At 40.9% G+C, this 71,466-nt stretch overlaps 5 protein-coding genes and 1 pseudogene across 5 annotated transcripts in view; 2 read left to right on the forward strand and 4 right to left on the reverse strand.

Moving 5' to 3' along the window:
- LOC133016004 (protein YIPF7-like) overlaps window positions 1-3,802 on the reverse strand; it is a 4,620-nt gene extending 818 nt beyond the window's left edge. The window contains exons 1-4 of the mRNA XM_061083300.1: window positions 3,753-3,802; window positions 2,192-2,314; window positions 585-727; window positions 91-236 (exon numbers count right to left, since the gene is read on the reverse strand). Coding sequence (XP_060939283.1) covers window positions 91-236; window positions 585-727; window positions 2,192-2,313 — 411 coding nt within the window. The 5' untranslated portion in view covers window position 2,314; window positions 3,753-3,802. The remainder of the gene's footprint in view (window positions 1-90; window positions 237-584; window positions 728-2,191; window positions 2,315-3,752) is intronic.
- Window positions 3,803-5,041: 1,239 nt separating this feature from the next.
- On the forward strand, window positions 5,042-9,522 carry lamtor3 (late endosomal/lysosomal adaptor, MAPK and MTOR activator 3). Its single transcript, XM_061082561.1, has 7 exons — window positions 5,042-5,138; window positions 5,384-5,419; window positions 5,810-5,844; window positions 5,945-6,003; window positions 6,737-6,870; window positions 7,256-7,319; window positions 9,139-9,522. The coding sequence occupies exons 2-7, from the start codon at window positions 5,411-5,413 to the stop codon at window positions 9,210-9,212; spliced, it is 375 nt and encodes a 124-aa protein (XP_060938544.1). The 5' UTR covers window positions 5,042-5,138; window positions 5,384-5,410; the 3' UTR covers window positions 9,213-9,522.
- A 1,101-nt stretch (window positions 9,523-10,623) lies between these two features.
- Window positions 10,624-21,992, reverse strand: dapp1 (dual adaptor of phosphotyrosine and 3-phosphoinositides). Its single transcript, XM_061083077.1, has 9 exons — window positions 21,929-21,992; window positions 20,541-20,663; window positions 19,873-20,006; window positions 17,544-17,674; window positions 16,974-17,021; window positions 15,348-15,410; window positions 15,104-15,189; window positions 12,249-12,336; window positions 10,624-11,375 (listed from the first exon to the last, which is right to left on the reverse strand). The coding sequence occupies exons 1-9, from the start codon at window positions 21,976-21,978 to the stop codon at window positions 11,352-11,354; spliced, it is 747 nt and encodes a 248-aa protein (XP_060939060.1). The 5' UTR covers window positions 21,979-21,992; the 3' UTR covers window positions 10,624-11,351.
- Window positions 21,993-26,476: 4,484 nt separating this feature from the next.
- Window positions 26,477-26,591, reverse strand: LOC133016159 (5S ribosomal RNA; annotated as a pseudogene).
- Window positions 26,592-28,292: 1,701 nt separating this feature from the next.
- Window positions 28,293-57,815, reverse strand: atp10d (ATPase phospholipid transporting 10D). The gene is made up of 22 exons (XM_061082923.1): window positions 57,790-57,815; window positions 52,965-53,159; window positions 47,528-47,732; window positions 44,979-45,064; window positions 43,665-43,771; window positions 42,901-43,032; window positions 42,647-42,759; window positions 41,344-41,596; window positions 39,644-39,861; window positions 38,568-38,750; window positions 36,949-37,618; window positions 36,715-36,821; window positions 35,464-35,590; window positions 34,232-34,416; window positions 32,469-32,754; window positions 31,739-31,815; window positions 31,342-31,467; window positions 31,046-31,246; window positions 29,727-29,807; window positions 29,449-29,553; window positions 29,159-29,346; window positions 28,293-29,032 (listed from the first exon to the last, which is right to left on the reverse strand). The coding sequence occupies exons 1-22, from the start codon at window positions 57,813-57,815 to the stop codon at window positions 28,837-28,839; spliced, it is 3,867 nt and encodes a 1,288-aa protein (XP_060938906.1). The 3' UTR covers window positions 28,293-28,836.
- Window positions 57,816-63,484: 5,669 nt separating this feature from the next.
- commd8 (COMM domain containing 8) lies at window positions 63,485-69,595 on the forward strand. The gene is made up of 5 exons (XM_061082705.1): window positions 63,485-63,548; window positions 64,727-64,882; window positions 65,031-65,183; window positions 67,088-67,243; window positions 69,355-69,595. Exons 1-5 carry the CDS (start codon window positions 63,504-63,506, stop codon window positions 69,373-69,375), a joined length of 531 nt encoding a protein of 176 aa, XP_060938688.1. The 5' UTR covers window positions 63,485-63,503; the 3' UTR covers window positions 69,376-69,595.
- The last annotated feature ends 1,871 nt before the right edge of the window (window positions 69,596-71,466 follow it).

A 71,466-nucleotide genomic window follows, 5' to 3' on the forward strand; every position in this document is an offset into this window, starting at 1 on the left:
AGAAATACACACACGTTTTAAATCCCACATCTGTACGTGTTATACAGTGGTAATGGTTGAGCTGTAGGCAGAACCATACAAGTGACTCACCATCATTAAAAAGACCCCCAGTGTGATGCAGAAGAGGACCGGACCAGTCAGATCAGTCTCATTCATTATGCTGCCATCTGCAGGCTTGAAGGGGTTCAACACTGTCAGCGTCTTCTGCCAGATGTGATCAAAACTGATGCCAAGTTCTGGACAATGAACAGAAAGCAGGGGGGATTGCTCAATTCACAGAAAACAAATATTTAAAACTCCAATCTTTGTACTCTGTTTGCATGCAACACAACAAAAGGTCCTCTTGATCATCCAGTAACTCTTTGTGATTGTTACGTTCCAGTGCCATGTGGCTTTTATTTGGAGTTTGGAACGAGGAATGTTGGTTTCACTGATTAGTTGGTTCTCCAGCTGTTTCCAGGGGTAAACACATCTGACCTCTGAATGAACTGAGCATTGCCAGCTAGATTTCAGCTAATCCATATGGGTAGTTATAATGAGCCCAAAAAAAATAATATTTTTCAAGCATATAGTCTTTATTTCACCTTCAAGAAGGGGCGGCTCCTCTTCAAGAGAATCTGTCCCTGCGCCTCCAGCAGTACCAGAAGACCCGGTAGGTTGGTAGAACTGTCCAGTGTACTGCTCCATGGAAGGATCCAGAGCATCTGGCATGGAAGCCTGTTCCCCACTGAAAACCACGAGTTGAATAAAAATGTAACTCACTGATAATCAGCTAATATTTCCTAGTTTTAAGGTGTCAACAGTCAGTAAAGTTATCTAATATACAGTTGGTGTCAATGTAAATAGAAAGAATTTTTGTATGTTACATCAATACATTTTATAGTATATTTCGTCCACATCCCCACTGTGTTTGGAAGAAATACAACGCCACCTCTACTTCCTTAAGAAACTGAGGAGAGCCAGGCAGACCCAGACCCTCTCTGACCCGTGCACAGTGGAAAGCATCCTGACTGAATCACAGCGAAATGCCAGATCACCAGGAAGGAGCAGAAAGCTCTGCAGCTTCAACCAAATGTCCCAAAGCATCATTGGGACTCAGCTTCTAGCACTTGACGCCATCAAGGCCAGGACAGATACTTAAACATCCCTCACGACCCAGCTCACCCTGCCCATCAGCCTTTCAAAATGCTCCCCTCTGAGAGGAGATACAGGGCAATACACACACACAACATACACCAAAAGACTGACAAACATGCAGCTTCTTCCCCAAAGCTGTAAAACTAGTGACACTGCCTATCTCCCCCAGCCCAACTACCCCACACCCACAAACACAAACCACAGCACACACACAAACCCACACATCCCATGTTCCTACCCCCCCTTCCAGTGACTCAACACTCCGTTGCACGATCTTACAATCACTCAACTATACTGCTCATAATCATATGCTGCTGATTCTTTATTGTATCGTGGTCATGCGTGTCCACTGAATATTTATTTTCATATAAATTTATATACCACTTTGTAAATCTGCAATCACAATTTTGTCAATTTGTGCACATTTAACTTCAATATGATGGAACAATGCATGGAGGAATTTTGGGCAACCACTGACATGGGTGGATTTCTTCAGGTGCAGCTAATGATTATTCCGTAAGACAGAGACAGGACATGGAAGGAGAGTGAGACAATGAGGGCTGTCCTCCTTTCATTTCAACACCTTTTTGTCTCAACAATTAAGAATAAATTGTAGATCCTGTGACATATTTAGCAGCATTATCTGCTTACAAGTTATCAAGGGGGTGGAATTTTAGGATATTTATTTTTGTTTAACCACTTAATACCAAAGATGAATGTGTGTGTGCGTGTGTGTGTGTGCGTGTGTGTGTGTGTGTGTGTGTGTGTGTGTGTGTGTCTAATGAGGTCGTGCACATTTCTTTCAACATTAAAATTATTTTATTTTAAATTTGAATCCTACACTACATCTACATCTATACTACATCTACGTTTACTAGCTTGCAGTCTTACACTTCACCTGCTTTTCACAAAAACAGGGACCCCCACATTCAGTACATTGTACCATAATGTTAACCGTGGTCAAAAACTCCACAGGGGAGCTCTGTGAACAAAAGGAGACAGTAATACATAAAAGGCACAACGTTTGTGTGTCCTCAGAAGTCTGAATACTTACTCGCCATAATAATGAGGGCTTGTGGGATCGTAGATATTGTAATAGGCCACAGGTTGACCCTGGTCATCTGTGTAATATCCTGTCTGGTAGAAGTCCTGCTCATACTGCTCGAAGTCTCCCATGCTAATCAGAGGAACAGAGAAAAGAGAAATAGAGAAAGACTCAGTTTGTTTAGAGAGGAAAACACAGGCCTCCGACTGAAAATCATCTAAATCATATCACTGTGTATTTAATGTTAAATATATAATCCAGTTTTAGTTGTGTCACCCTTTAACTAACTAGCACAATACTGTCTGTTCCTTCTCATGCATGGTTCTCATTAGAGCCTGTTGGCAAATGTAAGTCGAGCTTTCCCAAACTGTAACATTTAGAAACACAAGAGACATGGCACTGCTGCTGTACATAAGGGAAAACACCAGACTTGTTGCATCTATCCGGTTCCGTGGTTCTTTTTCATGTATAACTTGTTAGTGTCTCTGAAAGTATACAGCCAATGGTGATGGCACAGAGCAGCAATTTGTATTCTTATATTTCACTGTTTACTGGTTAAAGTCCAAGCCCTTTAAAACAGTTTAATGGTGTATTAGGTGAACAATAAGATCACACAAGTGTCTACTTGCTAGAAATCAGAGGCCATTGTATGATGACAACTAACACAAGAACAACATTGGCATCTTTGTTTTTTATTTCTGACTCATGAGCCTCAGCAGTTTTTCTTTCCCTCCCATCACACGTGCCCATTTAACATTAGAGCTGGGATGGCGAAGATGATAACGTTTATCGCTCTAACAGCTAACAGCGGTTTTGGCAATCGAGTTGGCATTGAATAGTATCACGTCTCTTTGCCCAAGTTGTTAAGATTAGGGTTTTGTCATCATACAGTTGATTTGTATCATACCAGTGTTCACATAATCGAATAGAGCACTGAGGTGATTTAGGAAGGTCATAGCACATCTACAGAGAATTGCTGCTGCTGCAAACCAGAATACAATGAGGTGAAGAATCAATAATCAGGTCTGCACGACAGAGGGTGTAAAACTAAAACCTCTGTCCACCTGAGAGTGACATGTGAACAAAGAAAGCTGAATGGTGTTTAAAGGTGAGAGAGTCATGGCTGTACTGTTCTGTGCCAGCTTTTTTTTGATTATTCAAGTTTAATATAACATTTCTGTGTGGAGTTTGTCTGTGTGAGTTTTCATCTGGTACTCTGTCTTCCTCCCAGAGTCCAAAGACCTCCATCCATCCAGAGTCAGTCCTATCTGACACAGACGAGAGGCGGGCTTAACCCCGGACTGGTCACCAGGGTTTCTCAGGGCCTACATACAGAGAAACAACCACTCATGCTCTTTCACAACTAGAGTAAATTTAGGATCTATATATCAGTGATAGACTAACTCCAGCCCCCCTGCAACCCTCAAAGGATAGTCTGGGTGGATAATGGAAAACAATTGGAACAGATTTGATAAAGTCTTCTCTCTGGCTAATGGAAAACCAAAAGTATCAGAGTATTCCTAAATAGCAGTAGAGGCCTACAAGCCACACACAACTTCCATACACTCACCTGTTTAAGTCTACAGTACACAGCCAGACAGTGCAGACGGCTTCCTTCAAGCTACTTCACAGAGTTGTGTGGTGTCAGCGCAGAGAACATGTGCACTCTGGGAGGATATTCTATTAATAGGTGGTTATATTTGGACTTGGTCTCAGGGATATGACAACCGCCCTGTGCCTCTGCAAGATGGCTGTATTGATGTTTCTCTATTCATCTAAGACAACAGGTATTGACAAAATCATGTACAAAGCTTATGGTCTTCTAGCTGATATGAACAACACTTTAGCAGATATTTACTGCTGTTTACTTGGCATTGTATTAAAATATATTTAAATTGTTCTCTTCCCATTCTCTGTCTCTACAAGTTAGTGGGTGCTGGACAGCACAGCAATTAATACACCACCAGACATATGTCCTTTTAGTAATTATTCGTTTTTCACTTGTTCCTCCTAAAATTATGTAGTTTTGAGCTAATCAGATTCTAAATGATTCTCAACTTAAATTACCTGAAACTTTCAATCCTTTTTTCAAGCGACTTAAAAGTTCTAACTAAGGGATCAGTAATATAACATTTTGTTCAATAAATTGTTCAAGATTAAATATTTTGATGGATTTACAACTAAGAAGACAAATGCATAAATGTATACATTTGTATAATTTTTTTGTAATCTATAGTCAAAGTCCCCAACAGAGAACCAAAACAAGCCCTTTATTCTATTGGAAGTGGAATTAAAACAATTTATTCTACGCACTCACAATCTTTGTTCAAACTGGTTAGAGGGCCGGCCCACATAGGACCCGAACTCTAAATGTAAAGGGCTTTGGTTCCCTCAGCAGTCGCTGGAAGAAAAATATATTTCCAACACATCTCTAGAATAACTTTGCCTCCTGCCACAACTAATAATATGTATTTGTATTCAATTTACTGAGGCTGAGAAAATGATACCCTTATATTTTGTAATAAGACAAGATAAAATAAGATAATATAAGGTGCGTGTGTGTGTGTGTGTTTCTGTGTGCATGTATGTTCATATATATATATATGTATATATATATATGGAAAGAGAGACAGAGAGAGAGAGAGAGAGAGAGAGAGAGACATGTAGATATAGAGATATAGACATATATGTAATTAAAGAGATAGATGAAGATATAGATATATGTAGATAAAGATACATTTATATGTATAAATATAGCTATAGATGTAAATATATAAAGATAGAGATATACTGTATGATTTCTGTACGCTGTGTCTGCGTCAGTGCTGACGCTCCTCATCACTTCCTGTTTGGCCGGAAACAAAACAAGTCCGTCATGTGACTCCGTCTGGAGCTTGAGTTTGGTCGAGTATGTGTCTGCTGGTGGTGAAGTCCATTTAAAACGCGTCCAGAGAAGGTAGGTAAGGCTTCCCGCGTCCCTGAGTGGGGTCTTAGTTTATACATCAGCACGCAGAGGTGAACTCCAGCAGCGGGTTGTTGAATTCAAACAGGAAGTAGCTAAACCTCGCTAGTTGCTAATCGGTTTACACGTTATGCTTGAACTGGTTTCCCACAACCCACAGTTGTATTATCTCACAGTCTGAGTTACTGAGCTGCTCAACTTACTAATATGTTTAATGGAGCCTGTTTCCTCCCACACAGCTGCTGACACTACACACCGTGGCCACCATGGCTGATGTGAGTATGCTCCGTCCTTGTCCCTCCTCCTGGTAGCTCGTCCCTCCTCCTGCTCTCACTGAGGGAATCGAACATCGCAGGCTGAGACTGCACGGTGCATATGTCGCTTATACAACATGAATCTGGAGGGCGAATGACAGAAGTCGTGTCAGCTTGTTGAGTCTCATGTCAGACCCTGTACTCATGAGGAGCTGATCAGACAACCACAGCTTTAACCTGGCAGATTCTCCAACGAGATCAGAACTGATGTTGTGTTAACATGGGACATCACCTTGTATCTACACACCTCCCCTCGCTGTAACCACTCTACTCACTGTGTCTGTCAGTGACTCTCGTACAGCATCTTGCCTTCTTTGTCATTTGTTCTCCAATGTGTTATTTTCTGTGCAGGATTTGAAGAGATACCTGTACAAACAGCTGCAGAGGTGAGTGTAACTTAATGCACACAATAATAAAGCCATGTCCCCCCCGTTGGTGTCTGAATGTTTAGTGTCCGATCGTTGAAATCTGCTGTCCCTCCTTCAGCGTGGAAGGTCTTCATGCTATTGTGGTGACAGACAGGGATGGAGTCCCCGTAATCAAAGGTAACAAAACATTTCTGAATCCTAGAAAATCCCCTTCTTGCCTTTTGTAGCTCTGTGTTTCCTCTGTCACATTAACACAACTGGTTTGAAAATGTGTTTAATGCCTGTCAAGACATTCACTCAGTCATATTGCTTGGCTTCTTCTCCTTTCGTTTGCTTACTGGCGTGGTCATGTGATACCTGGTTCCCCACTTCATCTTGTAATCATTTTCTCATTAGTTTCATTGTGTATTTGTTGGAGTATAGAACGTTTGTCATCAATTCTTTAACCAAGTGTTTGGTGGAGACTCATTGAATATATATTCTTTAAATAAATTCCATTTATCCAATATTAACCAAATGTCCATTCAAGGCTTTTAAGCTGAGCCTGGACTTCGAAGCAGACTCTGGCTGATTGTAGCTCATGTTTTAAAAAGTTAAATGTTCCACCACAATGAGCTCTGACGCTCCAGTTAATGAGGGAGTTTTGCTGCTCATTTAATTCTGTAAGGTCTAGCTCGTAATATGTAAAGTGCCTTGAAATAATGTATATTATGATTTGGCGCTATACAAATAAAATTACGTTGAATACTTATTTGCTATCTTGCTGTAGTGTCGATATAAAGTTGGGTTTATTGACTGAATATAAATTCAGAACATGGAAAGAAAAATAAAACAAGTTATATAATACACTTACACATTATGTTGTGTGGCACAGAGTTTTGTTGTTAACATCGTTGTTGTGTCCCTGCAGTTGCCAATGACAACGCTCCAGTCCACGCTCTGAGGCCGGGCTTCTTGTCCACATTTGCTCTGGCCACAGATCAGGGAAGCAAGCTGGGTCTCTCCAAGAACAAGAGCATCATCTGCTACTACAACACCTACCAGGTCAGACAGCCACTCTGGTCTCAGGATTCCAAGCTTAATACACTGTGATAGATTTGTCTGGTAAATTATTGAAACTTTCAGGTCAGCTTAACCATCTCACAAATGCACATAATGTGTTATTGTGACTGAAAACACATTTGTTTAGAGCTGAACAAATACTCATCAGCTTGTTTATGAGGACTTTCACTCAGAATTAGTTCTGATGTCCTGTGAATTGACTAAACTCCTCAGTGCGACACATGCCCTCTGAAAACCTTCAGTCAAAGATGCTGACACACCACACCAACAGTCAACTGTTAGATGTTGTCAGATGGCTTATGGACAAACTTAGCCTGTAATGTAAAAAAGTTTTGAACCTGACATGTTTGCTGTGTCTGTTTTACAGATTGTGCAGTTCAATCGATTACCACTGGTCATCAGTTTCATTGCCAGTAGCAGCGCCAACACAGGTACAATCTCTTTCATAAGTCACTGTTCACTTCAGTCCACTGCAAAGACACCATGAGGAATAAATAGGGTTGGCTCAATTCTGGATCTGATATTGCGCCAGTAAAATATTAACTCTTATATTATTAATGAAACCACTGTCAAATGCAACATTTGTGGGAGTGACTTTAAATATAGATGGACAATGTATCTTTTCTTCCTCCCACTATACTAAAATGTAATCAAAGTATCTCAGATACCATACATCATGTTAAAGGAAAAACTGGATACAGTGTATTTTGTGAGTAGTGCTACAACTGCTTCACTTTCAGTGCATTATTCAACCAGAACAATCTGCAATGTGTTTGGCTGATACTCTCTGACAAATGAAGTAGCAATATTGTTTCTACCTCTGCAACTGTAGTACAGCTCCCCAGTGAGGAGTCTTGTGCCCTCTCAACCCAAGGAAATATTTGTCAGGACTGAGTTAATGAGTTTAACAGAGAGGTGACAAAATATGAGCAAGAAGCTACAGACCTACATCCCTGTGGTCACCGTTTGAATCTCAGTGCAATGTGTTCATCCACCACCAACACATAACACGTAGAGATCAGTCCACATTCAGACTGGATGCTGTGTCTGGATTTACTGAATATGCTTCTTAATTCAATTTAATTCAGAAAGTGCCAAAAATACATGATCTCAATGCACTTTACATCGTAAGGGTGAGAACTTCAAAATGTAGAGAAAATTGTAATTTGTGATTTTTTTAGTTGACAGATCATTTCACCACAAGTACCTTGTAGAGATTTCATTCGGAGCATGTGATTCTTTTTCTGTAAGATATTCATGGGACTATAAATAACCACAGTATGTCATATACCTTGTGGAGGTGGTGAAGGGGCTATAGTTCCTCAGACAAATCTAACAGTAAATCATGCATAGGGTCATTATGTAAAAGTCAGTGTCTGACCCCTATACGAAAAATAATAATCATAATAATAATAATCCCATAAAGGTGAAACTATAGTACACAACCACAATTTGACTATGGTCTACTAGTCCTGTTATAGCAACTCAACATTAACTTGTGGCATGCGGCTGAGGGGTAGAGCGGTGGTCCTCAACCAGAAGGTCGGCAGTTCGATCCCTATCCTCCCCATTTGGATGCCGAAGTGTCCTTGGGCAAGATGCTGAACCATAAATTCCCCCTGATGGCTTTACCAACAGTGTCTGTAATAGAAAAAAAGTGCTGCTAATAGATGCACTGTATGAATGTGTGTTGAAAACCAAATTGTACTGTAAAAGGCTTTGAGTGGTCATCAAGACTAGAAAAGCTCTATATAAATACAAAACGTTTATTAAAGTAGCGCATCTGTCTGGAAAAAACATAAAACAAACCAAGTCACTGTTGCTGTGGAAATAAGAAAAACACCTTAATTAGAGTGGGTAATGCAGCCTTAAGATAGAAAGGATAAGAAGTGCACCTATGCATTGGGACACTCTGACCTTCACCAGGTTGACCAACCTGAAGTGAAGAATGAACCAGACATGCAAGATATCAGGGAGTGATTTTATAGCTCATTATTTTAATAAACTGTGCAGATCCAGCTTCAATATAAATAGGATATATTTTAAATACACTACAATATTTTATATTCAGAATAATATAACAGTATTCTATAGTCAGGTGACTTGTGTGAAGAGCTGACGTGTTGTCCCAGAGAACAAGGTCACGGGGTCGTCACAGACTGAACAGTTCCTTCCTCCTTGTATTTCTGATGTTTGGCAAGGGCCCAGTTGACTGGTAAACTAACAGCAGCCCACTCTGTGTGTCCTCAGGCATCATCATGAGTCTGGAGAAGGAGCTGGCTCCACTAATAGAGGAACTGAGGCAGGTGGTGGAAGTCACTTAAGCTCCGACAGGGAGGACAACCCTGAGCAAGATCACCTGCCTGGATCGCATCCTGCTCACTGAATCTCCATCTCTGCTGGTGCATTCACGTCCTTTGGGAAAATCTTGTTTGGAGGTTTTTTTCACAGTTCAGGATGAACATCTTCAGACGTGACTGCACCATGAGTGAACTTTCCTGCACACACTGTGTCTGTTGAATTTGCTTCCTGCTGTTTTCTGTAGATTTTAGCTGCTCCTCATCTGCATCTTCATGGCTAAGAGTTTGTATGTCAAATCAATTCTGAATAAATGTTTCATTTTTAGCCCCTAAACTGGTTTCCATTACCTTTTTCATCAAGGTTTTAATGTCAGAATACATATTCCTCATATTGTAGTCTTAAGGGAACCATATTGCATTCACCTGAGAAAAATAGCTGCTAATATTTTCTGAATTAGTGAGATTATGTCAGAATTCGGAGAAAAGTTCATGGGAAAAATGTCTGCATTGATAAGATATCCTTCGTCCAATCCAAAAAGAATTCCTCAATTTGAGAGCGTTGAAGCAAACATGTCATGTCTCGCGTGAGTTTGAAACATGAGAAGATCCCTGTGTCCCTAAGTAATATAGATGGCATTGTTATTAGCTTGATGGCTTTGTGCTGGCACCTCAAGTCTTTGGCATTGTTCAGATGGGAAGTAAAAGGATTTGGAGCTTTTCACAAAGGCTTTTGAATGCATCCGCTTCTTTTAAGTAAAGGATAATTCCTCCATAGTTTAATTCAGTGACTAATGCAGTTAGGTCATCCTGAGGTCCTCACCCTGTCATATATGAACATGATGCATCACTCTTTGATAATGTTTGTTTAGCATGCAGTTACATGTATGTTAAATGCAGTTTTAGAGAAGTGACTGCAACATGAGTCTTTTCATTGTAATCCTTCATCTCCAAATAATTTTCTATCTATCAGTCTTAAGCGTAGTGTGTATGATTTAGGTGAAAGGGATGTAGAGGCAGCAATTGAGTACAAAATAATTCTAGTTTTGTTTTCACTAGTGTGTTAAATCTATATAGTAAAAGTTTTTTTCTTTACCCTAGAATGGGCCCTTTATATTAATTACATTATATTTACATCAGGAACAGGTCCTCTCTACAGAGGCCGCCACATTTTTTTACAGTAGCCCTTAGTGGACAAACTAAACACCTTTTGCGTTTCTATGACAACTGAAGGCTACCACAGGTTGTCTTTCATGTTTGGAAGGGGAGGGTGAGGTGAGGGGTATTCAGCTGCAACATGCAACTTCACCACCAGATGTCACTAAATCCAACACACTGAACCTTCAAGTGAGTTGTCATGTTGTGTATCATCATTTATGGACACAGGTAAACACACAACTGGTAGTGTGACTGAGAAGCAAGGAGGGGCAGGCCGCCGTTCATTTTACAAGTAAAAACTTTATTCAAACAGGACACACAAATGAGAAGCAAAAAAACAAAACAAGATCGTCACTTGGAAATGGAAAGTTAGTGCTGGAAACCTACGGAGTGAAGAAAAACCCTATCGGCCCTCTTTAATTATCCCAGAGAGTGAAAAACTCTCGCTCAATGTAGCCAATCAGGTACAGTTTGAGTCAGTCTCCCCTCATCTGGTGCTTTATACTTTTCAGTTGTACCTTGATAAAACTATCAATTGAATTCTCCCTCTCAAAAGGCAGAATCTAAACATACTGAATATTTCCTTTATTTGGTTTTATTCATGTAAATAAATTGAATCTCATGTCACTTTTTAAATAAACTTTGATTATATGATACAATATATGTGTTAGTTTTATTGGTAAAGAATAATGCTACACAATAATGCTACATACTGTGTCATTCTAAACATACAGTATTAGTCACAAACAACCTGTGGAGGGATAAAGCAGCCAAGTGAGACCATAAACAGGAGACTCGTCAAAAATGAAGCCTCTTTATATCTTGAAGCAAAATGCAGTCATGTCCTAGCTGTTGGCCTCCAGTCAGCACACTCAGGGAAACAAGTCTCAGTGTTTTACAGGCTAAAGTTTCCCCCGCCGACTTGAACAGTGTTCCTTATTGTTCATCTAGCCCATCCTTCATTAAGGTGAGGCTTCTCTCCATCATCTATTCTCCCACTGACGGCAGTCATCGACCTTTTCTTAACTGGGACTGCAGACAAGAAAGAGAAAGGGTCACTGCCGGCTGCAAAAGTCTGAATGCAACAAAATTAATCCTTTCAATCAAGTATTTATTTTTACAGTTTTAGGCCAATGCCAAGTAAATCATTTTGCTGCAACCATCGATTCGACTGAGTTCAAGTCATCCTCTATATTGGGTTGAATAAAAGTAGGCCAACCTCTGAGATTCCCCTCAAGCAAATATTTAAGAAGAAGAAAAGAAGAAGAGTAAATTGTACAAGGCTGCCCAGATATCAGTATATTAGATACTTGAGCTTTCAATTAACTTGATCATCAAAAGTTATACTTAAATTAATGGGATTCAATCCTCTGTGGGGTGTGAACCCCTGTCTACCTGAATCAGTGTTTGTGAGACTGTCATTGCATATTTAAAAGATCTACTTATTTAGCTAATGCTTGTTTTATTTCTTAAGACGCCTTGATTGTCTTGATTTTCACAGAGGGGCTCTTTCAGATTCAAACTGCTCTGTAATTTTTTTTTTTTAAACCAGCAGTGAATCAGTGGTTTAAGATAAATGGTGTTTTTCAGTAATAAGGAAGTGGGTGAGTATTGACTTATTACTCACATTCAATTTGTTAGTTTTGCTTAAAGTAAAACTTCTGCCTCTGACACATGGATCCATTACATTGTAATACTGAGTCATGAGATGTTGCAACAAGCTGCTTTCCCTCGACCCGCCTCGTCTTCTTCAACTGAAACTCATTGTTTGTGTTTTTTTGTTTTCCAGAATGATTTTCATCAACCCCCATGAAAATGAGCAGTTAAGAATGGCATTTAATCAATAATTGATTTACTGGTAAAAAGCCTGGACTGTGTACAAACATCCAGTCTGAGCAACCTCACCAGTTTCCACCTCAGAATCTTGATCCACTCGTCGCCCTCCACAGCCGACTTTGAACAAAGATAAAATGTCCTCTCGGGAAACACCATGCTGTCGACACACAGAAGAGGAAGGAAGGGAGACTTCTACATTACAATTGTGTATTTGCAATTAAAAGTGTTGACACAGATGAAATCGCAGGCCGATTACGCCACAGCGGCACGACTGGACTGTCCTAATGTGAAGGCCCCAAATGTGGCCGACAGATGTGTTCTTCAACCCCAGAGCAAAGGAGGCTCTACCAGGTGGATCCTTTCTGGTCCAACATATCCCATGATTCATAGCGCTTCTGTAACGACCTGTTTTTCAGATTACGGCGGCAAAACGCAAATTGAAAACGTCAGAATAATCTATTTTTAAATGTAACTACTCAACCGAAAAACTAATGGTGTTAAAAATAAATCTTATTTCAAAGTTTTTAATCAACCGAAGAACTTTTTTGTCCGTAGCTCTGTTGCTAGGCGACAGCAGTAAGGGCGGAACACACTGGTGATGAGAAGACCAGACAGTCTCATTTCAGTTTGGCTGATGCAGGCTATGTAGCCGATGAAGGATGTTAAGGCGGTGGCTGCGTAGACCGGGTCCTCTGAAGGGTGGGCCCCCTGTATTGAGGGCTCTTCTGGCTGTGTGCTGGTTCAACACAAGACAGTCCTGAGACTGACAGCAGTAAAGAAGAAGAGAGAAGATACAGAAGGTATCTGGAAAGTGATCACATTCCTGCTGCATTAAGTGAGAAGGAGGGGAAACAGAATCAAATGTAAAATCATTAAGCAGTGTTAGACATTGTGTAAAAAGGTAAAAGGTGGTCAGTGGTTGTAATCTCTGCCTCGTTCCAGCTCGTGTACTTCTCCTTCCCTCCCCCTGTTTCCTTCTGTTTTTCACCAGCTCAGACTTCCCCTTTTTCAAACAGCACAAACGTTTTTTCTGCCACGGGGAATTCCAGCTCAGAAAGTTACATTCAGTGTGGCCACAGACTGGAGGAGAAAGTCCAATCTGTATAAATATGTATATTGACATATTGTTAGTGTCATCTTCACATTCCATATCCAATACACATTGGGTTATCACTCTATCCTATCCCGTATGTGTCATTGTATTCAAGTAAGTTAAATCGATAGAATGCTGAGATTTAATGATTAAATTATGCTTTATAAAGTGTCCAAAGTTTCTGTATTTTCATCTTCTAAATCCACTTGTATGAAGCCTATCAGTTGCAATAATGTATCTGTATTGTGAAAGCCACCACATTTGACAGCTTCACTTCAGCTCCATCAATTGTCACCACCAACACTGAACAACCTAGAACATCAAAATCGTCAAATAAGACAAAAAGAGCCAGTTGGGATTTCATTATAAGTGGTTTTGCTGCTTGTAAAACCAGGAGGTAAAACATTGGTCCTCTTTCACTAACATGTGCGCAGAAATGTCCTTACTCTCCACAAAAAAACAAGTATGTGCCCAAAATCATTTTTTGAATCATCACCTTCCACCTCCTGTCCCAGTTGTGCTGGTTTTACTTGTGTGGAGCTGGGTGGTGATGAACAAAGGACTGAGCTACCAGTGCCTCCAGCTCATTAGCCAAAAGACAAAAACAAGTGTAGTTAGCTTGTGTCTTGCTTATGTACACACATGTGCTACTAATGTAATTGGTTATGGCATTTAGGTTTAGGGGAGACACTACAGGTGAATGCAGTCAATTATAGGCCAATAAGCAATTTAATTAAAGCCAAAACTGTTACATTTAAAAATGAACATTCTTATTTACTTCAATTTAAACTAAGTAAACTCTCAACTGGTATGGTTAGAGATGTAAATATGACAATAAATTATGAGGTTGAAAGGGCCTGAAGTTCAGTTTTTTTTTAGTTTTAACATAGTATACATTCGGTTAAAAGGGTGTGTGTTTACATTTTGTAGGACAGCCGGGCCTTAATTTGTGCATAATCATTATCTCAGGAAGTTTTGAATTTGTTTGTACTCTGCTAACAAATTGAGGTAAGAAGATTTTGATGAATCCCACATTTGTGCATCAAAAGCCCAATCATTGACAGCTGCAGAAGTACAGTTGCAGCAACAATTCACATATATTTTTCAAGAACACAACACAACTATAAAAAGGACAGGAGGCCATTCAATGTGAGTGACTGTGTATGGAGCATGTGTGTTTAATCACAGGTGGTTGGTCTAGGCTAGGGTCGTATGTTAATGAGTCCTGACGCGTTCAGATTTGACCTGGAGAAAATTGCCTGCAACGGGTTTGGTGGGTGCAGGTTAGCAAAAATGGATTCTTCAGTGCAGGGCTCTGTTCTGCATTATAATCATTGCTGTGGCGTCGTCTCTTAGAGAAGCCTGATACTGTAAATCAACCTTTAATATATTATGATCTTCGTTCAAATGATCATATTTATATGATGTCTATTCCCAAGAAAGTGCTACTCCACACAAAACCAAAACTTTGGTGTTTTGACAGGCACAGTTTGTGATTTAAATTGGACCAAACATAGCCATGATAGCAAACATAGCGTGAATAATTAATTGTAACTAATTGATATAACTTTAAACCAAAGTGTATTTAGTTAATAACAATACAACTTGAGAATAAAAATCCTCAGTGCAAGTTGAATCACTAGAATTGTCCTTCAATTCTATATTCTGATAAATTGATAACATGGTGTGCTGCCCTAAGCCTCTTCTTGGCCTCTACTCTTGTTATTTAATTTGAAATGGCTCCAGTTGAATGATGAAACACGCCTGAGGTTAAATTTCAAACCCCCTGATAGTACGTCGTCTCAGTGCTGATCATCTGACCATCACTTACCAGAAGCAGTTGACTCTGTCCTGAGAATAGTCGAACTGGACTGCAGAGCAGGCTCTCAGATCCAGGGTTCGAATGGGCTCCTCATCCTGCAACACAGACACACAACAGCTTTAACCTAAACACAATCCCAAACTGTACGGTGTGACGATAGAAACAGGTGAAACTTAACACAATATCTTCCAGCCACATCCTGTACTAACAAATCCTGAAAAGCAGACCCTGTTTCGAAGCTGAACAGACTCACCATTTGGTCTTTGAAGTACTTGAGTTCATATCGGTTGAGTGTGAACCATCTCTGCTTCCAGTTCTGCAAAAAAAGGTTGATATGTCTTTGTGTGTTAAATGTCACTCCATTCACTGCACAGTGTTCAAACACTGTGGATCACTACAGTTACAGCAGCAACACAAAGTAAGTGAACCCTTTTAAACAGTGGTGTTTATTTACAATGTGTCTTAAAATGCCCTCAGATCTTCATCTACGAGACAATCCTAAACCAACACATTCTATTTCAACTGATAATACACAAATCCTTATATTGTTCTTATAGCATCAGATTGTTCTAATGACACTGAAAAAAGCGTGTGTGTGTGTGTGTGTTTGTGTGTGTGTGTGTGTGTGTGTGTGTATGTGTGTGTGTGTGTGTGTGTGTGTTTGTGTGTGTGTGTGTGTGTGTGTGTGTGTGTGTGTGTGTGTGTGTGTGTGTGTGTGTGTGTTCGAGCTTCTCATACATTTTGAACCACACACAACCACAAGGTTTATGCTCAACAGTTGTTGATTTGTTTAAAAATGGAAAGGGAAAAATAGATTGTCCACGTTTAGCACTCTAGTTAAAACCAACAGTGGGTTTGACTTGTGTTGACAAGCCAAATGGGCACAGGAAAAATTTTGAAACTTAGATTGAATTGTTTGAGAAGAATATGCAGCGTATTCATTTATGGCCACATGTGTTCCAGACCACCTTGGAATGTGGTCTGAGTGATTGAATCTCAAGTAGGTCCTTCCCTGGGTGTTTTCACACCTACAGTTAGGCTGTTCATTGTGATAGAATCCCTCAGGACGTACATTGATACCTGACCAGTGTTAGGGAAGTTTTCTGGAAGCTGGTGAAAGGAGAACTCAGGCAGCAGCTGATGTCTTATGCAGGAGGTTGTAATGTAGACTTGATGATTCAAGGAGACCAGAACCAGAGATTGTGGAACAATATACAAACGCCAACAGAGTAACATGAACAGTTCTCACCACCAAGTCTGAAGATTTCTCCCACAGCATCCCCATATATCTTCCTCCACTTGCGTCAACCATTCCAAAAGCACATCCATGAATGGCTAGAATTGCTCACCCTCTATGTTACAAGTGGGTGTTTGCATCCTTTTGGATAGTTAAGCCTAAAGTATGCATTCCTAAATCACATTGTGTCCTTTTGTCTTTCCACTGGTGAAATAGGCAAAAGAGTTGGAGTTTGGTGACTCTCTGTCTTGGCATCGGAATTAGTTATGAAAGTACCTGAGCATAGACACTACTATGTACTGTTAGTTGGCCCTTTATCTATAACCTGACCTTGGGTACTGCTTGGAGAGAGAAGGGAGTATGTGTGGAATGAGGCTGTCTCCTAATGGCGTACAGATGTAAGATGTCTCATGTAATGTGTGAGGATGATCAAAAATTCCTCAACAACCAGAGCATTGAGTGAAGATCAGATCCCATTTTGTGAACATTAAGCAGAAAACCAGTTCATTCCAATGGGTTCACATCATTTTTAATACCACTGTGGAAATCTTTTGGCTGCAGTCAGAGGAAGTAAAAGATTCCCTGTGAAACGATGACTTGTGCTCCACAATGTGGTGTAAGTCACTGTTCCACTGCACTCACCTTTACAAATGCTCCCTGTTTCACCAGATAGCCTTCCTTCGTGCCAAGCTGAAAAGACATGCGTGTTACCAGGTCAATGGCTACTGGATATTTATGATTTAATACAAGTTGGATCTGGGGCAAAGATATCATCATTCAAGAGCCACTTATTGGCCTTTGCCCTTCATGTTAAGGAGGAAAAAAAAATAACATCCGTGTTTTCAGCAGGAAAAGCCCTTGTTACTCAAAGTGACAATGACTTTGTGGGCTGATTGGCACATGTTTGGTTGCAACACCTCAAAGACGGGTGACGGCATTACTTGTCTACTGTTGTCAGCAAATGTTCAATTCACAAAAGATTTTCCATGTGTTACTTATTTGGAAAAAAGTAAATAGCCAAAAGCAATAGCCTTACAGTAACACATTACATCACTGATCAGAACTCAACTTGTTTGAAAGATGTGGTTGGTGCCCTGACAGTCACCTGATAAACACAGTTACTATTGAGCTGAAATGCCCACATTTCCAACAAAACTATGGTACAGTAATAAAAACATTATTTTCATAGGCGTGTGGGGGTGGGTGTCTTACAGAGGGTGCATTCGCCACAAGGTCTTTTTCTGTGCGGCCCGACTGCATGGCTGTGTGAACTCTCACGGACTCGTAGATGGACGGCTCCTCCACTCGCCACGGGTACGGACTCTTCAGCACAATCAGGGTTCCTGGTTGAGAAGCAGAGGGGAGGTTACAGGCCGGACTAGCAGAGGAGAAACACTACAAAACATTTATGGGTGATTTCTCTTGTAATCGATTCGGAAAAAAAACATTTTAAGCTTAGTACATATGTTCACACCCGGCATTGCAATGCGTCCTGAATGGTTCTCCTGTGACCACTTCCCTACTCTACATGTAAATTAACACGTATGTCATTTATGTCAGTTAAGACCATATTATGTTGTTTTGAGCCAGTCTGAGTTTACAGATGTGTGCGATGATACAGTTTGTGTGTGTCTGTGTCGGGATGAGGGAGAGAGAGAGAAGTCAGGAGGTGCTGAATGAATCTCATGCAGCTGCATTGAAGAAAGATCGATAGGTCTAGAAGGTTGATAACATCAACTGGCAGTATGCATTAATAAGTGCGGCAGAGCGTAACTTAACCTATGTTCTAAAATGGGAAGCTTTTAGTTCAAAAAGGCATAGAGGTACTGATGTCTGATCTACTGAGTGGGCCACATGGCTTTCATAGTACTGCCATATAAACCAGTAGCCAGTCAGATTTACATTGAGCCTCAGTGTACCCTCAAGTTCGGCCTGTATCATTGATTACATGGCAAAAACACCTGATGGTGCAAAGGGAATTTATGACACATGGCACACGGAGCTTCTCTCCAGCTTCTCCTTCCTCTTCTCCATCCTTATTACATCAAGTAATTCATATCTCATCAGTACATGTTTCTGACCCTTGACCCCTTCCCTGGAGTTTCTGTGCCTTAGCGCCCGCAGATGCAGGGCCACAGCTGTGGCCGCACCATGGATTACGATTGTGGATCGCGCATCAGAGGTCGCAATGGAGGATCCAGTTTGGTGGATTCTATATCGTGCCAGCTGATCGTAGTGGTAATGGCGTATCCTTTGTCGCGTTTGCATCGGATGATGGTGGACCACGACCGAGGCGGCAGCTGATGATGGATCCTAACTGGTGGCAGTGGACATGACTGTGGACTAGTGGATCCCATCCTGATGCTGGATCCTGATCTTGCTGGCTGCTGACCAGAGACTATGATTGCAGCAGGACTACTTGACATAAAGTATTGAAGTTATCCTTCAAAATATTTACCATCATCGATGCTGCTAAAAGCCTCTATCTTGATGATGTTTTCCTACACTTGACATCTATTGCACTTCTGTCCGTCCTGGGATAGGGATCCCTCACATGAGACTCTCTGAGGTTTCGACGTATTTCTACCTGATAAAAGGTGTTTTAGTAGTTTTTCCTTACTCTTGCTGATGGTTAAGGACAGAGGATGTCTCACAATGTTAAAGCCCTAAATTGTGATTTGTGAATTTGGGCTATACAAATAAAATTTGATTGATTGATTGATAGATCTAGTTTGCGGCTGCATTTTGAACACCATGAAGCAGAGCAGTCATGGTTTGGTGAAGGTATGTAAACACAGCATTTCAATAATCCAGGCAAGAGGTAATACAATCGTGAATCACTCTCTGAAAATATTTTAAAGAAAAGGATTGATTCAATTCTAGAAATAACATAAGAAATATAATATTCTTTTAACATGAGAATTCTCTTCCCTATAAATGAAGCCAAACTGCCCTGATATAAATGTTGCCATCTTGTGCTGAAGACATCATTTGGGGATCAAGTCAATCTCACAAGTCACTCATGACGTCTTAGCCTGTTCGTATGGCATCAATTATCTCATTAAGACCAACATGATCAGAAACAAAAGAATTGTTTGATAAGGTGTCTTTTTAATTTGTCTGTTTCCCATTCACTAACATAGAGGGGGCGGGGTTTAAGACCTATAGTGCAGCCAGCCACCAGGGGGGGATTGAGATGCTTTGGCTTCCCTTTTGGGGAGCAGTCTTTTTTTCCATCTTGATTTACAGTCATGGGTCAAATAATAGGTATTGTTTTGTATTCCTGACACATTCTTACTTTAGAACATTTCAGACTGCTGTCTTTTTCTACTTGAGTTGTAGTTACAGAGTTGGGTTGGAAGAAGTGAGTTCCAGGGCCACCTTTACCATGAAAATACGGATCCAGAGATTTTGCATTTGCCTTATAGTATCTAAAATAAGTATCAGCTGAGGGGAGCCAAAAGGGCATCGTGCTGTTTTGTTACATTCACTGGTAACATGGAGTATAGTGCAGCCAGTGAGGTTCTGAAGTTCTGCGTACCTGATTCACTGCCCAATAGAGGCTGGTTGGCAAAGTGGTAGACAAAGTCGTGAAGGTTTGAAAACTCGTTGAAGCCGAACACGTAGCTGCTGTCTTTGCGCGTCACATGAAAATGTTTGACAGAATTCTTCGCCCTGACAAACAAAAAAACATTTCATGTTGCACTGTCAAGGTCAACGACTTGGTCTGCACAGAAATCTTAGAAAACTTGCTGCAGTGAGACATTTCCACTGGGAGGAAGATCAGAGATGATCCATCACTTGGTAAATATCCATCTTAAGAATTTCAGAGATGAGAGATAGAAGCCAAAGGTTGTAATAATGTTTTCTAAATATTTCTGAACAAGCATCCATACGTGATTTTCTTCCTAAATAATAAACAGATCATAACTGTCAACATGCTGATCTGAACTGCTTGATCAAAGAATGAATAAACAGATTTATGAATCTGATCAGGTATTGACTGCTGACTTCTGGTACTTAACAGTTTTCGGTACTTGTTCTAACATACACATTGAAGTATTAGGGTTCTGTAGCCAACCCCGGATTATTAAAACCAGATAAGTCACCTCCAATTTTAGTACTTTAAAGTAGGTTAATCGGTTCAACTAATCAAGACAATGGTGTAAGTCGTTCAGTTAGAATAACAATGTTGTAGAAAAAACTGACCTGACGGACAGGGCAAAGCAGTCTAGGCCCTCATTACTGCTTCTCAGGAGATAACTTCCATCACTGCCGTTGGATAAGAGAAGAGCCTCTGCAGCGTGGCGGGACAAGTCATGGTGGTACCACCTTCAACAAAGAAAAGAAGAAACAACTATACCTCAATACCGTGGTGAGCTGAGAAGCCATATTGATCAGTTTGAACTAAGTGACCATTGTCTTCATGTCTAATTCCATCCATTATGAAATAATACACCAGCATGATCGAGTAGTTTGAAAGCAAAACAGTGTCTCTAATATCCAAGTCCAATAGAATCCGTACGCTACTGTGTTCTTCTCTTTCTGCGTTAATATAGGTGTTCCTGGCTTCTCTTTATCTATAGAACACACACTGTTGTACATCAGTCTCATGAACAGAGACACAAAAAACAGGAGTGTCCATCGCAGCCTAAAATAATTTAGAAGAATTGACCTCAGATCAAACCTCACAATGCTGCACAGGTGCAAAGGAAACAAGTGTACGGATGTGAAAGCTCAATATTTGCATCAAGAGTGACTGAGAGTGAGTAAAGAAAAATCTCTTAGAAAACAAACACAAAAATAAAAGAAGGATCTTATTATCTGAATACTTCTTCAGTCAGATTTGATCTTGCCCAACATTAAAAAAACAAAATGCCTCCCAAACGTATTACGTCAGTGAATCTTGGCTTTCAGCCATGCCTCACGGATAAAAAAGAAACACTCTTTAAATAAACCCATGCTCTATGCATCTGCTTCGTCACAGAGCAAAGACTTCCAAATCAGTGAAACCGTTCTGTATCAATATAACTGGTCCAGTTACTGTGACGACCCCCTCTTCCCTCACCAGGACACTAGATGTCCCTGCATCTGCTTCATTCCTCTGAGCTGTGGGTGGAGGGGACGTCAGCTGCATCAGTGAAAACCGTTGTGTTCTGCCTTTTAAAGCATCGGTTCAGGATTCAAGAGTTTACGAGTTTTCTTTGTGCTCCGATCTCTGTAAGGGACAAGGTTGGCTCTTGTTTTCAGTATCTTATCGAATTCTTCTCCCTGCCCTAATCAGATTGAAGAGGTCACACGATACACCAGTTTAACATTCTTTCTGAGAAAGGAGCTGAGCTGTTAATTAAATGCTGAGCTTTTGACAGAAAATAATTAACAGATTGACGAAAATATAAATATGGTCGTCTATTGCCCTGGAAGAAAGAGGTTTGTCCTCTGCTTTCCTCTTAATATAAGACCTAAAAGGCATTTATTCATACAAGTAAGTAACATGTTCAGCTGGTGGTGACTTGTTTGCTTCTAGCAAGTCTTCATTTTCCAACATCAGGAGAAAGGCAGAGTAGAGGTTTCAAATCAAATCAGCAGGGTCTTACCCCAAAGTCCCCAGTTCGTCACTCGTGTCTTCATGACTGTAGAAGCTCATCTCTGCAGGAACGACCGTCCGACTGCAGCAGCCATGCAGAAGTGAAAGCTGTCAGCTCAAATAAAACACGCCTAAGAGGAAATAAGCTTTACCACCACCTATTTGTTATATTACTGTTTTCTCTCTCTTCATTTCCATGCTCATGACCAATCACTGAAACAGCCAGTGTCATCATTCCTGCAGCACAAGTCACCCAGCTAGAAAAACGAGATCTGAAGATAGGCCAGTGTTTTAATCTGTGCTGCGTATGGCTCAGGGAAAAGTGTTGTTATTAATGTTCTGGATTAATGAGTGATACATTTATTGTAAGCACATGAAATGCATTTCATAAATATATTTTATCAAATGATGTCAGTTCGGTTTCCCAACATTAAAAAATGCTGCCAAGCCAGTTTGTACTTTGAGTTCATTATTATTTCAAGCAAGAATGTGGGATATAATAAAGTCAACTGGAGGATGTAGCTTCTATGTCTAATAATAACAATGCTGGGCCTCAGTGGGCTGTCATACAGAAGCACTGGGGTTTTTCCTGTATTTCTGATGGACGTGATTTGGGGATTTAATGGAGAAGTGTGGGGTTTTGTGTGGAAGTGCTCGGCTCAGGCTGGTAACCATATTACAAAACAAAGAAAGATGACTTCTTCCCAGAAATTACAATACAACTCACAAATCGCACAAGGTCTGAACAACAATCTCTTTTATTATCATCATTGTAGGAGCCAAATTAACCTTTATCAATCAATCAAGTTTTATTTGTATAGCCCACATTCACAAATAACAATTCGTCTCATGGGGCTTTAACATTGTGTGACATCCTCTGTCCTTAACCCTCAACAAGAGTAAGGAAAAACTACTAAAAACCCTTTTCACAGGTAAAAATATGTAGAAACCTCAGAGAGAGCCACATGTGAGGGATCCCTCTCTCAGGACGGACAGAAGTGCAATAGATGTCAGGTGTAAGAAAACATCATCAGGATTTTTAGCAGCATCCATTAGGCTAAACATTTTTCAATACTATGTGTCAGGCAGTCCCGCTGCAATCACAGTCTCTGGCCAGCAGCAAGACCACGATCCAGCATCAGGATGGGATCCACTATAATCCACAGTCATTGTCCACCGCCGCCAGTTAGAATCCATTATCAGCTGCCGCCTCGGTCGTGGTCCCTCATCATCCGATGCCAACGCGACAAAGGATCCTCCATTACAACGACGATCAGCTGGCACGATACAGAATCCACCGAACTGGATCCACCATTGCGACCTCCGACACGCGATCCACAATCATAATCCATGGTGCGGCCACAGCTGTGGCCCTGCATCCGCGGGCGCTAAGGCACAGAAACTCCGGGAAAAGGGGTCAAGTTAGTAACATGTACTGATCAGATAAGAATTATCTTGATGTGATAAATATGGAGAAAAGGAAGGAGAAGCAGGAAAGAGAAGCTCCGTGTGTCTTGTGTCATAAATTCCCTGTGCGTCTTAGCATCATCAGGGGTTTTTGCCATTTAATCAAATTTGGAACATCGCACAAATTAGCTCTAACTATAAGCTTTATAAAAAAGGAAGGTTTTGAGTCTACTTTTAAACGAACAGAGCGTGTCTGCCTCCCTAACTGAAAGTGAGAGATTATTCCACAGCAGTGGGGCTTGATGGCTAAAAGCTCTGGCTCCTACTCTACTTTTAGAGACTTTAGGGACAACAAGTAAACCTGAGTTCTGGGATCGGAGTGCTCTAGTAGGTTGATATGGAACTAACATCTCTTTAAGGTAAAGAGGTGCCATATCATTAAGGGCCTTGAAGGTGAGGAGGAGAATTTTAAATTCTATTCTAGATTTAACAGGAAGCCAGTGTAGCGATGCTAATACTTGAGAAATGTGCTCTCTTTTCTTAGTTCTCGTCAGGACACGTGCTGCGGCATTTTGGACCAGCTGCAGAGTCTTTAACGACTTGCTGCTGGAGCCTGATAATAATGAATTACAATAGTCCAGTCTCGATGTAACAAAGGCGTGGACTAGTTTTTCTGCATCTTTTTGCGAAAGGACATGTCTGATTTTTGAGATATTACGCAAGTGGAAAAACGCGGTCCTAGAAATTACTTTTAAGTGACTATTAAAGGACAAATCAGGATCGAAGATCACTCCCAAGTTCCTGACTGTGTCATTGGAAGCAAGGGCAATGTCATCTAGCGCAGCTGTATCATTAGATAATGTATCTCTAAGGTGTTTAGGGACGAGTATTATAACCTCTGTTTTATCTGAGTTTAATAAGAGAAAATTGCGGGTCATCCAGGTTTTTATGTCCTTGAGACATGCTCGAAGTTTAGTTAATTGATTACTTTGATCAGGTTTTATTGACAAATATAACTGGGTGTCATCCGCATAACAGTGAAAATTTACCGAGTGTGTCCTGATAATGTTTCCTAGTGGAAGCATATATAATGAGAATAAAATTGGGCCGAGCACAGACCCCTGTGGGACACCATGGTTAACTTTGGTGTGCACCGATGACTCATCATTGATTTGAACGAATTGGGAGCGATCAGCAAAATAAGATTTAAACCAGTTTAAGGCCGTTCCTTTAATGTTAATTAACTGTTTTAGTCTCTCTAATAAAATTTGATGGTCAATTGTGTCGAATGCTGCACTGAGATCTAACAGAACGAGGACAGACACAAGTCCCTGATCTGAAGCTATTAGAAGGTCATTAGTGACTTTTGCCAGGGCTGTCTCTGTGCTATGATTGGTTCTAAACCCAGACTGAAAGTCTTCATATATATTATTTTCCTGGAGAAACTCACACAGCTGATTGGCTACAACTTTTTCTAAGATTTTAGATAGGAAGGGGAGATTAGATATTGGCCTGTAATTTGCTAAAACCTCTGGGTCTAGGGTGGGTTTTTTGAGTAGGGGTTTGATTACAGCTATTTTAAAAGACTGTGCTACATAACCTGATGATAATGACAGATTGATTGTGTTAAGTAACGAATTATCTATTAGGGGCAGAATTTCTTTAAGTAATTTAGTTGGAATCGGATCTAAAATACAGGTTGTTGGTTTAGAACCTGAGACTATTTTGGTAAACTGATCACGGGTGATCAGAGAGAAGCTGTCTAAATAATGGGAAGGATTCTCAGCCGTTTCTGAGATCTCTATTGTTGGGAGGGTATTAGTGCCAATTGAGGGCAGGAGATGATTGATTTTATTTCTAATAGTTAGAATTTTATCATTAAAAAAGGTCATAAAGATATTGCTATTTAGGGATCGAGGAATACTGGGTTCGGTGGAGGTGTGACTCTCTGTCAGCCTGGCTACAGTGCTGAAGAGAAACCTGGGGTTGTTTTTATTCTCTTCTATTAGTTTTGAGTAATAGGCAGCTCTTGCTTTGTGGAGAGCCTTTTTATATTCTTTAACACTACTCTTCCAGTCTAGGAGATTTTCAACACTGTTGCTGGAGCGCCACTTCCTTTCTAATTTTCTTGATATTTGTTTCAACTAATGTGTCTTGGAATTATACCACGGAGCTAATTTACTATGTTTTACACATTTCTTTTTTAGAGGCGCTATTGAGTCTAATGTTAATCGTAATGAGTCTGCAGAGCTTTCTACGAGGTGGTCAATCTCAATAGAGCTCGGGTTTTTAAAGAATTTGTTGTTTATGTCGACGGATAATACGGGTTTAAATGTAATCGGAATTATTTCCTTAAATTTAGCTACAGCACTATCAGGTAGACATCTAGAAAATTAGTTTTTTATTAGTGGCATATATTCAGATAGTGAAAAATCGAAGGTTATTCAATTATGGTCTGATAGTACTGGATTGCGCGGAAGTACTGTTAAATGTTCAATTTTGACACCGTATGATAACACAAGGTCAAGTGTGTGGTTACAACAATGAGTAGGTTGATGCACACACTGACTAAAACCAATTGAGTCTAGTATTGAAATAAATGCTACGCTCAGGCTATCTTTATTATTGTCAACATGAATATTAAAGTCACCAACAATAATAATTTTATCTGTCTTTAGGACTAGGTTTGATAAAAACTCAGGGAATTCTGTTAGAAATTCAGTATAAGCCCCAGGAGCACGATAAACTACAGCAAATATGATTGGCTGTTGGTGTTTCCTGGATTGACGTGGAAGATTAAGAACAAGACATTCAAATGAGTTGTAGCTAAGTTTAGGTTTAGGATTAATTGATAGACTGGAGTTAAAAATAGCAGCAACTCCACCTCCTCGCCCGAGTTCCCTGGGAACGTGTGAATTTATATGACTGGGGGGAGTAGATTCATTTAAACTGACATATTCATCAGGATGCAGCCACGTCTCAGTAAGGGACATTACATCTATATTGTAGTCTGAGACCAGTTCATTAACTAAAATAGCCTTTGAGGACAGTGATCTAATGTTTAAAAGACCACATTTGAAAGTCTTAGTTTCCTGTGTTGTTCCAGAGGTTGTGTTAATTTGTATAAGATTATTGTGAGTTCTCGCTCTGGAGCTTACAGCACCTGGTATTCCCAGGCGGTCTCCCATCCAAGTACTAACCAAGCCCGACCCTGCTTAGGTTCCCAGATCAGACGAGATCGGGCGTGCTCAGGGTGGTATGTTGACTTATGATATATTTCTTTATTAGTACGTGCATGTGTGTGTATGTAAGAATTAATGAGTGACACTATGTCAGTAGGTGTTTTTACCCCCATCTAGAGGACACCTGAACTGGGCCTGAGAGGCTGAAGGTGGAGCCCAAGGGGAAAAGGCATAAGGAGCCAGCAGCCAGAGCATCTGGGCGTGGCTGAGGGAGGCAACAGTTTTTTGACCAAGTGCTGTGACGTTTGCCAGGAGAACTGTGCTATAAGAAAGACTCTTTAGTTTAATATCTTTTAGTTTATTTATACCAACTTGTAATCCATCTTTTTGCAATAAACGGTCAAAGGGACCAACTGGACTCACATCTACTCCTTAGCCTTTCTACACGCGTCAGAACTAAAACCGAGCTCAGCCACCAGTGGCATTAAAATAGAAATTGCTGCTACAATAGTTATTAATAGTATTTTTATTGCCATGTCTTAAACACAAGTCTGCACAATTTTTTTTTGCTGGTTTCTATATTACATAAAAACAATCACACAGTGAGTCGTGGTCAAGGCTTTTGTTCAAGGCACTGGATCAAAGTTAAGGCTGAGAGAAAATCCCCATTTGATCACCTGGTTCATGGGCATAGAGGCAGCAAGGTCACTTCACTTTACACTTCCTGACTGGGCTCAGGTTCACACACCTGACACAAACAGTAGTTATAACGGCCTCCAGTTCCAAATCCACAGTAAACCATTGTCACATGTCCATAAATAGTCTGATATTAAGTGAGATGGTATTAACAGCAGTTCCCAGGTACAGGTGTGGATTTGAGCACACCTTGTCATCATGTGCAGCGCAGCCATCATAATTCATTAACACAAAATAGGCCACACCAGTGGTTCTGTATTTTCAGTGTTCAGGACTCAGCGTTCAACATCCTTCATGACTTTCCTCTGCTCCTCAGAAACACACCAGCCATGTTTGAAGTCAAAGGGATAAGCAGCCATCAAGAAAATGGAAATAAAGACAGAGGTAGGATAAAAACCAGTTGGCTCAGATTTGTTTGAGCAGTGGAGCTGGAGTCATTTCTGCCCAACGTACAATGAAGTGAACTTTTCATCAGATCAATCTGAGCTTGATCTTTTTCTTCTTCATGATCAACAGCAAAGGGCTTTTTTCAAATTCATACTTAACTGAAATAAAGACACCAACAATACATCCATTCATGTCAAACTGTGCTTCTGAAAACAGTCAAGTAAACATGAGTTGCACTTATGAAGGAGCACAGCGTCACAGACAGTTTCCTTCAGTAATTCATCTCCGGATATTTGTTGCTACCTTATCAAACAGTAACATCAGTTTCAAATGAATCCTTCAACCTTTTCATTTCATTTTGTTTGATCAGGGGTGAAAATAATATAAATATGAAGAGAGCTCAGCTCCTGTCTTTGTTCTATGATAAGTGTTGTCATGTCTTTCATATGTAGATGATGAGTCAGTGGGGTTCTGAATGGAGGATGTTGATTACAGCAACACAAGATCAGAAAATAAATAAACAGACTGGTCCAGAATCAAGCACAACTGCAGAGAGAAATTCATTTTCCCATCTCTGAAGCTCCTTCAGCTCAAAGAACAGTAAACACATTCCAGCTTCTGTAAACATGTCAGTGGGTAAGTGTGTGTGTGTGTGTGTGTGTGTGTGTGTGTGTGTGTGTGTGTGTGTGTGTGTGTGTGTCACGAGGGCAGTGTGAGCTCATGATCAGTGTTAAATGATCCATGAAGTGAGAACCTGGCAGATTGGCTCACACACAGCAATCCTGTCTCTAAATGAATTGATATTGTTGATAGTACCCACTGTCCCGTTCAAGCATCAACAATCTCCATGGTAACTTAGTAACATCATCCAAAGTGGAAGGCCACACGTTGTGGCTGAAAGTCATAAATAAATAAAAGATTTGGCCACATTCAGTTGCAGGTGGTCCGGCAGACTTCCTGTCCCGATCAGCCTGGTGGCTCACTGTGGTAACTGCAGCACAAAGGCCAGTGGAGGTTGGTCACATGATGGTTAAGGCTAATAAGCCTCTCTGGCTGCTGACATGTCCCATCAGTCTTTCAGCAGAGTGAAGCAGTGCAGCACTACGTGAACATGTGAAGAATCATCCTCTTCCTGTGACGTGCACACGAATCCAGCATGTGAACGTCAACAGTCTTCTCTAAAAAAATTCAGCTCTCTCCTTCCCTGGTCAAATCAAACAGCTCTGTCTGTCTGTGTGTGTAGAGGTCAGGACACCACTGAGGCTGTGCTGGGCTCCAGGCCGGGGTTGTCGGCGCACACCTGCAGCCGGTTGACTCTGTGGTGGCTCAGGTTCCATTGCTGCATTCTCTTGCGGTAGTTCTCTGACTCCACCTTTTCCACATGAGAGGACTTCAGGGCAGCGGTGCGGTGTATGGTGCTGTACACAGCTCGAAACAACATCCTGCAGAGGGGAACACACAAAATACAAAGTTCAAAGTAGGCCGCAATGAAATGGGACCAAGCATGTGTGAGTTAATATGCGGTGTATATGGTTATGTGTGCCATGTGTATTTATGAGTGCGTGTACCTGGGTAACAGAGCTGTGAAAGTAGTGACTGCACATATGATGTAGAAGAGAGGCTGGGACATCTGGAGTGTTTCCACCCCCAGAGGATTAGTGGGGGGGCTGCAGGTCACACAGGACACACTGAAGAGCAGCACGAAGCCAAAGTAGGAGCCCCCACTGAGCAGCAGCACCAGACCGTGAATCCAAGTCTGCAAAACAACACAGCGCATCACCTTCCTGCACACCACGCGCTCCCAACAGTTTGAAAAGCAGTGATCTGAAACAGTGTTTAGTGCAGCAGAGAGTCGCACCAGAGTGTGACTCTCGAGGACTTGGTGCAGCAGGATGATGAAGAGAGCAGAGGCGTTGATTGGAGAGCCAAAGGACAGAATCCCCACGTCTGATCCCGTCAGTGCCTGAGACAAACAGGAGCACAGGTCACTTCTGTGTGATCAGCTGTAAGGTGTTCAACTTTTTAAACCAGGGTCACTTGAGACACAGTGCACCATCAATCACAAAACAATGGAACCAAAAACACAAATAAAGGAACTATTTGACTGTGGTGAATGTGCTGATACAGTATACTTACAAAGTAAGGTATGAAGAAGCACACAAGGCTTTGGTAAAATGCATCCAGGACAGTGATCCAGAACACGTGGGGAACATAAATCTGCAGAGAAACACGAGTCATCCATTAGTGTTACCAGTACCATCACACACTCTCCTTCCTTGCCTTTCATGTCAATTCACGACTCTTTTTGCAACCATTTAAAATTTCCGTCAAAATAATTAAAGGATCTTAACTAGGGTTGCAAAGGGAAGGAAAGTTTAGCTCGGGATTTATAAATAAATAAATACGCAAATTAAACGCTGAGCAATAAAAACATCATTCAAAACTCTATTTTAAAGATATACGGAATGCAGCACACGCTGCACGTTGAATTTCAACCCTCCACTGTGCATTCTTCCATCACATGCACAGATGATTCCCAGCATCCTGCACACTACAGCAGGGCTATTGAGGCCTGTTGTAGTGTGCAGGACTTGTCAGGTAAGTTTTGATGATATTACGGGGGAAAATTTATTAGCATGCTGATTGAGGATTGTTTATCTGTTCATCTAGCCTATTCCATACATTTATCCATCAATTGTAAAACATGTTTACAGACAATTCCAATTGTTTGGCTAACTTTTTATATCTCTGGCATTGCATTAGCGTTTTTTTAAAAACTTTTTTCTCATCTTATTCTATAGAACAATGCCACGTGCACTATCTCATGTGTGGAGACATTTCACCCCATCCAATGTAGAAGGAAAGGCTGTGTACATTAGCAAATACTGTGCAAAGACCTGTGTAAAGAATGACACAACGATGCAGAGGCGTATAGTCAAGTGCCCAAAGTTTCCTCAGGACTCAAATCAGCCTATGACAAAACAAAATGTTTATATTTATGTCTGTGTATGACAAGGTAAATACAGTTAGTATAAATTACCCACAACATTTCCAGTTTATTCCCGTTAATTCCCGTATATTCCCGTTTATTCCCGTTAATTCCTGTATATTCCCATGGAAAGCTTCCAACTTGGAATATTCCAGGAATTTTGCAACCCTTATCTTAACCAAAGTGTCCTTCTGTTTTTTTATTTGATCAGTTGACCATGATATTAAATGGTTACAGTACAGTTGTGCATCAGTATGTTGTAATAGGTTTTGTGTCACTATATTATACTTAGCCCTGTTGAAATGGCTGCCTGATAAACTCACATTCAGGCTGGAGGTAGCTGGGAGTTTACACTGCCTTACCTGATGATATTTCAAGCTGTTGGTACTGAACAACAACAGCTTGGATTATGGGTTTGGAACTGCCTGCTTTCTGCTGGGTGTCTTGTGTGTTTATGTGCGGTCACCTTGTAGGTCTGTGCAGCCTGGTAGAGCTCAGGAACCCCCTTCAGGGTTCCTGCAGGCATGTCTTGGTCCAGAATGCCATAGATGAGGGGAGGAGCGGAGGTGAAGATCAGGTTGAATAAGATCAGTACCCAGGAGTTGGTCATGACACTCCCAGAGAACCCACAGACGAACTGATACCAGAACAGCAGATTGACATACATCTGCAGACAGAGAGGGAGACAGTCATCAGGATGATCCTTACATCACATACTTTAATCAAACGCACGTTTTTAAAGAGCTTGAGAACTTCTCTCACCACATTCTTGTAGAAGAAGTAGAGGATCATGTTTGCCAGACGAGAGTAGCACCAGTGACCGTGAACCAGCAGCAGCTTGCTGAGGTGTTTGAACCTGGAGATGGCAAAGTCACTGGACATCACCGCCTGGGGAGCGACACACAAAAGAGGACATGGTTGATACACAACAGGTGCTGAGAAGATGGAAGGGTTATCGACTGTTAGCTGTTGGTAGCTGCTGCTGGCCATGAGGTAAGACACGTGTAGCATGTAGGTATAATGAATAATTAAAGTCCTTACTCTGTGACAGTCTCATCTGTGGCATCTGAATATGATAATAATACATTAATACCATCTACCTCAGGGATATTCATAAAGAACTGTGTTGTTGTGTCAGGGTGAATGTAGAGATCATTACCTGCATTCCCTCTTGACCTGATATCCCAATGCCCACATCAGCCATCTGAATCATGCTCACGTCATTGGCTCCATCACCTGGATGACCAAAACAAACCGCTTATCGTCATGTTTTGTGATGCACTTGAAGTATTTCTATGAGCTGTGTGAAGCTGCAGTATTCTGTGTAAATGCAGTTTGAGGATGCTTTCCTCAGCTAGCATTAGCATCATCTGTTCATGGGGTATAAGTTTCTTTCATGCTTTTTAAACCTTGATATTTATATTCATGGTTTCAGAATACAAGTTTTAGTCACTGCTTGATCTCATACACCAGGAAATGTATCCCTTTGCTCATTTACTCATTTTACATTACTTTAAGAATTCTGCTCATCAGGTCAAACTGTCCACTGATTGGAGGCTATCGTCTGAACAAATTAGCCTCTAGGGGCAACAGATATGTGGGCCAAGACTCCATCTTCCATTTGCCATTCACTGTTTACAGTCAAACTCTAGAATGTTTATCAACACAGACAGGGATAGTTTTTGTAGTTGCTTTTGGTCCACACAACAATTTGGCTAATCTATATGCACATTAAGCAAAATAACTTATTTCTTTCAGTTGATGAGTTCCGCCTCTTCTCCTCTTCAAAGGGACTGTTTATGAACCTGATTGGTCAAACCACAGGCGGAAATCAGAGACTTCCAGTCCCTCAACTACAGATTCTGAATATTCACTAACAGAACCCTCACCCACTGCCAGAGTCATGACGCTAAGCTGGTCGCGGATCAGCTGAACCACCTCGCTCTTCTGCAGTGGAGTGGACCTGCAGCAGATGACCGCCTTGCATCTGCAGCTCAGCTCTAAGAAGTCACTCTTCAGCTCGTCCTGAAGCGCCCAGTCCAGCGTCTGGCCGTCTATAACCAGGATGAAGCTGGACACGCTGCCGGAGGAGGATTCCCCATGAGCCCCGGCTGCAGGATCCTGTCCACACTTCACTTCTAGTTTGAGCTGCTTGAGTAAAGCTCCACAAGCATCCTGTTGGGAAGGAAATTATTGATGGATTAAATTGATAAAAATTAAGATTCAAATAAAATATATGAATCACCACTGAATAATAATGTATAGTTTTTTTAGGGTATTGATACAGGCAGAATAACATTTAAATGTGTACATTACATTACATTACATGTCATTTGGCTGACGCTTTTGTCCAAAGCGACTTACAATAAGTACACTCAACATTTTATGAGGGGGTTCAGTATCTTGCCAAGGACACTTCGGCATGCAGATGGGGAAGAGTGGGGATTTAACCAGTTGAAGAACGACCACTCTACCCCCTAGGCCACACCGCCTCATCTTATCATGAAAGTTGTAATCATGCACCTTTCATGATAAGCTGTACATGTATATGTGTCAATATATCTAAATTAACCATCAGGCACCACACTGCAATATCATACGAACTCCATTAATTTCTTTCTTTTATTATATTATTTATTTTTTATTCTTACTTATTTTAAGTTGTCAATGTAATTCATATGTATTTTTTCTACAAAATCCATTTTTATTCACCATAAAATATATAAATATTGTATATTATATTGACTGCTATGCATATGATAAACATACAGTAATACAGATAAATATGAAATGTTGTGAACTCTGGCACTCCTACAATTAAGTATTTAAAAAACACCATTAATCTCCAATATTCAGTGAGGAAACTTTTAAAATATCAAGAATTCTGAGCAGTAAATTTGATACCGCGGCAGCTCTTCTGGTTGAGGAAGCAGAGGGTAATGGGTAATTTCCTCTGTACAGTTGTGCTTCAGTTCAAATAGTGGGACTACATAGTCAAAGTTCCGCTCAACATATTGATATTGTTATCATTGGTATTGATGTTTTTTTAACATGAAAACCACTTGATTGGTCAAAAGCAGAGCCCAGAGATAATCAACACGATTGGCTTCAGTCAAATTTATTTATTCATTATGTTTTTGTTTTTTAAATGGATAAAATTGATATAAAGTTTTTAATTTATTAAAGTATTCAGACCCTGTGATGTGTCAATTCAAATTGTTGTCACAATTCCTGATGCAAAAATCAAACAATGATGATCACAGAACTCTCTGTAGATCTCAGCGATGTTATTGTGACCAGGTAAACTGTAGATCAGGACAAAACTAACTACTCATCTAAAGCTTTGATTGTTTCAGGAGCACAGTGGCCAAATTCTGTCATCTAGCTTGTGATGCACATGGATCCATGAAGAAGATTCCCATTATCCCTACTTTAAGAGTCTCTTCCAACAGTTGACAGTCTTGCCAAACAAAATTCCGGAAAACTTATCACTGATCTGGATCCACATTAAAATTCAATGGGATCTTCCTTGAGCTCTACTGCACCCTTCCACTAAGTTTGGTGGAAATCTATTTTATTTTTTTATCTTGCTTACAAACAAACCACCAGGGGTTAAAACACAACCTCCTTGGCGAATGCGTGCCCCACTGACCTTGCTTCCACAGTTGGCTGTCAGCAGTTGGTCATTGGGACGGAGGAGTTTGCAGGCGTAGGCGATGTTAATGGCCGTCTCCTGTTTGTCTCCAGTGAGGACCCAGACTTTGATCCCAGCCCTCTGAAGAGCTTCAATGGTCTCTGGGACGTCCTCCTGCAGTCGGTCGACAATCCCTGTGGTACCTGACAACAAATACAGAGACAAAGTTCTGATATGCTGACAGCGCTGATAATGTTGGTATCCTCTCTCAGGGCATTCTTGATTTATCATGTTTGATTTATCACGGCCAGTGGCTGTGGACGGCACAAGGGCATTAAAACTAATTGTTTCATAATTATCCTTTCTATTTTTGATAGAAGATACAAGGTTCAATGTCTTTATTGTCATCATACTCAGGAACACTATAGGAGGTGCCTCAAGCAGACTTGCCCAGAAAGTGGTATTTTCATGCACTCCCTTGAGAGAATCACTGCAACCAAGCTTTTTTGTGGCTGTTACTGAGACTTTGCTTTTCAGCAAACTGCTCCTGTTCTCTCCGGTTTGATCGGTCCATTCTACCTACCGTCACTTTCAGCTGTTTCCATAGGGAAGCACCTCCTTTTCATACTGAGTCACTGTCATGTGTTGTCATTGGTCTTGTAGCTGCGGCTCCCTCACGTTCCATGAAGGCTCATGGAAGGGTAGAGAGGTGTGCTCATCCTACCCTAGGCTTTCCATATATAAATGTGGAAGGGCAAGGAGGCCCAGAACAGAGCCATGCCACCAAATAGAACAAACTGCAATCACTGAAATCCAATTAACTTTGAAAAAAGGGGTCCCAACTGAAGTAATGTCACCAACTTTGGTCACCTGCACATAAAGCTGCTGCACCTTGTCTTATAGCCTTTACGTTAAACATGCTTGGGAATTATTTCCTGACTGACTTCAGATCCTCTCTCTGTTTAAATAGGCTGAATGACTGATTCTAATACATACCAATAATTCAAAGATATTTGTAGAATAAGCAAGAAATCAGCTCTTTTCACAGCCTATTTGTTTTATGCTAAGGCAAACCAAAGGTCTGCAGGTACGTATGACATAGATTTTCATTTTAACACTTTCCAGGAGGACCGAGCATAGTTTCCATGTGGAGTAAGGGTATCACCCATAGACTGTATAGGGTACCACCACTTCCAGCTATGTCTGGTTTAATGGTCCATGTGTCAGACTGCAGTGAGTGGCTCTCCTACCCAGCAGGGTGAGGTTGGTCTCCAGTCTCTGAGCTGAGTCCAGCAGCAGCTCCTCTCTGTTCTCTATGCTGCTCGCTGCCAGCAGATGTCTCTTCAGCCACACCTCATACTCCTCTTCCTCCAGAACCTGCTCCAGACACAGAGCACAGTCACTCAGCAACACGTCTTCTGACAATGGTGAGGTCACACAGATGGATTCATCACTTAGCAGACATTAAGAGTGTATGAGTTCATTCTGAAAGTGAGTATTTGAGTGGGAACAGATCACACGTGTCTGTTTGTACAGCCTCCTCCAATCCATCAAATAAAACTGCACATAATCACAAATAAAACAAAAAAAAATAACAATGGTAAATGGACTGAATTTGTGTGGCACTTTTCCAGTCTTATCAACCACTCAAAGCGCTTTACAGTACAAGTCACATTCACACAGCACTTTCTCTATGACACACCATTCATACACTGTCGACAACCGTCAGCGAATTCAGAAGGGAGGAGCAGTGGATCAAACTAACGACTCTCTGGTCAGTGTACGATCCTGTCTACAACCAGAGCCACCGGATAATAATAATGATAATAATAATAATCTTGTTTTGAGGAGCATTTTTTGTGAGAAAGCTTCAAAGTGCTTCATGAACTAAAATTCAATAGATTGAAATATAAATAAGCTGTGATTGATTGTGTTTATCTTAGCATGGACAGTCTGTTTCCTTCGAAAAAAAGAACAAGAGGTTGAATTACTGTCCTTTTAACACGTTTCCCTTAATATGACTTTGAGATCATACATAAAAAGAAACATAATGTGTATTTTACTTCATCTTATTGCTGTTTGAGATCTTCTATACAATCCAGACAACGGATTTCTAACTAAGTAAACATTTCATTGACACTTTGACTGGGATTATTTGTGTAGTCTGAGCGTTTCAGTGTTAAATCCAAACCCACTCACTGTAATAATGCACAATGTAGTTGCAGAAAACACCACCTTGCTACATGTTAATTATTGAATTATTGACAGACACATTCCATGGTGCACAGCACACACACTCAACTAAAGCTACTGCACTGATGGAACATTGGATTCATATTTGATTTGATTACGCTCTTTGAATTCACAGAATTTTAGTACGAGTAATGCCACAGAAGGTCATCATGGTAAATAATATATAAATAATTATGCAAAAATGGATACTATTTTATCTACCCTGAACAATAACATTTAGATAATACAAATGAATTAATGTGAGTTACCTTTTTAGCGATGCAGAGTGTGCGGAGGCCTTCTCTGGCATAGCTGTCTAAATGTTTCTGGGTTTGATCTTTGATGTGACTGTAGATCTCCTGAGCTTGCTCTGCTCCTGAACATATTAGTGACATTGACACAGACAAAATATCATTATCAATATTATTCTTATTATTTGTCAGCAGTCAGTAGACAACAGTCTTCATTCAGGCCTGCAGATTCCTATTCCTTGAGTGAATTACCTTTAGAAGTCTCGGCCAGGTCCATGATAACAGAGTCGGCTCCCTTGGTGTAAACTACCACTTGTCCTGTGAGTGGGTGGCGGACCACCACCGACATCCTCTTCCTGTTGGAGTCGAAGGGCAGGATGTGAAGCAGCTGCACAGCCAGTGAGCCGATTCCTGGCAGATCCACCAGCAGGCTTTCAGCAGAGCGTCCCCTTAAGGTGCAGCGGTACGCCCGAGCTGCGTGGACCAGAGCCGCCTCGTCTGGACTCTCTGCCTCATACAGCAGCTCATCATCAACGTCACTATCAGAGTCCTCTTCCACTTCTTGTCTGGGCCCTTCTGGGCTTGTCTTTGCATCCTTGTTATCATCTTTCTTGATATGGTCCTCCGCCTGTGCAGCATTTCCTCCCTCCCCTGGTGCAGAAAAGTCCAGTTTACACCTGAGCTTGGGGGTTTCCATGTTGCCGTCTCTCCCTGGGTCTGAGCCGTCTGTAGCGTTGTTGGTGGATGGGGAGAAGGAGCCGGTCTTCCCCCTGGTGAACAGCCTGCTGGTGAAGTTGCGAGGGCTGCCTCTGATCTGGGGAGGGGAGAACGTGGACAGTGCAGAAAACGGAGAGAAGCTGAAGCGCTGGAACATCAGCTTGATTTCCTCCAGAGACTTGAGAGGTGTTCGTGCTTCAGGCACCTAAAGGGAAGAGGGGAAAAAAACAAATCAAATCACAAACATTTTCAATTCAACTTTGTTTGTATAGCGCTAAATCCTAACATAGATTATCTCAAGGCAATTTATGTTTTAATGCCGAGACCAAAAAACTATAATGTTTTTTTAATCCTGAGTTTAACTGAAATTTATAGTTCCGGTATGTGTGTATGCAAAATCAACAACAACATTAAAGGTCTAGTGTGTAAGATTGAGGTGACAGGGGTCTATTGGCAGAGATTGAACCTCAAATAATCCTAGTGATGTTTTTACTAGAGTGTTTTATCTAATTTGTAATAATTGTAGTTTTTTTTTACCCTAGAATAGGCCCTTTATTTTAAAATACTTTACATCTACATCTGGAGTGGGTCATCTCTACGGAGGCTACCATGTTTTCTACAACAGCCCAAACTGGACAAACTTAACACCTTTTGAGTTTCTATGACAAATGAAGGCTCCCACAGGTTATCTCTCATGTTTGGAAAGAAAGGTTGAGGTGAGGGGTGTCAGCTGCAACATGTAAATTCACCACTAGATGTCACTAAATATTACACACTGAACCTTTAAGGCTGTAACGGGAACAGCTTTTAATGGAAGGATTACTTTTCCAGGCTTCCATGTGTTTTTAATCATTGGTTTGTGATGAGAAACGAGGGAGAAGTTTTTTTATTTTTCTTTGCCAGAATGAATGAATAAATTAAAAAGAGGTAAAATAGAAGATGAGCTCCTGATCAGCAGTACATTTCCTGATGATCAGGTAACTTTGACAGCACGTCACATTGATCCAGAAAGTTTAAAACCTCAATAAAGTTGACCTACTTTTTCAGCGACTTAACAGGGATGAAGAGCAAACCAATCCAAACAGTGTAAACAAATAAAGGAGCTGATTTGTTCTACAATGTGAAAATATAAAATTCTGGGATCATGTGCTCACCACATGTCGAGGCTGACTGGGAGAGGAGACCACCACACTGTTGCAGATGGTCAGTGCCAGGAAGAAGTCAGTGATGTAGGCGAGTTCCAGGCTGGAGGGAGTCCCAGAGGAGGCCTCTTTCAGGGGGGAAGAAAACCAGTTCAACTTCCTGACCAGCTCAGGGTCTGGCACCACCTCCTTCGCCTGAACCGACAAGGACGAGAGCAGCGAGAGATTATCTTTCATTGCTAGACTAAATACTCACTAAATATGGTAATATGACCTTAGTTTGGTGTAGGGGAAAAATCTGATTAAAAAATGTGTTGCAAGTGTTAGATGCTTCAGTGATTCAGTACTGTACCTCCATATAGAGCTGGGCAACAAAACAATATCAGTAATTAGCGCAATCATTTTCATAATTTCCATCAACAACATAACAAAGGTTCAATATATATATATATATGTCTGCCTTAGTATCCAATCTCATAATATCCCGCTCCCCATTAGAGACCTATAGTGGGATAAGCAACATTCAAAATCTGTCAATTTCATTCTGTTACTTCCACCAGCAATAACAACCTGTGTGACAGCTCCATTGGCAGTCAAACATGTCCCAGTCACAACACAGCTTGTTTGACCGATGGGTGATGCAGGCTTTGGTTTTTGAGTTTTTCTCAACACGTTCACCATTTCTATCATTTTGACAGAGGTTGAGTTTTTTTGTGAGCCACATCAGTCACAACTGCATCACAACATCTCACTCAACTCTGAGTCATGTGTGAAACTACACACATTGAGTTACAAAGGGACTGTGTTAAAAGGGCTGGACCTCAAATACATATGGGTCAAGAAAGAAGCCATTCAATTTAGGAATAGTCTAGAGATAGACATATGTACACTCAAGTGCCATTCTAGTTCCCTCTAAAGTTCTTTATTACATAAGCAAACTCAAATCAAAGCTCAGATTTATTGCAATATCAATGATCAATAGTTCAGAGCCTGAAGAATGAAGAACTTGTGACCAAAGACTTCTAACAGACAGAGAGAGAGGTATGGACAGAAGGACAGACTGATGGATGGATGTGTGCGGGTCTGACCATGCGGCTGCAGAAGGCACTGGTTCTGGCCTGGATCTGATTGGACAGTTGTTCGTCCTCCTCCTCTGACTCAGCAGTGAGTGTATGCAGAGACACAGAGCTGCGGTTGCAGCTGAGGGAGCGACAGCTCCGAGATTTAGCACTGCAGCCCGACCTCAGGGTCACAGAGTGATCTGCTGCCTCGTTCTTCTCCGCCTCGTACACCTCCAGTCTTCGAGCTGACACGCACACGCACACACAGACAACCAGCCACACACACACGGACGCACACACACACACACCCACACACAGAGCGTCAGAAACACTTAACACTTCCAACATAAACAGGACAGAAGAATGCGGTCTGGAGAATACCACTAGGTTGGTTTCAGGGATTCAGTGAGTGTAATTCATAAATGATTCATGTGATTCATATTATAACCCTGTTAGTTCCTGTGGCTGTCACCTCATTAATCAAAGAGCGAACCTATCACGTGACTGGAGGCTGAAGCACAAGCAGGCGGCAGCATGTCGGCAGCCGGTGAGCGACCTGCTGCTGTGCTGTAGTAAACTACAGATAAGCAGCATGGCGCGTCCTGAGCAGGCAACAAGTGCTGTTTGGTAATATTTCACCAATGGGACAGATTCTAAAGGAAAGGAGAAAGACTCCAACAAGCTCATTTGTAAAGGTGATACAAATCAGTGTCGACCAGAGGAGAAAAACGCCGCACATTAGGCTAACCATTTGAAGGACCAGCACCCTGAACTTTTAGAGAGGTAATTCTTCACTAATGTAACTTAATTAGTGTCATTAATTAGAGCCAAGTACCTTCTGATGCTGTGATGTGACTCAGAAAGTTCCCCTGGGCAAACAACTGTAACTTTAACAGATATCATTAACACTTACTATCATTAACATGCCCTTTTTACCCCAAGGCACGACTAACACCAGCTCAGTCTATTCTCAGGGTTACAAGGGAAACACTTATCCATGGTAAGTGGCCTGTACTGCTGTGAAGAATGAAGGTGAACGCCATGGCAACGTTACATGAACAGGGACTTGTATATCTCTTCTGTGATGGTGAACACGATAAGGTCACAGCCTAACAGTTATTAAGGGTGTATCTCGTCACACATTACAGTAACACTCACTTCCAGAAAAAAACACTGTGCTGCATCACATACACAGGTTGGGAGGAGGGAGTCAGCAAAAGTACTACTATCAACAAAACATTTAAGAATGATATAAATATTCCTGGTTTGTTTTTTCTGTAGCAGTACAGTGTGTTATGCATGTTGTTAACAAAATAAGAAAAGAACTACCGGTATCTTATCAGTGTGGCCAGTACCATTTTCCTTTTCATTGTGGCATCAAAAGTAGTATTGAGTATCGTTTTGTTTACTAGTATCTTGACAACCCTTATTAAAACAATCTCATGTCCCTTACATTCAGTGAGAGGAGACTCTGTGGAGCTGGTGGGAAAAGAGAGCAGATCTGCAGTGGTATGCTGATGTGACCAATACACGGTTCAGAAAGGATCAGCTTTGGATTGGGTTTATTTTAGCCAATATTGATATTTTGAAAAGGATCGGCCACTGCCTGTGTCGCTTTTGAATTGCCCTAACCATAACCCAATTTAAAAAAACTTTGTTCCCATTGACAATGAAAAAATACTATGTCTCTAACAGACTTAATGAAAGTGGAACTTTGTGGATCTTACCATTTTCGACATGAGGATATTCGACCCCATAGATACTGCAGCGGCAGAACACCATCTTGTTTTCTGTCAGAGTCCCTGTCTTATCGGAGAACAGGTACTGGATCTGACCCAGGTCCTCAGTGATGTTGAGGGCCCGGCACTGGATCCTGGAGTCCAGCTGCTCGTTGTACAGGTCTACGTCGTTATGGATGAAGTAGATCTGACCCAGTTTCACAATCTCAATGGACACGTACAGAGAAATGGGAATCAGCACCTGTTGGACAGAAACGGATGCAGGATGCAGTCATTGACATGACAAATACTGTGATCTGTAAACTGGCCAATGATTGACAGAGGTTCCATGGAAGCACACGTGTACATGAATACAACAAATGTTTTTTTATGTAACCCAGAGATCAAAGAAGACACTGGACCATACATATTGATGATATCTTTCACTATGTGTGTTTGTTGAGGGATCCAGAAAATATCCATGTTATTTAGTGGAGGGGTGGGACATAACCCAAAGAAGAATCCATTAAACTTTGGTGCGGATCAAGGATTTTTTTTCACTTTCGTAGTAAAGCAGGACGAGAAATTTTTGAACATTTTCGCAGATTTCTAAGAAAATAATTTATGCATTTTGATGAAAAAAATTCAGGAATGTTTCGGGGACTGATATTATGGCTGAAATTTTGAGATAAAGTGGCCAATCAGCTTGGTAGTATGTGCTGTCTGAGTGCTCTTCTAGTTCGGTTGAAGTACTGAGACAGAAGATAAATATGACTGTCACTGCAAACTTGGTGTTTTTATAAACTGCTGTAGTGTGTTTAGGTGCCTGATGAACCTTCATCCTCATTCATCTGTGAACCAAACTTTAGATCTCTGAAGAAACATAACCACAGGAATCATCATATCGTCATAAGGTAGAAGAGTATTTTAATACTTCAAGTCAAGGTGTTGACCCTTAATATCTATGAAATCAGACAGGTTAGTGACATGGGATGTTTGAGAGTAAAAGTTAAGTAAAGGTTGACGAAATGTAATTTTTTCTTTATAAGTTTACCATCTGTCATTTATGGTCATTTGACCAGTGTTGCCGCCAGTTTCATGAAAATTACCAATTCGACTGATTAGTTAAATTTATATGCAGTCATCACCTTTGAAACCTTCCATATTTTAATAAATACATGAACCTAAATTCTACAGAAGAGCCGCTGCTTCGTTTTCAAATATCCTGAAATTGAAAAGGTGTAATAAATCTATAACTGCAGCTACTAAGAAATGTTAACGACAGTGCAAGTAGAAACGTTTAACATTATACCTGGAGCACAATGATCATAGTCCAAAAGACATAGAATCCAGCCAAGGCAGGAGACGTGTCCGTATCAACCCCAAAGACGGGCTCTTTCAGGTTATTCAGCCAGAGGCCGTGACCTGAAACAAACCAAGACACCGGATCAGCTCATCACTCTGAACACAGGGGGTTAAAGCTTGACACGGGTGAGTCTCTGGAATACACTGATGTATTTTCATTGCTGTGAGAGCTATGTGCTCTCAGTCAGTGTCGGTACACACCTACAGCAGATGTCAGACACATGATGAGGAGCAGAACCACGCACCACAGGATGTCTGTGTTCAGACGCTTCTCCAGCTGGCTGCGCTTGTACCTCGGCCCACTGTTGTTCATCATGGCTTTGGTCTCATGACCTAAGTCCCACAGTGACAGAAACACATGTTGCTGTGAGCAAAACAGACAACTAAAAAGCTTCAGTAGTTTATGGTTTCATTATGGTCATAGCTTATGCTTGAGTCAATATATAACATTTTCATTTACCTTTTCCACCTTAGTGAGTTCAAATCATGCTCTATTCTTAATTGGTGTTCATTAAACTTAGCCTGTTTGCTTAGACTGGTGCTTTAACCTATCTGGTTAAGATTGTTCACGTGTGAAAGCTGCCAATCAACTTCATTTAGGGAACCAATCAAAATGAGTACTTCTAGCATCAGGATGAGGAAGCAGATTATACCTTGGATGTTATGTTATTATTGGTGCTTGTTTGTTTTTCTGTTATTTCACAACATGATATAAAAACTGCTGACTGGATTTCCATGAAACTGGGGAGGGAAATTCCACCAGACTAGATAAACAAGTGCTGTATGTTTGTGTGTGTCAGTGTACTACTGGTTGTTCAGACAAGAATGCAGTCCATTACGTTGTGTTGATTTAATAGGACGCCTGCATGATTTTACATACAAAGAACAAACATCATCTTTGAAATATGCGACCAATAAAACCAATGTCTTGTGTTGATTTGTTGTAAGTGACCCTGTTCGCTTACCGGCATAGACCACGATGCCCACCACCGTCTCAGTGTTGCGGATGGTGCAGCTCCTCAACAGGAGGTTGCTGTTATGGAGGCCAACACGAACCCCACTGGAATGCTCCCTGTGGAAAAACACACACACATACGCACAAATAAGAACTCAGAACTGTTCTTTTCTTCATCAACATCGGGATGTAAAGAGGATTCAAGAGATATGACATAAAAAGTGGTCGTCTACATAATTTTAAATAAAATAGTGAATTGTAACTGAGCACACGATCAGATGTTAGACTGACTTCATGAATAGTTGCTTCATGATAAGAATTTTACGCAGTATTGGTTGTAATTGGTTTGGGCTTAAGGAGTGTAGGTGAATGAACATGTGAAACTAAAGAATGCAAATAATAACAATTCTTTTTCATAAATCTGCTAAGATCACTTTATGCAAAGCAGGCTTCACAGTTCAGTTGGTTTACAGATGTTTCTTGTGAGCAGGTCTGTTTTTTAAATGTAGTTTCTAACTGGTGTTGAAAGGGTCTCATTTTATTGCTGCCTCTTTATGACATACAACTTTAAAGGAGACGATCAGGGAGGAAATCGTATTTTGATTCAGATTGGAAAAGCCAATGTTGACATTGCCATCGGAAACTTTCACGGCCAGTAGCCTGCTGGAGAGTAGAAAGGAAGCTGAAGCAGAGTTGTTGTTTTTGACGTTGCATTCCGTTGTCATGGCTGGTGATGGGGCAAGATCAAAGTGAAAAGGAGAGAAAGGACTAAAGAACACAGAGAAGCTAAGAGGGCTAGTGATTAAGTACGAGCTAGAATGGGAGTCAACCTTGGTCGAGCATTCAGCAGATGGAGAGAATTATGTGATCAGCAAGGATTCAAAGCCGATCCTGATTGTCTATCGTCCTCCCAAACAGGTATTTTCATTTGATATGTATTGTGTCATTTATGAAGATAATAACCTCGTCCCAATGCATCCTGCAAACATCTGTGTGTTTTTTTTCACTACTTGCAAAACAAATGCACATGCTGGCCAGACCAAGGTTTTACAACAGGGGACAGTGGAACCACTCCACACTCGCTTTATGGATTGAACTTCATCTTTGCCAACTCCTGGCTCTAGTTAGCTTTTCTTGATGTTATTAGCCTGCTGAAAGTTTTCCAAATCTACACTGTTTAATTCAAGAACATTTTAATCAGTTAAAATACACTGTTAAGGACCAAAGTCATATATATATATATATATATATATATATATATATATATATATATATAAACAGAGACAGATGTGAATGTTCGGTGTCTTGTTGAAAAGAAACTCACATGTAGCCTCTGAACCTGCTGAGGTCATTGTTGGGGTTCTCACACTCGATCCGGCAGGGGAAGCCATCAGGGGTGAACTCTTCTCCCTGGAAAATACACAACTGTAATTAAACCAGCAGATAAAATCACATATGGAAAAACAGATACAGACACAACAAATTTTATATATCAGAAGGAGAACTAGATGCACAAAACATTGGATGTCTTCTATTTCCCCTCATCTTTTTAGTGGCGATTAGTTTGTACAGAGATATTTTACAGCAGCCAATAAAGCTGAAATAAAGCATACTGAACAGGCTGCCAGCGGTCACCCACTGAATGAGTCTGATGTTATTGTCACTAGCTTAGCTGATACCAGTTTTTATGATTTTGTGGATGAAAGTAGCAGTAGAGAGCAGGGAATAAAACCACCGCCCTCATCTTGGGACTGTGTACATTGTTTCTATTGAAGATAAGGGGGGTGGGGCACAATAAGTGCATTACATGAGTAGTGTGCCATTTACCGCTCATTCATTTCAATAAGGCAGTCAGTGATTAAATAGTCCTTTCATGTAGAACACACATGTAATACAGCTGCACATGGTAACTCACCCTCATATATTTGCTATAAATGTAAATGAGTTGTATAATGTGGTGTAATATAACACGACAACCACAAAGTCTGGTGTCAAACATAATCCCAGAGTCAAGATCATATGAAAAACAAATATCCCAACAGCAGTTACAGACTGTGGGAGCAATACAATGTGTTGATGTGACGTGGTTTAAACCATTTGAGCTTTAACATGAAGCAGCACGTACAGTATGTTCACTCAAGCCTCTGATTAGTAGATATTTGATCACAAAATGTTTTCCTTCACCAACGTAGAGGGTATAGAGCAGGGGGGGTCAAATCAAATTCAGAGAGGTCCAGATAGAGATTCCCTACAGCAAAGGTCTGGAAAATTATTCTGTCTAATAGCCTCAAGATTCAGTGCAATACATATTGAAATATTAGACATATCAAGGAATTTGTCTGATCAACATCTGGTTGTCATATTAAAAAAAGGACAATGCAATAATATACAAATATATATACTCTCAGTTTTCATATTGATCTGCAGGGATTATAAATATAAATATTCTGATTAAAAACATGCACTTTCTTTGGAGGCTACTGGTCACATCTGGCCACTACAGGATCTGTAGTCTGTTAGCAGGTCTTTGAGAAAGCTAATGCACATGAAAGTAGAACTGCCCCAGGGTCGTACGCTCTGCACAACCACTCAAGCTGCAGTTTGAATCCATGCGACCCAGGCTCTTATAGTGAGGTATAACGTATGTCATGAAGCCTTTGAGGGAATTTAATAAGAGGTATGAAGTTTATTTTCCCATAACGGCCAGTGAAATACCAGTAATTCTAATCAGTTCATCCTTGATAAAGGTTTGGGCCTATTAAAAAAAACTATTACATATTGAGGCCATGTTTCAAATAAAGCTCTCAAAGTGTACACGAGACACAATTCTTCACAAGACTGCAGCACAACAGAGCAGCCTTTCTCCTCAAAGCACTGAGGTCAGCAGCTGCCCCTGAAAGTGGAGCACACCTGAATCCTGACCTTAAGGGTAAATGCTTTGCTTGAATGCAGGGTTCCAGTTCTGTCATTGTTCTTTCTTTCAATCTGTCGCAGTATGAAAGTAAACAAAAACAATTCTCCTTCACATAGTCACGGTAAAGATTCAGCAATCATTTGTTTAGTGACAGAGCTGGAGGATACATCCACCACCTTCTTCATTACACCACTGATTCACTGTAAGGCTACATACATGCTGCACTTCAGCTGACCAAAGGCGCACACACAGCACCATTGTCTCCATGCATTTAGTAACACATTATTTTGATATCCATACGCAGCTGCGCATTGTCTGACGCAGTTTGATGAATTGTGTTGTGTATGGTGTGCCTGGGTTTGAGATTTCCTAGCCGCTCTAATTTTCATTCTGCAACCCTTGCCTTTGGAAAGTGTCAAGAATGACACATTAACCCTGTATGTCAGCTCACTCTAGAGGAGGCTGGTCTGTTGTAGCTCTCTGTATCATCTGGCCACTAATTAATCATTTAAAGTGCTAGCTGAACTCAAACGTGACCTTAATATATAACTTTTCACCACTACAGGGGCATTTAGGAATCTTGCGCCTTATCTCTAGATAAGTATAAGGGCTAATGTAGCCTTAAGGAAAACATACCAAAGGTCATGCAGCATTTAAATTGCATTGTGGGTAAGGCGCAAGGTTTTCACAGGGCAGAAAAATATGCTTTCTCTGGTTCTCAGGATATAAATCAATATTTGTATGTATGTATATAAAATTGGTTGTAGAACAGGGGGAAATTGTTATTTAACATTAATAAAATCTCCAAAAATGTTGTTTTAAAGTAAGGCTCCAAGAATTGCATTTGAAGAAATGTTGTACTCTCTGTCTCAAGGTAATGAGGTAAAACAATACAACATACAATGAAAACATAGCACACACATCTTGCACATATGAAACCTTCTCATCCGTTACTGTACCTGCAGTGGAAGGTCTGAAACCACCTGTCTCTGTTTCAGGTTGGTCTCTCCGTCCAGGTTGGCGGTCTCAATGTAGCAGACCCCACGGGAGTCAGAGGAATACAGCAGCAGCATGTCAGCAGGGATGATTTCATTACAGGACAGATGCACAAAGTCTCCCACTCGCACATCCTTCCAGCACTGGTCATTGTAGGATTTCTGTTTGCTAGAAGGAGAGCAGAGATAAAAGAGACACATAGGGATTAAAATCACTACAGTCAAATCAATCAAATTGTATTTGTATAGCCCATATTCACAAATCACAATTTGTCTCATTGGGCTTTAACAAGGCGGGACATCCTCTGCCCTAAACCCTGAACAGGAGTAAGGAAATACTACTTAAAAAAACCTTTCAACAGGGGAAAAAGAACGTAGAAATCTCAGAGAGACACATGTGAGGGATCCCTCTCCCAGGATGGACAGAAGTGCAATAGATGACACGTGTAAAACTTTTGTATTTGTATATGTAATTAGGTATTAGAATGGAAACTGTATTTGTCTTAGGAAAAATCGGTATTGCATATTGTACGTAGTGTACTCTCTACTGTAGATTTGAACTGAACGCTCCTTGTATTTTACGACATAATCTGTAATATTCTTAAAGGTTCAGAGACAAAACACGCCTTTGGTCAACAGGTATAATTCACACAGTGAGCAAATAAACTGTGGTTAATTATTGTTCTCAAAGTTCATAACCCCTTCCAGGTAATGACATAAATACATTGGGTGAGAGGAATTACTGTAAATCATATTTGTCAAGAGCTCATCTGTGATAAACTACTCCACTAAAAAAGTTCCTCCAAATAAACCACAGAAATAATGGTGTTGGTTTTAGAAGGTGTGGTGAGCAAACCAGGCGGTTACGACCAGTGTGGAAGTAAAAGTAATCTAGAAACAGGCTTTATTTATAATGTTCTGCTAGATAAGAATCAAGCTTTTAAAATAAGTAATGTGTTGAATATAGATCCTCAACAAGAGAGGATGCACCGTCCCTAGTTTATATATAGTCTGCTTTCTTGTAACTGACTTTGCAGTGTTATTTGCTTTTGGGCTCAAATTCACTCACTAAATGTCTTCCCAAAATCTACTATACTAATTAAAACAGTAACAGAAGGACATTAGTTACGATATCTTTACCTCCGCCAAAGAGGTCTGTTGGTTGGTTTGTTTGTCAGCAGGATTACACAAACAAACTACTGAACAGATTTCCACAAACCTTGGTGGAAGAGTGGGACACAAACCAAGAAAGAACCCATTCAATTTGGGGGGAGATCTGATTGGATGGGTCCAGGAATTTTTTTCATTTCTATAACATTTCAAGATAGTGACATTTTCACCAGTTTCACAGTGTAATTCATGGATCTTGATGATTCAAACAATATAAATCAAGATCTAGCGGATTTAAATGAACGTGCGTGTTCTACTGAGTCCATTTTTCATTGATTCTAATTTCTGCCGACAATACTATTGTGCCATTGTTCTCAAGAAACATTAGATCCAGGAAGAACCAACCTCCTTCATGAAACTAATAAAAAAAGATTAGGTCAAGTAGAATATTCCAGAAGAATACGCTGCGTCATCAGACCTACCTGCTGTAAACACGGCAGAGAAGCCTGTTGATCAAATGATCGGATTTAAACCTGCGGTAGTCTTCCCAAATGTCTTTGATGGCTGTCAATGACAACACCAGAACGACCGGGGCCACAGCGATCTCTGGCTGGAAGGCCTCCACCACAGGAACGAAGTTGAGCGCAGCAAGTAGGATGAAGTAAACATTGGCAAAGCGATGGAGCTGCTCAAACAGATTCTTGGGCAGGAATGAAAGGAAAGAATACTTTGTGGTGCGAATCTTGTTGCTTTTATACAGCTTCAGGAGTTTACCCAATTCCTCATCGTCTGTACAGGAGGGTACCACTGTCCTCTTTTTCTGAAGGCGCTCCTTGGTAGAGTGACGATGGGACGGAAGCTCCCAGCTATACATGAGTCCTTCGCTCCTGGTCCACCTGCTGCTGTATGTCTCCACTTGGAAGCCTCACCTGCCTGCACTTGTTCTCCAGGTTGTATTGTGGTTTTCCTGCAGGTTCATGCTGTCCTTTCTTCTAACTGACCATTCCGATGTGGAGTCCTTTTAACCCTGTCCAGGCAAAGCGGGAAGTGTGAAAGCTGGGTGGATCGCTAACTAACCGCGGACGGAACGCGCCGACACTCCTCTTAAGGGCACACTGTAAACAAACTCAAGGTACAAGTTTTACAACTGACACAAAGACAGATTGTGAAACAAGATATACAAGCGTCTGAGTGGCAGCAGGGAGTGTGCCGTCGTTGATTTCCTTGGCGACCATCTCAGTGGACAGACTCACATATCCCTTAACAGCAGAGATTCTTCATGTTAATATTGTTTTACTGAGGCAGTGACTAGAGAAACCCTCCAACTCAATCCCTAAACCAATGACAACGCCATGAACCAGCATAACAGAGTATAACCAAGGACCACAGCCATCCAGCACGCATACTGTTCTCTCCAGTGTCATCTGGCAGACGCTACAGTTCAAACAGCATTTCATAAAGCCCCTCCTCCGCAATCTAACTATAAGTGCCGACAGCGTGTGTACAGAGTGTTGACTTAGTATTGCTATTCCCTCCCCCCCTACTGCTGTACATTATACAAACACACCATTCTGCATGTGTTGGCTGACTTAATTATCATGATTCTCTCAATGTAGTTTACAAGGGGTTTCAATCCACCTGTGTTGTGCACATTGTCAGTTTGACAACCCAGTTACAGCCACGGATACATTTCATACACAGCATCTATCACTGGCAATAGCCACTGCACATGACAAATAAAACTTGAATCAACAACATCAATTTTCATGACAGCAGTGGTAGAAAATCTCTCTTGAACCTCTCACCTGTTACACACACAACCAACACACTGAGCTGTCCATAAAAGCTCCTGTGTGAAGGATGAAGGGGACCTATCAGCACAAATGGAAAATGATATTCATAATGAGTGGCCATATCTATTCGATTCCTGTTCTCATTGATTCCTACTTTCAGTTTTAAATGCTTGTCTTGCAGGTGACACTGTATCATTGAACATTCAAAGAACTGAAATGAGGGATCTTCCTACAGTCAATATTACTGGCAGGAACACACCCAGGTACAGGGGCAGACTGTTCTGGTAAGGTACGGGAAGGGGAGAGGCAGAGGGAAAGTCTATCACCCAGGAGGACAAGCCTAGAAACCAACCCTGACTTATATAATAGAGTATATTCAACACTAAAGGTTTTTGCAAAATGTATTTTCGGGAGAAAAACATTTCTTATGTCACACTTTACTTTACTATCTTTATTAAAAAAATGTTTCTTTCAAAATATATTTTTCTATTGTAAATTAGTCGGACATGAACCGATTTCCATGAAACTTTGTTGAGAAGCGGGGTATGACGTAAGAAAGAACCCATTACCTTTGTGTTGCAGATCAGTGGGTCCATGATTATTTTCTCTCACTTTCTTAATCATGGATCTCGATGTTTTCAAAATCAGCCATGTTAAGGGGGCTGATATTTATTAATCGGGGCAATTTGGTTCAGATCATAATAAAAATCTGCACCTAGTGAATTCAAATGTGGTTTTATAAGGGGACTGTTGGGCCTATAGAGGTGTGCGCTCCACAGAGTGCCGTTCTGTTTACAATAAAATCACAAGAGTATTGTCACTATCTTCATTTGCCTGAAATGACCCACATGTATGTCTTTGTTAAACTGAGGAGCTCTGGTTGTGAACCTCTCCACGAGGTGCGAAGGTGGAAGTAGTGGGACATGGTTGTAGCACCACAGATCTTGAGCAGAGAGGTTGAGATTGTTGCAGTCTCAACAAAATGTTAAAGTGTGCAATTTAAACTTCATTTATTTTATCTATATTTCAGTTTACACTCAATAGTCCATAATGACCAAGTGTGAACATCTTTCTAAAGAAGCTGCTGTCCCCTGCATAAATCCGGCCACTAGAGGTCATCATATCCGAGGTTACTGACAAAGACCAAGATTTCTACAACATTGTGTCCCCATGGAGTCTGTTGTGTAACTGCTGTAAATGGTCTGTATTTATTAAATGCTTTTCTTGTCTCGATATATTTACTATTCAATTTTACATTTACCCATTCACACACACTCCAATACAGGTCATCTATGTGCAGCACTTTCCCTGTGATATATCACTCATACACTGCGGCTTCCTTTGGTAAATTCAGGGTTTCTCAATAGTAACAAGTGACAAATATAAAAACACGGAAATAAAAAGTATATCAAGAGACAGTTAACAACATTGTATACGTACAAATGTGCAACAAAAAGATTGACTATTTTTAGGATAACCATAAATGCAACTAGACTTAAAACAAAACATTGATGCAGCTACATTTCTAAAGCTATTCTACACCAGTTATTAATGTGGTCACTAAACTGGTAAATCTAAAAGCCTTAACTTAAAGCAACATTAAGCCAATGCCAATTGTTGGAATCAGGACCTGCAAGTTCAACAGAAATGCTGAACTGAAGATCAGTTAAAAAAGGGTGGACGTGATTTAAAATCAATGTTTATCCCTGAATATTCAGCGAGGACATTTTTTGAATATGAAGAATCTGAACAGGCTTTAGCTGCAGCTCTTCAGGTTCAGGAAGCTAGGGATCATGGGTAATATCCGCCACTCAGTTGCAGTGGACTATGCAGTCAGAGCTCAACACATTGATAGACTATGTTTGTTCTTTACTTGAAATCCACTTTATCACAAAGACACAAGGACCAACAGAATGAGTCACCACGTTTGGCAGCAGGAGGCGCTGTTGCAAAAGTAAATGTTGCAGCGTTTCTTTAAACTAGTCCCCTTCTCGGAATCACATGTGAACCTGGGAAGAGTTTTCACAAAGAAATCAGATTTGACTTTAAATCACATGTTAAACAACACAGCGAAAGTACCAGTATGTGTCACTTCATGGTTCTAATTTGACGAGTTTGCTTGTTTTTCTGCAACATCCATCCAAGGCAGTCAGCTGATGTGCTGCTGTGGCTGCCACTGTTCACACAGCATTTCATAAAGCCCCTCCTCCACAATCTAACTATAAGTGCCGACAGCGTGTGTACAGAGTGTTGACTTAGTATTGCTATCCCCTCCCCCCTACTACTGTACATTATACATGTACGTTGACATACACACCATTCTGCATGAGTTTGTTGACTTAATTATCATGATTCTTCCAATGTAGTTTACAAGGGGTTTCAATCCACCTGTGTTGTGCACATTGTCATTTTGACAACCCAGTTACAGCCATGGATACATTTCATACACAGCATCTGTCACTGGCATTAGCCACTTAGGCTGAGAGAGGTTCACTCACCCACAGAATACCCGTGCAACATTGTTGTTGACCTTCTTGTCGAACAAATAGCGTCTGTAGTCTTCCAGTGCATCTTTGATGGCGATGACGGCGAGAACCACCACCAGCGGAATCATGGTAATTTCCTTCTGAAAGGCCTCAACCGCTGGCACCCAGTTCAGCAGCGCCAAGAACAGGAAGTAGAGGTTAGCAGCCCTGCGAAGAAAATACCAGAGCAGCCAATTATTATGAAGCAAGTGCTACCACAACACGTTCAATAAACAGCTGTAAGCTGATTTGAATGATAGTTCTGACCTTCAGAAACAAAAAGTAGATAAAGACCTTTGCAAAAAATAAACCGACAAAATAATAACACTAATAATAACATTGTTAAAAATAAAAAGCCATTACCTCTTTAGCACCCCTGAAAATACATCAACTCAAAAATGGAATAACAACATTCATTAAAAGAGTGCTCATGTGTCTGTGTCTCTTCCTGTTCCTGCCCTGAGGTCAAAGCTGCTTCAGCACTTTCTATTGAAATGACACAGACTTTTAAGAACAAAACATTAGGACTGAAAAGAATGCAAACGCAACCTAATTTATTAAAGATGTATGAACAGTGGGTGCGCTCCATCTGAAAAAGACTCCGCTCTGGAGGATGGTAAACAGCCCTGTAGGGTTTCATTCAAATGAGAAAAATAAACAGAGCATACGGTCAGCAGACATTATTAAAAAGTAGTTCACATAAAATGTGAGGTTTGAAAGTTATCTAAGGACATTGTTACACAAAATCATTTTTATTGTTGAATTTAATGGGATTTTCCTTCCAATCCAGGATCTAATCCACCTCTATTGTATTAAGGTGGAATCAGAGTTTCAGAGCGAGATGTCTCTGAAATTAAACAAACTATCTGCATGAACAGAAGAGGGGATGTAAAGAAGTGACTGAAATCATATTATTATGTCAGCACTATTGCTTTTGTAACTTATAACTAAAGTTGTTGTCAACAGAAACTGTGAGTGAGCCCCCTGCTGCCTATAGCATATATAGTATTTTAGTGCTCGGTGCCAATTGAATGGTATGTTATGCAGTGTGAGATCATCAGCCATGCATCACATATGTCCCAAAGTATGTACTTCAAAAGTACATTTAAAAACTCCAATGGCACTCAGTAGACTCAATACCTGAGCCAAGGCTTAACTAAATTCACTAGATTCAAAGTGCACCAAATCACACACTCATAATAATCAGACCCCAGAACATGCCAGATTTCTTTCATCAATATCCATCAATTATTTTCTGTGAAATATCGCAGGTCCACCGCCCGATCTGCCTCATTCCGCTACAAAGTTCATGGTATCAATTGAGTAGTTATTGTGCTTAATCCTGCTTAATAACCAATGCCGATAAAACCATAACTTAGTGTTTTAACCTTAAACTTCACTTTTAGCTATTACTATCACAAATTCTGAATATGTTATTATTTAAACATAAACTATGAAACGCCATAATACAAGAAATATCAGTGTTCTTCAAAAGGACAATAACATCTTTCTCACAGTTAGCCTTACTTTAATATTATTGCCAATCATTCCTTATGTTTCTACAGCTTTTCTAGTTGGGACATCGAATTGTCTGTACTTTACATAACTGACTGTCACATTTTACTATTAAATTAACTTTTATAAGTATCATTATTTTTATAGCATGAAATACAAGGACTATTCTCATGTTTCTTAAATTTTGTGGCTGGTTTTTAATTAACTGAATTACATTTCTGATGTAACTTTTTACCCCAAGCAGAGCATGTCAACTTATTCGACTCTCCCTTACACTGGTGATTCTGGATGGTATCATGAAGCCGGCTATCTCTGGGTTTACTGATCCAGCTACGAGTGTCTTTATACGAAAGAGGCGGAGTTCTTAAGTACAAGCAACATTATTCCAACCATGAGCAAATTGCTTACTATATTTGATCAAACACGGTTATCTGTGGGGAAAATTGGGAACAGCAATTTTCTATTCAGTGAGGAGAAACATTTATAGAAAATAAATCATTTCCAAATATTTAAGCTAAAGCTAAGTGTAATACTGTGGGAACTATTACATGTGCAAATATCTAGTTTGTTTTATGATTAACAAACTATTATCAATATTTGATGCACGAGACAAAGTAAGTCTATTTGTTTCCGTCACAGAGGACATACGGTTTGCTAGAAGCTCTCATTTAAAACCTGAGAGCAAATGGACTTAAACAGAAAAATTATTCTGATGACCCATAACAATACCTCATTACTCCTCATTACTTTACAGTTAGAACTCCTTCCTCAGTCTGACTCAGTGAAGAGGTTACTGCACTAATGATGTCACAGTTTTCCAGTGATCTGCTGATGAAAATGCATCATAATTACCCGGGTGATCTCTAGGTAAAAGAGGGACAGATTGATGATACCAGATACCATGTGATCTCTGATTGCCTCATGACACTTTGGTAGAAATGGAATCAAGTCCTTCATTCTGCCTGTAGTCGAGACCTAATGTAAACAAAGTCAGCCCTATGACCTCACTAGGCAGAACTTAGCAAAAAATAAAACCAGCTTAAAGGGATAGTTCACAAAGAAATTAAAATTCACTCTCATTATCTACTTACACCTATGCCGATGGGGGGGTGGGTGAAGTGTTTGAGTCCAATAAACACTTCTGGTGTCTCAGGGGTAAACAGTGTCCCAGCCGACTCCAATACAATTGAAGACATTAGTGACCTATAAATTCTATAGAATAAAACAGCAAAAACATAACATGCCTCTATATTTCTTGTTTGGTGTCATCCAAGTGTCTGCAAGGCCCGACATTCATAATCGACTCAAAACGAGGTAATTTCCACTGTGTTTGAAGCCTAAAAGTCCACCAGAAGTGGCTAAGGTAGCGGACGTGAGCATTTCCGAGTGTCCCTGAATGCACGTCGTTGGAAGACATCGGTGGACATTTCGGCTTAAAAAGGTCCCGTGCGTAAGATTTAGGTGAAAGGGATCTATTGGCAGAAATTGAATACAAAATAATCCTAGTGATGCCTTCACTTTTTAGGACAACTGAAGGTTACCGTAGGACAGGTTCTCCCTCATGTTTGGAAGGGGAGGGTGAGGTGAAAAGTATTCAGCTGCAACATGCCACTTCACCACTAGATATCACTAAGTTCTACACACTGAACCTTTAAAACACTGTGTAAATTATCTTGTTTTGAGTCAAATATGAATTTCGGGGCTTGAGGACACTTGGATCAGTATGGAGACATTTTATGGTTTTTCCCTTGTTTTATTACGTCTGAAGAAGGACTCGTCACCATTGACTTCAATGGTATTGGTTTCTGGTCTAACAAAGTTTACCCCTAAAACTCCTAGAAGTGTTTTGTGGACTCAAACACCACCCACCATCGGCGTAGGGATGAGTACATAATTAAAGTGAATAAGTGAATTTGGTACTATCCCTTTAACATCAGACTCAGTCTTTTTTCCTTTCTTGCATCAGAGACAAGGTTCAGGTACAAGATTGATTAACTCATCACCCCCAGGGAATTCTTTATCAAAGGAACACAACTGAGGAAAGTTCCACCCAAAAGAGAATTATTACAACAGATACATCACTGGAAGCCATCAGGGGAAAAAGAAGACAGAAAGGATGCCAAATCAGCAGGACTCAAAGACCCAACAAGCAAGAGTGTCTACGTCATTGCTTACAAACATCTCAGTTTCTGCCTTTCAAGAATAAAATGCAGCGCCAGAAGTTTTCAAACTATAATGGGGCCAGCAGTGTTTTCAGTCACCTCAGAGTTGAGTATGTAACATGTAGCCTCAGGGGCATTCAAGGTCCTTCATATGTGTCCATGACACAATTGTGTTCACACTGCTGAAAAGAAAAAAGCTAGATGCGTCTTACACCGCCTCCTCTGAGGTACTTAGACCTGTCCACTTATGGTCCACTTACTCAGGATGAATGCAATGCCAGGTCTGAACCTGGCCAAAGTTGCTGTAAGGAATCATTTGCAATCATTACACCACAATGTGTTGCTGAGAACACACAGCAGCTTTACCGTGAAGCATAAAAATCACCAAGGAGTGTCTAGGCCGTACCTTCTGGGCACCAGGGTGTTACTTGCATCTTATTTTGAAGTATCTCACTAGGGCAACATATGAGCCTTTTACTGATGCACATTTGAATGTTCCACCTCACAGCTTCTCTGTTTGCTCTCGGTTCTGCTGAACAGGTTTGAGAGAACTGTGTGCTTTCTGGAGGGAAAACAACACAGAGGCGAAAATCCATAAATAAAGAGCTGGAGGCGCATCAGTTGCTGTAGGACTGGGTCACACCATGTCCAGCCAGGGCCGTACTCAAGCTCCAGCCTCCAAGTAGGTATACATCTCAGCATTTGCTCTACTTTGGAAGGACAAACCTGGGGTTACCTCATCCTAAGCAGCATTTGTCAAATTGACTGGATGATGTAATTTCCCATGCTTTTACAAATTAAGGGCCAACTCACTAAAATCCTCGTGGCTCACAAGGTAAGAGCCTTCCTGGGATTGAGGGTGTGACAGACATGCAGTGGCCTGTATGGTGAGGCCACCTGGGAGTCAAACCATAGACCTGCCCATCAAGACAAAAGGCCCATGTGGGATACGCCCTAACCATTCGCTCATAGGGTCACTCCATCCACTTTGCTGACATAAAGTCTTGAGAACAGGTTGAACAAATATGATCATTCTATTGACGACACCATTATGATTACAAAAAGCACAGAAATGATTCCATTTGATTATTTTCAGCTACTTGCCAAAGTCATGATCTGACCTGTGGAACTGCTGGAAAAGGTTCATGGGGATGAAGGTCAACAGTCTGTACTTGGTAGTGCGGATAGCATTGCCCTTGTAGCTTTTGGAGAAGGTGTCATACTCGTGTTGGTGCGGCCCATGGCGTGCAAACACACTTCTTCGCTTCCCTCTGACTCTATGTGGAGAGCAATGGGCATCGAGGAAGCTTTTGTTGGGCCGGTCATCGGGGGAGGAGTACCAGCCCCCCCCTGGGTCTCCCGCTAGCAGCGTCCGACAGCGATGCCGCACCCAGTGGAGCCGCTCCATCTAGACAGCTCAGCCCCCTCCTCTGTGGTCTGCTGCTTTCTGCTTCCCGGTGGAATTACAAAATGTCCTATTCCTACCGAGAGAAGACCACAAACAATATATTATAGTAATTGGTCTCACTAGGTTGTAATTATCCAGCGTGTCTGCAAGTTTTAAAGATCATTAAAATGTCTACGTCTTTACGGGTACAGTACATGTGAGAGAAGCTCTGAGGGGAAAACAAAGGTTCAAGAGACCCCAAGAAAATAGGACAGCAGTTAAGGAAATCATGCTGTGAAGGCACAAGATGCAGAGTTAAATACATGCATGAGGTCAAAAGGACACTGGAATCTCATTACATCATCACATTCCATTATTTCACCATGATATACAGATAGTTTGGTTGTAGATTAGGCTATCTGACAATGCACCACGGCCCAGTAGACGCCTTAAAGTGGCAGCCGTGGCTGAGGGGTAGAGCGGTCGTCCTCCAACCAGAAGGACTGCATTTCGATCCCAATCTTCCCCATCTGCATGCCGAGGTGTCCTTGGGCAAGATGCTTAACCACAAATGGCGCCTCATAGAAAAAAATTGCTGCCCGAATTGGTGAATCAATCAAATTCAATTTTTATAGCCCATATTCACAAATCACAATTCTTCCTCTGCCCTTAGACCCTTAACAAGAGTAAGGAAAAACTACTAAAAATAACTAAGAGTTTTTACAGCAGCTGGTGAATGGCAATCTGTACTGTTAAGCGCTTTTAGTGGTTATTTAAGACGAGAGACCATTTACCATTTAAGTTCAGTCACACACAGTCCAATAGTTTTTGCATAATCTTTGCATAATCCCCTGTCCACAAATGGACAGGGGATAAAGCTGCCAAAAGAAAGGAAATGTCTCTTCACAGATCTAATTTTAAGGACTGGTTCATTGCCGGAGCTCATGTATAAATGTAAAATTCAGGTACAAATTAAATAGCTGTCTACTTTCTCGTGTGGTTCTGGTCTCAGGTCTGAGGCTCTGCACGGAAGCACACAACTCTCTCACAGGGATCTGTGACATGCCTAACTTGCCAAACACCATTTCAGCACAGAGGTGGGACAATGACTTACAGTGAAAAGCGATAACAACTGAAGTTACAGCAGGGGTCATGTTCTCTTATGCTGTTAAAGGAAATATAGAATTTAAAAGAAATAGTGAAGTTTTGCTGCTTGGTTGCTGCTGATGAGGAAAAATGTTTTTAAACCCACACAGACATATGTATGTATGTGTGTCTTATTTGCATTTCACAAGCACACTGATTTGACAGGGTTAAATCCCACACCCTTTGCTTCCTAAAAACAGTTGTTACAGTGACTGTACCACATGTGCTGGACAGGTTTGCAAGCTTAAAGATTGGATGCTTGCGACATTAAGTCACATGTCAAAGGCAGTTGTTTGTTTTTCCTGATAGCCCACAATTCAATCTGACTGAATGTGGTGTGTATTTAGGGGAAGTGACATTTTCGAAATTCCAGCATACCCTTTGCAAGGCATCTTTCTTTCGTACCATTGTTCACTATGACTTTCCAATAGTTTAAGCATTTTGAAAATTACATCACTCAAATAGCATGATGAAACGTAAAATGCACACTGTGTGTAAATAACTACTCTTCTTATGGGCAGTGCTGATATAATGAACATTCTCAGTGTCTAGGCTGAAGGAGAAGCTGGGTGTTTACAGCACGACTGAACCCATCAGGTCACATGATCTCCACTGCCCTCTCTGCCTCTATCTGAAGCTTTGTTGTTCTGACTGGAAATATTTAGACTGTGTCTGACTCAATAATATGTTTATAGTTAAAACCTTTGCCGGGTTATACATTCAGAGCTTTTAAACGATATGGGCATAAGCTAAACTGACTGGTTAGACCAGTGAACTGTAATAACATTACATATCATAAGCGACAGGGCAACTCACAATAAGTGCATTCAACCATGAGGGTACATGAGTGTCAGTGCATTAGCTTCAAAAGCCAAACTATACAGTGCTACATGTAAGGGCCAATTATACAGTATTTTTTATTATTATATATATATAAATATAAACACCACAGTTGACGGTGGTTATTAGATATCATCATCTTATCCAAGGTAAATGGTAATTGTTTTGTATTTATAAAGCGCTTTTCTAGTCTTGATGACCACTCAAAGCTCTTTACAGTACAGTTTCACATTCACCCATTCACACACACATTCATACAGTGCATCTATCAGCAGCACTTTGTTATTCTATGAGGGGGCCATTCGGGGTTCAGCATCTTGCCCAAGGACACTTCGGCATGCAGATGGGCCAGACTGGGGATCAAACTGCCGACCTTCTGGTTGGAGGACGACCACTCTACCCCTCAGCCACGGGCGGCTGTGGCTGCGGGATATAGTAGTCAGAAGAGTTGTGTTTTTAGTTTGTGGCAGAAGATGTGTAGACTTTCTGCTGTTCTGATGTCATTGGGGAGCTCATTCCACCATTTAGGAGCCAAGGCAGCAAACTGTCGTGATTTTGACAAGTTTTTAGCTCGCAGTGAGATAGCAACCAGCCGATTGGCAGATGCAGAGCAGAGTAAACGGGCTGGGGTGTATGGTTTGACCATGTTCTGGATGTAGACAGGACCCGATCCGTTCAAAGCACAGTACACAAGTACAGGTGTCTTGAAACAGATACGGGCAGCCACTGGTAACCAGTGAAGGGAGCGGAGGAGCGGAGTAGTGTGAGTGAATTTAGGTTGGTTAATGACCAGTCCAGCTGCTGCATTCTGGATGAGCTGCAGAGGTCGGATATATTTGGTCTATTTCATCGCTGGAGAGAAAAATGTTTTGAGGTGTATCAGCACTCGCTTTGTGTAAGATCTTCAGGACAAACTTACACTGGGACCATTTTTATATCTGATTCTAGCAGCTGCACAGCAACAACACTTCTTCACTAATTCTCCTTCCGATTGAGCGTTTCATCTTTCTAGCTATAACCTCTCTCCCCATAATACTTCACAGCCAGTCTTGTACAGAAAAGTATTTTTTTGTCAATTTCCCTTAAAAAGTGCAACGTTCAACATCCACTTTTATTGTCACCATGCTGTCTACTCTGGTTATGATTTGTAAACTCCTGTTGTGATGAGTAAACATGTCATTTCAGTACGATCTAATGTGTGAGTTAGACATTGGAATAGTTCCAAGTACAAACTGCAAGACAAGGAACCAGATTGTTTACAGGTTTATATAATATACTCAGCCTTCTGCTGGGCATGCATAATGTAGTTTGATTAATGTGTATGCCATTAATCAAATTCAAGATAATTTGATTTGATTCTATTTTTGGTGAAAAGAAGGTCTGACATCTACACTCATTCTTCTGAGGTGGTTGCTTAGCACCTCAGCCATGTCAGAGGGATCTAATGTGCTGGTTGAATCTGTCGTCAACCTACAAGTCCATACACAAAAAGAGCTTCTGTACTTGTAACCTGTACTGGTGATCTGTACTTGTAATCTGTACTTGTAAGCTGTACTTGTGACCCATACTTGTGATCTGTAGTTGTGACCTGTATTTGTGGCCTGTAATTGAGATCTTTACTTGTAACCTGTACTTGTGATCTGTACTTGTGACCTGTAATTGAGATCTTTACTTGTAACCTGTACTTGTGACCTGTACTTGTGACCTGTACTTGTAACCTGTACTTGTGACTTATACTTGTGACCTATACTTGTGATCTGTACTTGTGACCTGTAATTGAGATCTTTACTTGTAACCTGTACTTGTAACCTGTACTTGTGACCTATACTTGTGATCTGTACTTGTGACCTGTTATTGAGATCTTAACTTGTAACCTGTACTTGTGATCTGTACCTCTGACCTGTAATTGCAATCTTTACTTGTAACCTGTACTTGTAACTTGTACTTGTGACCTGTAATAGAGATCTTTACTTGTAACTTGTACTTGTAACCTGTACTCGTAACCTGTACTAGTAACCTGTACTAGAAACCTGTACTTGTAACCTGTACTAGTAACCTGTACTTGTAACCTGAACTTGTGACCTATACTTGTGACCTATACTTGTGATCTGTACTTGTGACCTGTAATTATGATCTGTACTTGTAACCTGTATTTGTAACCTGTACTTGTAACCTGTACTTGTAACCTGTACTCGTAGCATGTACTCGTAACCTGTACCGGTAACCTGTACTGGTAACCTGTACTCGTAACCTGTATTCGTAACCTGTACTCGTAACCTGTACTCGTATTGAGGAGAGGCGGTGGACTAGTGGCAGAAAACTTGGACTACTGGCAGAGAAGGGGTCTCTGGTTCGATGCTGGTTCGACTCCATGGTTCGTCTCCTCGGAGTTTCGGCGGAAACTTGCCTGGATGGTGTAACGAACCTGGACCTGTCCAAAGTTCAAAAGGACTCTTCTCCCTACCCTGTCTAGTGCCCCTGAGCAAGGCACCTTACTCCCCCAACATCTGCTCCCCGGGCGCCGTACCTGGCAGCCCACTGCTCTGCTCTGCAGTGTGTCCTGCACCAGATGGGTGAAATGCAGAGGACTAATTTCCCCAATGCATGAGTGTGTCTTTGCATGTTTGTGCATGTGTGTGGGATTAATAAAGTGTATCTTCTTCTTCTTCTTAACCTGTACTCATAACCTGTACTCGTAACCTGCACAGTGTGGTGAAGCAGCAGTTTACAGGAGCATCAGTTCAAAGGAGGATCAGTTGATCCGTTGCTCCTGTGGGACTCTGTTCGCCTCTGTGTTGTTCACCATAACAGAATTCAGTGAGGTGGTCGCCCGCTGCCTGGCTCCACTCAGACAAACACTCACCCTGCCTAGGTCCATGCGCGGGCTCCTCTGAGGTCTGGTTCGAGCGGCTCCGGTCACCACATCCCTGTGTGTCGGGACATGGAGATGAGTGAGGAGGTGAGCGAGGCTCTCTAACAGTCCCTGCGCATCACACCAACCAGGATGTGACATACTGCTCGAGCTGCGAGGCGTTCCGCTCGCCTGCAGAGCATCGCACAACCGAACTCCAGCGACAATTCACCAAGTTTTAAATGTGTATTTCGCTCCAGTCAACTCAGTGTCTTTAATGGATGCGCCTTTGTTGTGAATTCGGCGTCCAAGTGATTTCTATTAACTGAATGCTGCAACCATGACCGTGATCAAGGTCACTTTTTCTAGGTCTAGAAGTTGAATTCAGCGCCCGAGCAAATACTAACATTAGTAATTAATCAATGCAATTAATTTAAATATGATAACAAAGATCAAACAGTTATTTTACAAGATACTTGCACACACATTTAGTCCCAACTCACTGAAGAAGATGCAGGTCCTTTTTCCGAGCTCGTTGAACGCAGCTCCTGTCGTCATGTGACTGAGCTCAGCTGATCAGCAGCAGGCGGAAGTCGAGTGAAAATGAAAACATGGTGGCTTCACTGAGCAGGTTACCTGTCACGGACTGTCTGAAGGTACGTACCCAGCTTTATTCAACAGTGCAGAGAAGAAAAGCCACAAGTTTTACATTCACAGTTTCCACTGAGAGCTCATCGGAATATCTCCGAGCTGCCGAGGAGCAAATACAACCATTTCAAACATGCCATCTTGTAGGACGAGGGGTTCTCTGATTCTTTCTGATCATTATTGATCGTATGTCGTCCATACCACAGACCCCAACTACAGTCACGTCTGTTAAAACACAGCTCTGAATACGGGAGGCCATTGGCAACTTGTGTATGTTGTATCTAAACGTGAGAGTTAATTACACACTATATTGATCATTGTCACATCATTTAAAGTTCTATGGAGTCTGTAGTGTGCCACCAAAACAATAACAATCCTCAGTGTCCGACTATAATCAATACATACATTGACATAATACAAAAATACAAATTTCATTTAAATGTGATTGATAAAATTCAAATAATGTATTTAAAACTATAATTGATTTGATATTTTTTTTATGTCTAAACACCCATTACAAAGGGGATCAAGAATTGGACAAAATAAACAATTCATCAAAGACGAGTAGCAAATTAATACAATGGCATTTAAAAGTAAAATGAAATGAATGTGTCATCATTATGACTTTGAATTATGAATTCACCATTTAGTTTTAAAATGGTCAACTGTATTTTGCAATGTGTTTACTGATGTGTCTGTCAGTCATAATCCCTCTCACGCTTGAACTTGAGGATCTATATGGCTTCACTCTTTGACTGAGGCGACATCTCGTCTTCACTAATACGATGTAGGTTTAAATCGAATCAGTGTTGCTACGGTTACGCCTAGCGTCCACACTATTCCAGTGTTTTCAAACTGCTTATGTAATTTGCTTCACATGTGTGTGGTACTTACTTTTTGGCTACTTGTGTACATTTTAAATTCATGTCTCTTTAATCTGAGGATTTGCACTAAATGATTAAATCAAGTCCATCTCCCAGAGCTACAGCAGGATCTCTGATTGGTCAGCCTCATCATACAAGAATAGTGGGATATAGGAAGGTTAAGGACCTTTTTCATAGCGCAGCAGTTCAAATGTATGAGCAGATTTCATGTAATGGTTGATCAAATACACCACTAACAGAATCCTTAAATTGAACTACTCTACTAAATGAGTCCTCATAACACAGTACTGTCTGCTGTGCAGCTTTGTCACAAGGTGGTGGATGGCCTGTGTGGCCGGGAACCTCCTCGCCGGGCGGATTACAGCGCCACCTGGAGCCTGGAGGAGTGGCTGGAGCTGCTCAGCACCCTGACTGCCTTCTTCCGTCTGGCAGTGGGGAACAACAGCTCAGATGAAGAGGTTGGTATTTAGACATGAGGAGACACCCTAACCCTAAAGATAATAGATTGTTCACCAGATCATTTGTTTATACATGTAAGGGTCTTAATGTCATTGAGCTGTGGCTGTGTTTTGATTCTCAGCTCTCCTCCTGTCTGTGTGTGTACAGGTGCTGGCTGGGCTGAGAGATGTGGTCAGCAGTCACTCTGAGATGTTGCTGAGTGTGGTGCGAGCCAGAGAGGAGGAGATCCACCGTGCTCTTTTGGATAGAACCAACTGCATTTCCTCTACTACTCTGCAGGATTTCGACTGGCAGCTGAAGGTGACTCGATCCTGCATGTGTTTCTGTCTCATATTTCAGATGTGGAATGGTCATAACTGGATTTAGCATCATATTTTAAAACCACTGAAGAGGCGTTAAAGCATTGGCACACTGCAAACACCCAGTTTCGGTGAGAGACATCTTAATACATGCATGAGACATAGCACCACACAGGACAGATGGTCGCCTGCAGGTGATCATTTGGCACACATCAAGTGACAGTTGGCAAGATAAGACGCATACATGCAAATATATCTTTCACTCCCTATTTTTATCTTTTCATATGTTTGCTCATGTGGCATAAAAAGATACATGTGAATCCAATGCCCTAATACAATTACAACTACACTAACCATGACACATAAGTGAGGAGCAGAATTGCATGAAATGATATTGGCATCCGTAGCAGAATCTTCTAACATTCAGTTAGTAATGAAAGAACCTGTTTTATTGGCAATAAGCACTACCCATCCTCAGTTGTAATAGTGACACCTCTGATTGGTGGAGCTACTGTGGAATTGTTCTTGCGCTCGACGAGCGGTGATTGCAGTCAAAAACAGAGTATTGCACCATGTCGCTGACAAGACTACTTCACCAAGTTACCACACTATATGAAACACTATGTACACAAGACAAACTACGATATATTGCAACACTATGCTAACAACAAGGTTAAATTCAAGAACAAGCGCGAAAGGGATCCTTCGCAATGGTTCCTTGGATCCGTGGTTCCTTCACTATTAAAATGATTATGTATACAGACTGGTACTTTTGCATTTTACATTTTCAAATAATTTTTGGCTTAAAATCAAATGTTTAATGGTCACAATTAATCATGTAGCTTAAATCACACATCAGATCTTGATGAACAAATGATTCAAGTTGAAAATACCTTTTAATATACATTCCATAATTTGTTTTGAACAAAATTACATAACAACGGTCAATGGAAACAAAATCATCAACCCACTGAGAGCAGGATTCGGAACCACACTTTCATTGAGGCAACTCATTATGTGACTCAGCAGTTTGTGTGGCCTTCGCGTGCCTGTATGCACTCCCAACAACATCTGGGCACACTCCTGATGAGTCAGTAGATGGTGTCCTCCTCCTGTTCTGATCTGCTGCTGGATTGATGCCCTTCTAAGGCCCTGTCCAGCTCTCCTGGTGCACATCCTGCCAGGAGCTGGACTATCTGTGCTACCTGATTTGACTGCAGGCACCGCCTCATGCTATAGGTAGTGACAAGGACACGAGCAGAACACAAAACTAGAGAAGAATCAGTCAGGAAGGATGAGGAGTGAGCAAATGTCTCTGACCAGCACATATAAAACTGTTCCCTTTCTGTTGTCGTCTTGCTTTTGCCTCTCCATTGCACCTGTCACTTTAATTTGCAACAAAGCAGGTGAATTTGATTCACAATCACTTGTGCTTCCTATATGGACATATTGATAAACCTGAAGTCTAACTGACTTGGTGTTTTACTGTGAGCATTACGTGTTCCCTTCATTATTTTGAGCAGTGTATATACTGTATATATATTATACAGTGTGATTATTTGAACTAAGGCCAGCACACACTTTATAGCCAGTAGGTCAAAATAAAATAAAATGTTTACACAAAATGATTCACATTATTGTCACAGAAATTAGATTGTGTTCATTTTATAAGGTATTTTATTTAATATTGACAACTAAACAAGAATATAGTGTGCGCTCCCCACTGATTGACCTGGATCTCTGTGTTGGCTAAATATAGCACAATATTGAGAATGCAGCCCCAAGAGATCAATTCATACCAAAGTTCAAATGATGTCAGGAAACACAGGCTGTCCCCTCAAGCTGTTCCCGCAGTGCCACCATGCTCTAATCACACCTCCTCTCTTCCTGTCCCTCTTCTTCCAGTTGGCTCTGTCCAGTGATAAGATCTCATCCCTCCACACTCCTCTGCTCAGCCTCAGTCTGGACCTGAGAGAGAACGGAGACCTCCGGCCTGTCACCATGGAGATGAACAGAGAGGAGCTAAACACACTCATCACTTCACTCGAGGCTGCTAATAAGGTGACACAAGTGAAAGCTGAATGCTCTGTGTGTTCTGTGTGTGTGTCTTTTGTTTACATGAGCGAGAGTTTACCTTTAGAACCAGCCCTGCTCTGTGCCGCAGGGAGTCTTTGTGAATGATTTGGACTCCAGGCAGGTGATTACCAGTTGTCAGGTGAAGCTGAGCCCAGAGCGAACAAATAAGAACAGCTAATTTAATATCATAGGGTTAGGTTTCTCAAAACAGAACTAATGCTCTATCATGACATTTCAGAGCAGTGTTTCCCATTAATTATCTTGACTGTGGCAGCCCGCCATTATCTTATTTGTCCTGCCACGGATTCATAAGGAAAGATACATATTTTGTTATACTTTTCACAAAGTAAAGTAGTTGAACTCTATAAATATTTTTACTGTCCATGCAGACAGTCTTACCTCATAGTTTCAGCTGCAGTTGTGCGCGCACCCTCTAGTGGCACGCAATGCAGTTCTCTCGTCTGAATACGTGTCACTCTAGATCTGTTGCTCGCTAGAGTGACCTTCATACATGTGCACCGCTGCTACCGTCATAGATTAAATTAATTCTGGGAATTATTTTTCCTATATATCTATTCGGTATACCTTGATGGTTTCTTCCTTGGGCCAGGTCCCACCCCGTCACAAAATGTAATGCTAATCGGTTCAGTCGCTTTTGTGTATTCTTGTGAACCAACGAACAAACCCTGATTAACATGTAAAAATGAGAGAAGAATCACGGATATTATCTTTTTTTTAATTTCACACATTGTTGCTTCTTGTCCAAACCGACAGTTTCTGGGGTGTGGTTTGTTAGGGGGGAATGGTGGTAGAACAGAAAATAATAACAGAATTTTTATCTGCAGCTCTTTTGTTTTAAACAGATTCATGAAAACGAATATCTCTATTTAGTATCCGTAATCTACAAGGTGTCTGCAGAGTGAGGGACAATGCAGGAGGCAGTGATCCTGCTGGGGATACACTGGCACTTTTCAAATATGAATATATATTACATTTAGAACAACAGAATGGCACTCAGTGGATAACTTACCTTAGATAAAACAGTCTTCTAATCAATCAAACTGCACACTACAGATTTCAGTCCACTAAATATGTCAAATTAATTGTTTTACATAATGAATAGTGAAAATCCTGGATCTTTTCCCCTGACTCATTCTGCATTCAGGGGTGAAAACATTACCTCCATGGTGGATGTAATACTTCAGTGTGCACAAAGTGAAGATTTTCTGAGGCTACTGTGAATCAAGCCATACAGGAAGTGATCTTGTTATCTTCTTGTCACATACATGCCAGGATGTACAGAACAGTATTGTATACGTCAAAGCAAAGAGTGTTATGTGGTTAAAACATACATTTTTTCCCTATTAAGATACAGTGTATAGAAACTACCTAACGTGTGTGTGGACTGAGGGACTGTAATTAGTTGTTTTCATTGTTCTATAACAATCAGACAGAAGCTGTGCAGTACCCAGTGTTTGGTTCTCTGGGGAAATTACTTTTTTTTACTTGTATATTAAAAAGCAGATGAATAAAATCCGATATTCTGTAGGCTATTTTAAAGATGAATGACATAAGTAGGAGTCAGTGGAACTTGGAGTCTGAGAGCCACAGATGGGCCGAGTTGTGTTATCACACTCACCCCTCACAGAGTCTGTGTCAGGCTGAGAAATTCTCCCTCCTCTCTCGTCTCTATTTATGAACATGCTGTGGAAGACGGCGGAGGAACCATCTGGCGAGCTGGTGCAGTCATGTCAGGCCCAGCACCTTCTGTCACTTACTGCAAATACACACGTTAAGCTTTTGCTCTGTGATAAAAAGACTTCATATTGACTTAAAACAGGAACATTTGTCAAGTGTTGGATTTGTTCTTTAATGGGATCCATTAACAATAAGGATAATACAACACCAGCAAGTCCCTTTAAAGCTGCAGCTATTACATTTGTTTGCCACTTGGCTGCAGAATTTAAGACCAAACTAAAATGGAATACATGATATGGAGTTATCGTATGATGTAATCAAGAGCAACACGATCACATTACAGTGGTTCTATTATTTATACAAAGATAAAAACATTGAGCTGTATTTGTGTCTTGCAGGTGGTGCTGCAGTTGAAATGATCAACCGTTTGACGGAGCACTGATCCACGACGACAGGAAGACAAGTGCATGGATGGTCATGTTGTCAAAGAAAGTGTAGATGAGACTCTGTCAGGATTGTGTGTGTTGTAGACACAGTGACCGTGTCATGTTGTGGTCACATGTATGCAGGTGAACACATGTTTTTGGTGTGTACTGTGTTTTGTCATGAAAATGCTGAAGTAAATGTTTTGGTGCTTTTTTTTATTTCACTGAATTCAATTCATCTACTCTCCTTTCAATTTCACAAAAAGTACAGGAGTTCCATATGAGTTTACATACAGATCGTAAGTAGAGGATATCCCACGTTTGTTTAATGCCTTCATGAGTGGTACTTTTATACGAACACACACACACATACAGGAATTGCTGCCTTTCCTGAGTTAATTTTGAAAAATGAATTATGTCTCATGGGCCCTTTAATAACGCGTCCCACAGACAATATCCGAAAGTTAATAGAAACATTCAGGTTTTCAGTGGTATTTTTCATGTGGGAGTCAGTTAAAATTCTGCTTATTTTCTATGGTTTTGATTGCTTCATAGAAACAACAAAGAATTAAGAATAGTCAAGTGAATTAATTTGACAGTTATGTGAAATATTTAATCCATGTGGACAAAGGAAAGATTTGGCATGAATAACTCTCAAGAGTTCTGCTGACAATTCATACATTACATCAAATAATAAGCTACCTGAACCGTGAAGTATATGTTTATTTATCACAGCATCAGAAAGTTTTCAGACCACTTAGTTTTTGCATATTATTCAGTTATGCATATTTGTACATTGTTAAAAAAATGTCCATGAATAGAACCTCTTGTCCACTCTGACTGGCGAGTCCTGCATGTTCCAAACGTTTTCATTTGAAAGACCTGACACGTGCTTTACACCAGCTCTAAGAAAGTTAACAAGGTCACACAAAAATAAAATCACATCTAAAGGCAACATGCCCAACAAAGTTCACACTCTGTTATTAAGCCAGAGTTAGCCTCACACTAACTTCAGGTCAAATTTGTAAAATATTTTTCGTATCATCTGAAGACCTTGTCCTGGAAGCATGTTTGAAGGAGATCTATAGTAGTCCCTTCTTATTAATTTATAAGTATTATAAGAAATAAAACATGCAGTCAACATATGAGCAGGTCACTACTGTTTCAAAGTCCATTTAAAAATGTGAACCTATATAAGATGGCAGAGATGGCGCTTTGTCCTGTGGGTAAGTCAAGGTGACATTAGGGTCTTTTGATTAGACTGCTGGCAGCCTGATTCATTATAAGAATGGGCACAACTGCCGACAGATGCTGCCGTGTTAAATGTGTTAATGGCATTGGCCTTCACTCTCACAGCTTCATGTTAATCATGAGAATGAGCGTTGCCGCTGACGGCTGCAGACATGCTAACTGAACAGATGGCATTCTCCTCCAGCCACAGCAGTTCCACCTCCAGAGCTCCAGTCTCCATAAAGACAGCCGCATGAGAAAGAGGCTGAGTCAGTGCTGATCTGAACCAAAACAAACTATCTTACAGTAGGAGTTGAACTTGTGTGGAGTTTCTGCTTTTTTATCTCAGTGGGGATCACACTGGAAACATTGCAACACGTGAACGTAGGCCATTTGGGAAGTACTTCAAATCAAAGTCCTTTACTGTGCTTCAACCATTCACTGTATATTCAAATAGATGACATGATGGCTCCCCAAAAGCAAAGCCAAAGAGTATCAATCGCCCCCTGGTGGCTGGATGCAGTTTAGGCCACCAGCACCACTTCCTCCATGAAAGCGTTCTACATGCCATAGTGTCCTTGGGAAAAATACTGAACCCCAGAGAAAGTGCTGCACATAGATGCACTGTATGAATGTAAAACTACTGTAAAGTGTTCTGAGGTCACTAAGACTAGAAAGGCTCTTTCTAATCACAGACCATTTAAATGGACCTTTTTTCTCAAAGAAGGTTTCTGTTATTTTAGGTATCACACTGATGTTTGTTCAACTATTACGTTTTCTGGTAAGTTTGATTTTAATTAGTTATTGATGCAATAAAACTGCAGTAAAATATCCTGATTGACAGCTGAGCCACTT

This window comes from Limanda limanda, chromosome 12 (assembly GCF_963576545.1).
Source record: "Limanda limanda chromosome 12, fLimLim1.1, whole genome shotgun sequence".
In the NCBI taxonomy this organism is placed as follows: Eukaryota; Metazoa; Chordata; class Actinopteri; order Pleuronectiformes; family Pleuronectidae; genus Limanda; species Limanda limanda.

What these genes read in the sequence shown, in the direction of transcription:
- dapp1 (XM_061083077.1), bottom strand. Translation starts at nt 21,978, where the DNA reads ATGAGCTTCTACAGTCATGAAGACACGAGTGACGAACTGGGGACTTTG. An exon ending in AACAGGGAGCATTTGTAAAG is followed by an intron (nt 15,411 to 16,973) that starts GTGAGTGCAGTG and finishes CTTTTTTTGCAG; the next exon opens with AACTGGAAGCAGAGATGGTT. An exon ending in AGTACTTCAAAGACCAAATG is followed by an intron (nt 15,190 to 15,347) that starts GTGAGTCTGTTC and finishes TCTGTGTTGCAG; the next exon opens with GATGAGGAGCCCATTCGAAC.
- commd8 (XM_061082705.1), top strand. Translation starts at nt 63,504, where the DNA reads ATGGTGGCTTCACTGAGCAGGTTACCTGTCACGGACTGTCTGAAG. An exon ending in ACAACAGCTCAGATGAAGAG is followed by an intron (nt 64,883 to 65,030) that starts GTTGGTATTTAG and finishes GTGTGTGTACAG; the next exon opens with GTGCTGGCTGGGCTGAGAGA. An exon ending in ATTTCGACTGGCAGCTGAAG is followed by an intron (nt 65,184 to 67,087) that starts GTGACTCGATCC and finishes CTCTTCTTCCAG; the next exon opens with TTGGCTCTGTCCAGTGATAA.
- atp10d (XM_061082923.1), bottom strand. Translation starts at nt 57,815, where the DNA reads ATGAACCTTTTCCAGCAGTTCCACAG. An exon ending in TTTCAGACCTTCCACTGCAG is followed by an intron (nt 45,065 to 47,527) that starts GTACAGTAACGG and finishes TGTATTTTCCAG; the next exon opens with GGAGAAGAGTTCACCCCTGA. An exon ending in AGGCTGCACAGACCTACAAG is followed by an intron (nt 29,808 to 31,045) that starts GTGACCGCACAT and finishes GTTTCTCTGCAG; the next exon opens with ATTTATGTTCCCCACGTGTT.
- lamtor3 (XM_061082561.1), top strand. An exon ending in CTGTACAAACAGCTGCAGAG is followed by an intron (nt 5,845 to 5,944) that starts GTGAGTGTAACT and finishes TCCCTCCTTCAG; the next exon opens with CGTGGAAGGTCTTCATGCTA. An exon ending in TGGAGTCCCCGTAATCAAAG is followed by an intron (nt 6,004 to 6,736) that starts GTAACAAAACAT and finishes GTGTCCCTGCAG; the next exon opens with TTGCCAATGACAACGCTCCA.